The sequence below is a fragment of the Lactuca serriola genome, chromosome 8 (genome assembly GCF_051521515.1).
Source record: "Lactuca serriola cultivar US96UC23 chromosome 8, Lser_US96UC23_V15, whole genome shotgun sequence".
NCBI lineage: Eukaryota > Viridiplantae > Streptophyta > Magnoliopsida > Asterales > Asteraceae > Lactuca > Lactuca serriola.
Genome location: NC_136415.1, coordinates 258010570 through 258082658, shown reverse-complemented (window position 1 = coordinate 258082658; position 72089 = coordinate 258010570). Strand labels below are relative to the sequence as shown.

At 39.8% G+C, this 72089-nt stretch overlaps 2 long non-coding RNA genes across 2 annotated transcripts; both read left to right on the top strand.

Annotated features, from left to right (window-relative positions):
• The first annotated feature begins 42548 nt into the window (after positions 1–42548).
• Positions 42549–43624, top strand: LOC145070797 (uncharacterized). Its single transcript, XR_013690079.1, has 5 exons — positions 42549–42622; positions 42872–42958; positions 43061–43144; positions 43232–43366; positions 43463–43624. It is a non-coding gene; the product is annotated as an uncharacterized LOC145070797 (long non-coding RNA).
• Positions 43625–43695: 71 nt separating this feature from the next.
• Positions 43696–44291, top strand: LOC145069777 (uncharacterized). The gene is made up of 3 exons (XR_013689677.1): positions 43696–43835; positions 43921–44173; positions 44261–44291. It is a non-coding gene; the product is annotated as an uncharacterized LOC145069777 (long non-coding RNA).
• The last annotated feature ends 27798 nt before the right edge of the window (positions 44292–72089 follow it).

The following is a 72089-nucleotide window of genomic DNA, read 5'->3' as shown; positions in this document are numbered from 1 at the left end:
GTACGAACAATATCTATTCAATAGAAGTCAGTCCAATTTCAGTGATTTTCAGACTTTTCCGAACAAGTTTGTGTACATTAGGGTTTACACTTTAGGAGATATCAGGAGAATGGATACTCCTAGGTTTGTGAAATTTGAACATTTCAAGTTTCATAATGTTTCAGTCCAAGTTCGAGAATAAAAATATTTTTTGTCAAAATATTTCAGGACTATAAATAGTTTTCTGAATTAAATTAATTCATTATTCACAATTCCAGCTAGAGAAAAGCCATTTTCTCTCTGACAGATCTTCGGGTTTTTATCCCAGATTGTGAGTAACTCTTTCTAGTAGTGTTAGAATACATATTAGATGCTTAAAACATGATTTAGATGGCTAAATCATTGGATCTAGGAGTTTACTCCCCAAGGTGTTCTTGGGCGGTAAACTCCCGAAACAAAGCCAAAACTGACATTGGTGCTAGGATAAGGCCTTAGAACATTAGGTATACATGTTAGGGACATGAAAACACACACAAAACCACCCAAGATTGGGAGTTTACGGCCCAGAACTCTCTTAGGCCGTAAACTCCATTTCCTAGCCTTAAATGGTGATTTGAGGACTTAAGGACTTTAAGGCTTGCATCTAGGTTATTTTCCCAAGTAGCTTAAGGTCTTAAACACATCAAATGACACAAATGAAAGTGAGTTTACGGCCCAGAACTCTCCTAGGCCGTAAACTCCATGTAAATGATCACAAAGGGTGTTTTCATGACACCTAAGGCCCTAGACCTTTACAAGAAATTGTACCCACTAAATGGAAGGACCAAACCACACCAAAATCACTTAACCAAGTGAGTTTACGGCCAATACATGGTTCTTGGGCCGTAAACTCCTAAAAAGGGCACTAAGTGGTGCCTAATGCCTTCATATGCTAGGATTAAAAGTCTAGAACACATCCCACTAGTACAAGAGGCTTGAAAGCAACCAAGGAATCACCCCAAGGGAGTTTACGACCGTAAACTCCAAGGGGAAATGTCCTTGAGGCCGTAAACTCCTATTTGGAGTACTTCTAGACCTTAAACCCTTCCAAGGACATAGCCACTAAGTTAGAATAATTCTAGAAAGCAAATGGGACTTCAAAACACACCAAACACACATGTTTGGGAGTTTACGATCGTAAACTCAAGAGTTTACAACCGTAAACTCCATGTGTGATGGTTTATGGAGAGTAAACTCTCATATGGGGTCCTTTGGAAACCCTAAACACAAGTACCCTGTCCCACAATATCTTAGATGAAGTCCTTACGGCTTAAAACACTTATATAAAGTGTTAACTATGTCTAGGATGTCTTAAACATTATCAATTAGTCTTTTGTGTCTAATTGAGTGCATATACGTGTGATTATATGTTCATTAGGATCGTAGTGTGTGCACAAGTCCTCGCTTGACACCTAGCAATCCGATACCGTTCAGTTCATTCCAATCACCAACTACAGGTGAGTTCATACCCCTTAATCAATGTTTTAAAGGATTCTAAATGCTTTAATGGGGGGGGGGGAATACAAGTAGAAAACAATAAGTTATTAAATCAATTTTATGTATTTTATAACTGTGTTTTCACTCAGTAGATTTCACATATTTCAAAAGGAGTCACATGAAATGGTTTTCGATCTTAAAATACTTGGACAACAGAAGTATTAGTTTTGAAATGTATAATGACTTCAAGTCACTTTAAATTATTGTTCAAAACTCCTAGATATCTTGCAAAACCAGTATATTTTACCTTTTTGAATCAAACTATACTTATACGTATATGTTCATTTATATGTTAGAGATTATAGTTTTCATCCTTCGTTCAGTTTCCCGCACCCTGGCGTTGCGAGGGTGCATAAACATACTTGAATAACAACATACTTTCCAGTTAGCTATCATAGGGATAGTCAGAAGATATCAAACAAGAGTCAGTTCATTCATGAGTCTATACTAATGCCTTACATGATACATGAGTACACGTAATTAGGATTATATGACACATGAATATGTTTACATATACTTACCTGTTACATGAACACACTTACATGAATACCATACGGGGACACTCCTTCATAGGTGCATTATCCTGTATTTACTTACCTTGGATACTTGAACTTAGATCTAAGAGGATGATTTATTAGTATTTACTGTGTAAATTGTCTTTCCTATCCCCGTTCAATGGGATGTTTCGGCGGGACTTACCATTCCGAATCTCACTTTATTAGCATCAGTGGTCGATGACGTCTACGGATGTCTAAGGTAGTCACTTGATTAGTAGTCAGTGACGGGACTAACTATCCCTCTGTCCACTGTTGCAACAGTGGATGAGATGTGAATCTTCGGAGGATCATTAGGTTGACGATCTGCATCAAGAGATCGATACAGGGACTAACCCTCCTTCCATCCTGATGCTGCTACAGAGGATGAGGGGACACTCTTCGGATGTTCCATAGGGTCTATCTTTCGCTTCAGCGATGTCGTGTTTGTCCTGGTAACCCAAGACAATAACACTTACATGATTATATTTTCCCTGTTTACTTTATTTTGTGATTACTTTCACATAAACGAGGAGTTAGACTAAGTGCTCTAGTACTAGTCAATAGAAAGGAAAAACTACACTTCATTCATACAAAACATTCGAGTCTTGGTAGAAGACTACACTTCATACATACAAAATATTCGTGTCTTGGTAGAAGACTACACTTCATACATACAAAACATTCGAGTCTTGGTAGAAGACTACCTTTCATACTTATAGAAAATAAGGGTTTTTCTAGGGATTTCATACTTACCTCAACATTTTTACATAAAGGTTTACATGGCATTCATAGTAGATTTTCACAAACAAAGAAATGACACTTATATACTTATGAACTCACCAGCTTTAAAGCTGATACTCGCTTTCAAAATAACTTGTATTTTCAGGTCGCCAGTAGACAGGTACGGAGGCCAGGTTTTGAGAAGACGGAGCAGTCGAGTCTCGTCTCTTATTTTGATTGTATATTTTTGGTGTCTTATTACAATGAAAGAACACACATGTATAAAACTTTACTTATAATGCAATGGATGATGTTGTTGCTTGTTTATTATATTACACTGTTGTGATACTGTACATGACGTCCTCCACCTCTGAACGTTTCCGCCGTTCGTGGTTTTGGGGTGTGACAGATTGGTATCAGAGCATTGTTTATAGTGAATTAAGTATATCAACCCATAAAAGATATACTAACTATAAATACATGGGATTAAAACACTCTGTCTCAGAGTTATACTTTTAAATAATAAAATGTTTAAGTAAGTATACGTGCCTGCATTCATACTAAAATCAGTGTCACAACGACAAGAACAAAAGTATTACGATTGTTGAATATCACAAGTAAGCCTGGGGATATATAGTCAGTCTTGGGAATGGCATAGCCTGATCAACTATGCTGGTCCGAGGAGTGATTAGAACATGCCCAAGAATGGTTGTGATATGGCAACAAGTCTAAAAACTTACCAACACAACCATAAAGGAATATCATATGGGTATTTGATCTTACTGTAATTATCTTAGTTAGTTCCTCTATTTTAGCTATTTCTTATATCCTTTTTCTCGCGTAGATTAAGATGGCTGGATTTCACCATGGCGATCCGTACTTCCCGAAGCAAGGCAATGCTGGTTGGCTAGAGGCAGATCCAGAAGATGATCACCCAATCCCTTTGGATGATCACCATGCTGAGGGATTTTCCGATAGTTCTGACTCAGAGCCAGAAGTCAACAACCTACCCCCGGCTGCTCAAAACCCAAACCTGAACCCTCGCCCTGTGTTTCAAGGACCCACACCCTTGTGGGCCATTAACTTGACTGAATGGAGTCAGGAACAAGGTCAGCCCATTCCTTACAATGGCGACCGAAGTTTCTACAACCTCACTGAAGGAGGTTCTGCTGATAGAGTCCTACCAATCATGGTGCGTAGGATTTCTCGGAACACGACAATGTCTCAAGCGACTATCAATCAAGTTTTGGAAGTTGACGCCAACTCTGGTGTTAACAGTGTCCACATTCGCTGACTAGAGTCTGCTCATGAAAGGACTCTGGTCCGCAATGCAAATCTGCAAAGGGAACTTGCTGAAGCCCGAGCTGAAGTTAGAGAACTTCGAGCTCAACAAGCAAGGTCGGACAGGCGTATAAGGGACATCGAACGCCTACTGACGGGATCGAGGACTCATGCTAGTAGTTCTCGTCGCCGATAGAATATCGTCATCTCATCTTTTGGATATAACCTAGTTTATGTAAAACTTTGGTCTAATTTCCTGTCTGTATAAATCTTAGACCTGTTAGGTCTTTGTCTAATCTTAAGTCTATCAAAATTTTCCATCTTGGTTGATGTAAGGCCTACTTCCAGGCCATTTTTCCCGAACTTGTTACATCTGTAATTCCAGTATTATTGACAGATGTCTAATCTTATGGAAATTATTATCCAAATGCTATCTTCTTCATCTAAGTCATGCTATTCTTTCTGTTGTTGGACTATGGCGATTTAGCCCATGGGACACATTCATTTATCATTTATTCTTATCCATGTCGTCATCTTTTAAACGTATAGTTAAAGATGCCGCCATGCAGGATACCAAGGAGGAACCCAAACAACGCAGCACCAATACCACCACCTCCACCACCTCCGGTACCTCTTCAACCACCAAATCCTTTTGATGCCACTATGTTCCAGGCAGCTTTCACAGCAGCAGTTGCAGCTGCTGTGTCAGCAATCAACGCTCCTGCCCCTAGTGGGTCAGGAACAGGTGCACCACCTTCAAACCACGGCGAAAGCCGTGGACACCCTCGGGAATGCACCTACAAGGACTTTACTAACGCCAAACCCCGCAGCTTCAATGGGACTGGGGGTGTTATGGTGTTGAGACAATGGATTGAAAAGATGGAATCCGTCTTTGAAATCTGTGCTTGTCAGGAGGGCAGCAAGGTCAAGTTCGCAGCTTGTACCTTCTCTGACCGAGCACTAACATGGTGGAACAGCCATGTTAACTATCTAACTCTGGTGGTGGCGTATTCCATTGGCTGGGAAAAGTTGAAAGAAATGCTGATGAAGGAATACTGTCCTCGAGGTGAAATACAAAAGCTCAAGCAAGAATTCTGGGGTCTACAAATGGTTGGATCCGACATCACTACCTACACAAATAGGTTTTGTGATTTGGCAAACTTATGCCCCGACATGGTTGCTCTCCAGAGCAAAAAGATCGAGAGATATATCTGGGGACTGTCGCCTCAGATCCAGTCAAGTGTGATCGCTTCCAGGCCTGTTACCTTTGATAGCGCCAAGGAACTAGCATAATCCCTCATCGATCACCGAAAACCTCAGAACATAACAATCCCTACACATGTACCACATAAGTCCAACCCCGACTACCACAAGAAGGGGTGGAATAAGAGGAAAAGAGGGACTCCGCAAGGATCCTCCAATAAACAACAACTTGTGGCAATCAATGCTGCCACAGTGACTCCTGTAGTCCCTGCGAACCCCTTACCAACAAAAACTTATGTTGGAACTCTTCCAAAGTGCACCAAGTGCAACTACCACCACCACGGACCTTGCAAGGAGATGCAGTGCTCTAACTGCAACAGGAAGGGGCATACAGCCCGTGTCTGTAGGACGCCAACAGCTCAAGCCGCCCAGGCCCCTAATGCAGGTATGGGCCAAGCTTGCTACGGTTGTGGTGAAGTGGGCCACTACAAGAAGAACTGCCCTAAAGCAGGAAGGGATGGAGGAGTGGGAAGAGTTATGGCCCTAGGACACGAGGAAGCAGTAGCTGATCCTACGATAGTTACTGGTACGTTCCTCCTCGATAACTCTTATGCTTGCATACTTTTCGATAGTGGAGCCGAGAAAAGTTTTGTAAGTCACAAATTTGCACACCTCCTTAAACAAAAACCATGTGCATTAGATAGTTTATTCACAGTAGAAATGGCTAACGGGAAAACAGAGAGTACAAACTGCATATACGTAGGTTGTACCTTAACTTTAGATAGCCATACTTTCAAGATAGATCTCATGCTAGTTACCATTAAATGTTTCAATGTCATCATCGGTATGGATTGGTTGAGTCTTCTGCGTGCCGACATTATGTGCTTCGAAAAAGCAGTTCGTCTTAACCTTCCTAACAACGAAACTTTAATTATCTACGACGACAAACCTAGTACGAGCCTTCGCATCATTTCGTGCATTCAAGCACAGAAGTGCTTGCGGAAGGAGTACCATGCATTCCTCGCACACGTCGTCGATACCAGCCAAGAACAGAAAGACATCCAAAAAATTCCAGAAGTACGCGACTTTCCCGACATATTCCCAGAAGAACTTCCCGGTTTACCACTACAACACCAAGTCGAGTTCAGAATCGACTTAGTGCCAGGGGCTACCCCCGTAGCAAAATCTCCTTATCGTCTTGCACCGACTGAAATGCAGGAACTTTCCAGTCAACTTAACGAACTTCTCAAGAAGGGATTCATTCGACCAAGCTTCTCACCATGGGGAGCACCGATCTTGTTCGTCAAGAAGAAAGATAGATCCTTTCGCATGTGCATCGACTATAGAGAACTCAACAAACTTACCATTAAAAATCGTTATCCCTTTCCCCGCATTGACGATTTATTTGATCAACTTCAAGGAGCCAACTACTTCTGGAAGATAGATCTGCGATCCGGATACCACCAACTACGAGTGCTAGAGGAAGATGTTCCCAAGACAGCCTTCCGAACTCGTTATGGGCACTACGAGTTTGTAGTGATGCCATTCGGATTAACTAACGCGCCCGCAGTATTCATGGATCTGATAAATAGGGTGTGTCGTCCTTACTTGGATCAGTTCGTCATCGTCTTCATTGATGACATACTCATCTACTCTCGAAGTAAGGAGGAGCATGGTCATCATCTTCGTAAAATCTTAGAAACATTGCGAACGGAGAAGCTCTACGCAAAGTTCTCGAAGTGCGAATTTTGGATTCGGCGAGTCGAATTTTTGGGCCATGTGGTTAGCGAAGAAGGTATACACGTGGACCCTTCCAAAATTAAGGCCATCGAGAACTGGTCAGCACCAAAGACACCTACTGAAATTCGTCAATTTCTAGGTCTAGCTGGCTACTATCGCAGGTTCATTCAGAACTTCTCCAGCATAGCGAAACCTCTTACAACTCTGACCCAGAAAGGCGTGGCCTTCGACTGGGAGGAGAAACAGGAAAGAGCGTTCCAAACGCTCAAGCGAGCCTTGTGCACCGCCCCGATACTATCCCTTCCCGAAGGAATACAAGACTTCATTGTCTATTGCGATGCATCCAATCAAGGACTCGGATGTGTTCTGATGCAGCGAGGTAAAGTCATAGCCTATGCCTCGAGACAGCTGAAGACACATGAGGTTAACTACACAACCCACGATCTCGAGCTAGGAGCAGTTGTGTTTGCTCTGAAGATCTGGCGCCATTACCTATACGGTACAAAAAGCACGATATTTACAGACCATAAGAGTCTACAGCACATTTTCGACCAGAAAGAGCTCAACATGAGACAACGACGGTGGGTCAAGCTACTTAGTGATTACGAATGCGAGATTCGTTATCATCCGGGTAAAGCCAATGTAGTAGCCGACGCCCTGAATGGGAAAGAATATACTGGTCGTAGAGTCAAGTCTTTGACTCTAACCATCCATTCGCACTTGTCCACACAAATAAAGGAGGCTCAACTCGACGCTTTGAAACCTGAAAACGTGGCGGGTGAATCCCTTAGAGGGATGGATAAGAACTTGGAAGTCAAGGGTGGCGGAGCCTGATACCTCATGGATCGGATCTGGACACCAAAACACGATGGCTTCAGAGACTTGGTCATGACGGAAGCTCACAACACTCGTTATTCCGTCCACCCGGGTTCAGATAAGATGTATCTGGATCTTAAAAAGTTATACTGGTGGCCTAACATGAAAGCAGATATTGCTACCTTCGTGAGTAAATGCCTTACTTGCGCAAAGGTCAAGGTCGAATACCAGAAACCCTCCGGTCTTCTACAACAACCGGAGATACCAGAATGGAAGTGGGAGCGGATCACTATGGACTTCATAACCAAGTTGCCCAAGACGACGGGTGGACTTGATTCCATATGGGTCATCGTCGATAGGCTGACCAAGTCTGCACACTTCCTACCGATCAAGGAAACAGACAAGATGGAGAAACTTACCAGAACTTACATTAGGGAGATTGTAAGACTGCACAGTGTTCCTTTATCTATCATCTCAGACCGAGATAGTAGATTCACTTCGAGGTTCTGGCAGTCATTACAAAGTTCCCTAGGAACCAGGCTGGACATGAGTACAGCCTACCATCCACAGACCGACGGGCAAAGTGAGAGAACTATCCAAACCCTAGAAGATATGTCGCACGCCTGTGTGATAGACTTTGGAAAAGCTTGGGATACTCATCTACCCCTTGTTGAATTTTCCTACAACAACAGTTATCACACGAGCATAAAGGCAGCTCCATTCGAGGCCCTCTATGGCCGAAAGTGCAGATCCCCTCTGTGTTGGGCTGAAGTGGGTGATACCCAGTTAGCTAAGGGACGAGTTCCCGAAAGCACTCTCACGGGTCCGGAGATCATTCAGGAAACGACAGAGAAGATCGTTCAAATTCGTGAACGATTAAAAGCCTCTAGAGACCGATAGAAAAGCTACGCCGACAAGCGTAGGAAACCATTGGAGTTCCAGGTGGGCGACCGAGTCTTACTGAAAGTCTCACCCTGGAAGGGCTTGATACGCTTTGGAAAGCGTGGGAAGCTCAATCCAAGATACATAGGGCCTTTCGAGATTCTCGCAAGAATCGGCCCTGTGGCTTACAAGCTCAATCTACCGAAAGAACTCAGTAACGTACATCCTACCTTCCACGTGTCAAACATGAAAAAGTGCCTCTCTGACGAGACTCTTGTCATTCCACTCGACGAGATCGAGATCAACGAGAGCCTCAACTTCGTGGATGAACCAGTAGAGATCATGGACCGAGAGGTCGAGCAAACAAAGCATAGCTGTATCCCGATAGTGAAGGTGCGCTGGAACGCAAAGCGTGGACCGAAATTCACTTGGGAATGAGAGGATCAGATGAAACTGAAATACCCTCATGTTTTCGCTTAATTATGTGTAATTTCTTACTTGCATAAATTCTAATTTCGGGACGAAATTCCTTCTAACGGGGGGATGATGTGACAACCCGAAATTTCCATTTGTACGAACAATATCTATTCAATAGAAGTCAGTCCAATTTCAGTGATTTTCAGACTTTTCCGAACAAGTTTGTGTACATTTGGGTTTACACTTTAGGAGATATCAGGAGAGTGGATACTCCTGGGTTTGTGAAATTTGAACATTTGAAGTTTCATAATGTTTTAGTCCAAGTTCGAGAATAAAAATATTTTTTGTCAAAATATTTCAGGACTATAAATAGTTTTCTGAATTAAATTAATTCATTATTCACAATTCCAGCTAGAGAAAAGCCATTTTCTCTCTGACAGATCTTCGGGTTTTTATCCCAGATTATGAGTAACTCTTTCTAGTAGTGTTAGAATACATATTAGATGCTTAAAACATGATTTAGATGGCTAAATCATTGGATCTAGGAGTTTACTCCCCAAGGTGTTCTTGGGCGGTAAACTCCCGAAACAAAGCCAAAACTGACATTGGTGCTAGGATAAGGCCTTAGAACATTAGGTATACATGTTAGGGACATGAAAACACACACAAAACCACCCAAGATTGGGAGTTTACGGCCCAGAACTCTCTTAGGCCGTAAACTCCATTTCCTAGCCTTAAATGGTGATTTGAGGACTTAAGGACTTTAAGGCTTGCATCTAGGTTATTTTCCCAAGTAGCTTAAGGTCTTAAACACATCAAATGACACAAATGAAAGTGAGTTTACGGCCCAGAACTCTCCTAGGCCGTAAACTCCATGTAAATGATCACAAAGGGTGTTTTCATGACACCTAAGGCCCTAGACCTTTACAAGAAATTGTACCCACTAAATGGAAGGACCAAACCACACCAAAATCACTTAACCAAGTGGGTTTACGGCCAAGACATGGTTCTTGGGCCGTAAACTCCTGAAAAGGGCACTAAGTGGTGCCTAATGCCTTCATATGCTAGGATTAAAAGTCTAGAACACATCCCACTAGTACAAGAGGCTTGAAAGCAACCAAGGAATCACCCCAAGGGAGTTTACGGCCGTAAACTCCAAGGAGAAATGTCCTTGAGGCCGTAAACTCATATTTGGAGTACTTCTAGACATTAAACCCTTCCAAGGACATAGCCACTAAGTTAGAATAATTCTAGAAAGCAAATGGGACTTCAAAACACACCAAACACACATGTTTGGGAGTTTATGGCCGTAAACTCAAGAGTTTACAACCGTAAACTCCATGTGTGATGGTTTATGGAGAGTAAACTCTCATATGGGGTCCTTTGGAAACCCTAAACACAAGTACCCTGTCCCACAATAGCTTAGATGAAGTCCTCACGGCTGAAAACACTTATATAAAGTGTTAACTATGTCTAGGATGTCTTAAACATTATCAATTAGTCTTTTGTGTCTAATTGAGTGCATATACGTGTGATTATATGTTCATTAGGATCGTAGTGTGTGCACAAGTCCTCGCTTGACACCTAGCAATCCGATACCGTTCAGTTCATTCCAATCACCAACTACAGGTGAGTTCATACCCCTTAATCAATGTTTTAAAGGATTTTAAATGCTTTAATGGGGGGGGGGGGGGAATACAAGTAGAAAACAATAAGTTATTAAATCAATTTTATGTATTTTATAACTGTGTTTTCACTCAGTAGATTTCACATACTTCAAAAGGAGTCACATGAAATGGTTTTCTATCTTAAAATACTTGGACAACAGAAGTATTAGTTTTGAAATGTATAATGACTTCAAGTCACTTTAAATTATTGTTCAAAACTCCTAGATATCTTGCAAAACCAGTATATTTTACCTTTTTGAATCAAACTATACTTATACGTATATGTTCATTTATATGTTAGAGATTATAGTTTTCATCCTTCGTTCAGTTTCCCGCACCCTGGCGTTGCGAGGGTGCATAAACGTACTTGAACAACCACATACTTTCCACTTAGCTATCATAGGGATAGTCAGAAGATATCAAACAAGAGTCAGTTCATTCATGAGTCTATACTAATGCCTTACATGATACATGAGTACACTTAATTAGGATTATATGATACATGAATATGTTTACATATACTTACCTGTTACATGAACACACTTACATGAATACCATACGGGGACACTCCTTCATAGGTGCATTATCCTGTATTTACTTACCTTGGATACTTGAACTTAGATCTAAGAGGATGATTTATTAGTATTTACTGTGTAAATTGTCTTTCCTATCCCCGTTCAATAGGATGTTTCGGCGGGACTTACCATTCCGAATCTCACTGATTAGCATCAGTGGTCGATGACGTCTACGGATGTCTAAGGTAGTCACTTGATTAGTAGTCAGTGACGGGACTAACTATCCCTCTGTCCACTGTTGCAACAGTGGATGAGATGTGAATCTTCGGAGGATCATTAGGTTGACGATCTGCATCAAGAGATCGATACAGGGACTAACCCTCCTTCCATCCTGCTGCTGCTACAGAGGATGAGGGGACACTCTTCGGATGTTCCATAGGGTCTATCTTTCGCTTCAGCGATGTCGTGTTTGTCCTGGTAACCCAAGACAATAACACTTACATGATTATATTTTCCCTATTTACTTTATTTTGTGATTACTTTCACATAAACGAGGAGTTAGACTAAGTGCTCTAGTACTAGTCAATAGAAAGGAAAAACTACACTTCATTCATACAAAACATTCGAGTCTTGGTAGAAGACTACACTTCATACATACAAAATATTCGTGTCTTGGTAGAAGACTACACTTCATACATACAAAACATTCGAGTCTTGGTAGAAGACTACCTTTCATACTTATAGAAAATAAGGGTTTTTCTAGGGATTTCATACTTACCTCAACATTTTTACTTAAAGGTTTACATGGCATTCATAGTAGATTTTCACAAACAAAGAAATGACACTTATATACTTATGAACTCACCAGCTTTAAAGCTCATACTCGCTTTCAAAATAACTTGTATTCTCAGGTCGCCAGTAGACAGGTACGGAGGCCAGGTTTTGAGAAGACGGAGCAGTCGAGTCTCGTCTCTTATTTTGATTGTATATTTTTGGTATCTTATTACAATGAAAGAACACACATGTATAAAACTTTACTTATAATGCAATGGATGATATTGTTGCTTGTTTATTATATTACACTGTTGTGATACTGTACATGACGTCCTCCACCCCTGAACGTTTCCGCCGTTCGTGGTTTTGGGGTGTGACAGATTGGTATCAGAGCATTGTTTATAGTGAATTAAGTATATCAACCCATAAAAGATATACTAACTATAAATACATAGGATTAAAACACTCTGTCTCAGAGTTATACTTTTAAATAATAAAATATTTAAGTAAGTATACGTGCCTGCATTCATACTAAAATCAGTGTCACAACGACAAGAACAAAAGTATTACGATTGTTGAATATCACAAGTAAGCCTGGGGATATATAGTTAGTCTCGGGAATGGCATAGCCTGATCAACTATGCTGGTCCGAGGAGTGATTAGAACATGCCCAAGAATGGTTGTGATATGGCAACAAGTCTAAAAACTTACCAACACAACCATAAAGGAATACCATATGGGTATTTGATCTTACTGTAATTATCTTAGTTAGTTCGTCTATTTTAGCTATTTCTTATATCCTTTTTCTCACGTAGATTAAGATGGCTGGATTTCACCATGGCGATCCGTACTTCCCGAAGCAAGGCAATGCTGGTTGGCTAGAGGCAGAGCCAGAAGATGATCACCCAATCCCTTTGGATGATCACCATGCTGAGGGCTTTTCCGATAGTTCTGACTCGGAGCCAAAAGTCAACAACCTGCCCCCGGCTGCTCAAAACCCAAACCTGAACCCTCGCCCTGTGTTTCAAGGACCTACACCCTTGTGGGCCATTAACTTGACTGAATGGAGTCAGGAACAAGGTCAGCCCATTCCTTACAATGGCGACCGAAGTTTCTACAACCTCACTGAAGGAGGTTCTGCTGATAGAGTCCTACCAATCATGGTGCGTAGGATTTCTCGGAACATGATAATGGCTCAAGCGACTATCAATCAAGTTTTGGAAGTTGACGCCAACTCTGGTGTTAACACTGTCCACATTCGCCGACTAGAGTCTGCTCATGAAAGGACTCTGGTCCGCAATGCAAATCTGCAAAGGGAACTTGCTGAAGCCCGAGCTGAAGTTAGAGAACTTCGAGCTCAACAAGCAAGGTCGGACAGGCGTATAAGGGACATCGAACGCCTACTGACGGGATCGAGGACTCATGCTAGTAGTTCTCGTCGCCGATAGAATATCGTCATCTCATCTTTTGGATATAACCTAGTTTATGTAAAACTTTGGTCTAATTTCCTGTCTGTATAAATCTTAGACCTGTTAGGTCTTTGTCTAATCTTAAGTCTATCAAAATTTTCCATCTTGGTTGATGTAAGGCCTACTTCCAGGCCATTTTTCCCGAACTTGTTACATCTGTAATTCCAGTATTATTGACAGATGTCTAATCTTATGGAAATTATTATCCAAATGCTATCTTCTTCATCTAAGTCATGCTATTCTTTCTGTTGTTGGACTATGGCGATTTAGCCCATGGGACACATTCATTTATCATTTATTCTTATCCATGTCGTCATCTTTTAATCGTATAGTTAAAGATGCCGCCATGCAGGATACCAAGGAGGAACCCAAACAACGCAGCACCAATACCACCACCTCCACCACCTCCGGTACCTCTTCAACCACCAAATCCTTTTGATGCCACTATGTTCCAGGCAGCTTTCACAGCAGCAGTTGCAGCTGCTGTGTCAGCAATCAACGCTCCTGCCCCTAGTGGGTCAGGAACAGGTGCACCACCTTCAAACCACGGCGAAAGCCGTGGACACCCTCGGGAATGCACCTACAAGGACTTTACTAACGCCAAACCCCGCAGCTTCAATGGGACTGGGGGTGTTATGGTGTTGAGACAATGGATTGAAAAGATGGAATCCGTCTTTGAAATCTGTGCTTGTCAGGAGGGCAGCAAGGTCAAGTTCGCAGCTTGTACCTTCTCTGACCGAGCACTAACATGGTGGAACAGCCATGTTAACTATCTAACTCTGGTGGTGGCGTATTCCATTGGCTGGGAAAAGTTGAAAGAAATGCTGATGAAGGAATACTGTCCTCGAGGTGAAATACAAAAGCTCAAGCAAGAATTCTGGGGTCTACAAATGGTTGGATCCGACATCACTACCTACACAAATAGGTTTTGTGATTTGGCAAACTTATGCCCCGACATGGTTGCTCTCCAGAGCAAAAAGATCGAGAGATATATCTGGGGACTGTCGCCTCAGATCCAGTCAAGTGTGATCGCTTCCAGGCCTGTTACCTTTGATAGCGCCAAGGAACTAGCACAATCCCTCATCGATCACCGAAAACCTCAGAACATAACAATCCCTACACCTGTACCACATAAGTCCAACCCCGACTACCACAAGAAGGGGTGGAATAAGAGGAAAAGAGGGACTCCGCAAGGATCCTCCAATAAACAACAACTTGTGGCGATCAATGCTGCCACAGTGACTCGTGTAGTCCCTGTGAACCCCTTACCAGCAAAAACTTATGTGGAACTCTTCCAAAGTGCACCAAGTGCAACTACCACCACCACGGACCTTGCAAGGAGATGCAGTGCTCTAACTGCAACAGGAAGGGGCATACAGCCCGTGTCTGCAGGACGCCAACAGCTCAAGCCGCCCAGGCCCCTAATGCAGGTATGGGCCAAGCTTGCTACGGTTGTGGTGAAGTGGGCCACTACAAGAAGAACTGCCCTAAAGCAGGAAGGGATGGAGGAGTGGGAAGAGTTATGGCCCTAGGCCACGAGGAAGCAGTAGCTGATCCTACGATAGTTACTGGTACGTTCCTCCTCGATAACTCTTATGCTTGCATACTTTTCGATAGTGGAGCCGAGAAAAGTTTTGTAAGTCACAAATTTGCACACCTGTTTAAACAAAAACCATGTGCATTAGATAGTTTATTCACAGTAGAAATGGCTAACGGGAAAACAGAGAGTACAAACTGCATATACGTAGGTTGTACCTTAACTTTAGATAGCCATACTTTCAAGATAGATCTCATGCTAGTTACCATTAAATGTTTCAATGTCATCATCGGTATGGATTGGTTGAGTCTTCTGCGTGCCGACATTATGTGCTTCGAAAAAGCAGTTCGTCTTAATCTTCCTAACAACGAAACTTTAATTATCTACGACGACAAACCTAGTACGAGCCTTCGCATCATTTCGTGCATTCAAGCACAGAAGTGCTTGCGGAAGGAGTACCATGCATTCCTCGCACACGTCGTCGATACCAGCCAAGAACAGAAAGACATCCAAAAAATTCCAGAAGTACGCGACTTTCCCGACATATTCCCAGAAGAACTTCCCGGTTTACCACTACAACACCAAGTCGAGTTCAGAATCGACTTAGTGCCAGGGGCTACCCCCGTAGCAAAATCTGCTTATCGTCTTGCACCGACTGAAATGCAGGAACTTTCCAGTCAACTTAACGAACTTCTCAAGAAGGGATTCATTCGACCAAGCTTCTCACCATGGGGAGCACCGGTCTTGTTCGTCAAGAAGAAAGATAGATCCTTTCGCATGTGCATCGACTATAGAGAACTCAACAAACTTACCATTAAAAATCGTTATCCCTTTCCCCGCATTGACGATTTATTTGATCAACTTCAAGGAGCCAACTACTTCTGGAAGATAGATCTGCGATCCGGATACCACCAACTACGAGTGCTAGAGGAAGATGTTCCCAAGACAGCCTTCCGAACTCGTTATGGGCACTACGAGTTTGTAGTGATGCCATTCGGATTAACTAACGCGCCCGCAGTATTCATGGATCTGATAAATAGGGTGTGTCGTCCTTACTTGGATCAGTTCGTCATCGTCTTCATTGATGACATACTCATCTACTCTCGAAGTAAGGAGGAGCATGGTCATCATCTTCGTAAAATCTTAGAAACATTGCGAACGGAGAAGCTCTACGCAAAGTTCTCGAAGTGCGAATTTTGGATTCGGCGAGTCGAATTTTTGGGCCATGTGGTTAGCGAAGAAGGTATACACGTGGACCCTTCCAAAATTAAGGCCATCGAGAACTGGTCAGCACCAAAGACACCTACTGAAATTCGTCAATTTCTAGGTCTAGCTGGCTACTATCGCAGGTTCATTCAGAACTTCTCCAGCATAGCGAAACCTCTTACAACTCTGACCCAGAAAGGCGTGGCCTTCGACTGGGAGGAGAAACAGGAAAGAGCGTTCCAAACGCTCAAGCGAGCCTTGTGCACCGCCCCGATACTATCCCTTCCCGAAGGAATACAAGACTTCATTGTCTATTGCGATGCATCCAATCAAGGACTCGGATGTGTTCTGATGCAGCGAGGTAAAGTCATAGCCTATGCCTCGAGACAGCTGAAGACACATGAGGTTAACTACACAACCCACGATCTCGAGCTAGGAGCAGTTGTGTTTGCTCTGAAGATCTGGCGCCATTACCTATACGGTACAAAAAGCACGATATTTACAGACCATAAGAGTCTACAGCACATTTTCGACCAGAAAGAGCTCAACATGAGACAACGACGGTGGGTCAAGCTACTTAGTGATTACGAATGCGAGATTCGTTATCATCCGGGTAAAGCCAATGTAGTAGCCGACGCCCTGAATGGGAAAGAATATACTGGTCGTAGAGTCAAGTCTTTGACTCTAACCATCCATTCGCAATTGTCCACACAAATAAAGGAGGCTCAACTCGACGCTTTGAAACCTGAAAACGTGGCGGGTGAATCCCTTAGAGGGATGGATAAGAACTTGGAAGTCAAGGGTGGCGGAGCCTGATACCTCATGGATCGGATCTGGACACCAAAACACGGTGGCTTCAGAGACTTGGTCATGACGGAAGCTCACAACACTCGTTATTCCGTCCACCCGGGTTCAGATAAGATGTATCTGGATCTTAAAAAGTTATACTGGTGGCCTAACATGAAAGCAGATATTGCTACCTTCGTGAGTAAATGCCTTACTTGCGCAAAGGTCAAGGTCGAATACCAGAAACCCTCCGGTCTTCTACAACAACCGGAGATACCAGAATGGAAGTGGGAGCGGATCACTATGGACTTCATAACCAAGTTGCCCAAGACGACGGGTGGACTTGATTCCATATGGGTCATCGTCGATAGGCTGACCAAGTCTGCACACTTCCTACCGATCAAGGAAACAGACAAGATGGAGAAACTTACCAGAACTTACATTAGGGAGATTGTAAGACTGCACAGTGTTCCTTTATCTATCATCTCAGACCGAGATAGTAGATTCACTTCGAGGTTCTGGCAGTCATTACAAAGTTCCCTAGGAACCAGGCTAGACATGAGTACAGCCTACCATCCACAGACCGACGGGAAAAGTGAGAGAACTATCCAAACCCTAGAAGATATGTCGCACGCCTGTGTGATAGACTTTGGAAAAGCTTGGGATACTCATCTACCCCTTGTTGAATTTTCCTACAACAACAGTTATCACACGAGCATAAAGGCAGCTCCATTCGAGGCCCTCTATGGCCGAAAGTGCAGATCCCCTCTGTGTTGGGCTGAAGTGGGTGATACCCAGTTAGCTAAGGGACGAGTTCCCGAAAGCACTCTCACGGGTCCGGAGATCATTCAGGAAATGACAGAGAAGATCGTTCAAATTCGTGAACGATTAAAAGCCTCTAGAGACCGACAGAAAAGCTACGCCGACAAGCGTAGGAAACCATTGGAGTTCGAGGTGGGCGACCGAGTCCTACTGAAAGTCTCCCCCTGGAAGGGCTTGATACGCTTTGGAAAGCGTGGGAAGCTCAATCCAAGATACATAGGGCCTTTCGAGATTCTCGCAAGAATCGGCCCTGTGGCTTACAAGCTCAATCTACCGAAAGAACTCAGTAACGTACATCCTACCTTCCACGTGTCAAACATGAAAAAGTGCCTCTCTGACGAGACTCTTGTCATTCCACTCGACGAGATCGAGATCAACGAGAGCCTCAACTTCGTGGATGAACCAGTAGAGATCATGGACCGAGAGGTCGAGCAAACAAAGCAGAGCTGTATCCCGATAGTGAAGGTGCACTGGAACGCAAAGCGTGGACCGAAATTCACTTGGGAATGAGAGGATCAGATGAAACTGAAATACCCTCATCTTTTCGCTTAATTATGTGTAATTTCTTACTTGCATAAATTCTAATTTCGGGACGAAATTCCTTCTAACGGGGGGATGATGTGACAACCCGAAATTTCCATTTGTACGAACAATATCTATTCAATAGAAGTCAGTCCAATTTCAGTGATTTTCAGACTTTTCCGAACAAGTTTGTGTACATTAGGGTTTACACTTTAGGAGATATCAGGAGAGTGGATACTCCTGGGTTTGTGAAATTTGAACATTTCAAGTTTCATAATGTTTCAGTCCAAGTTCGAGAATAAAAATATTTTCTGTCAAAATATTTCAGGACTATAAATAGTTTTCTGAATTAAATTAATTCATTATTCACAATTCCAGCTAGAGAAAAGCCATTTTCTCTTTGACAGATCTTCGGGTTTTTATCCCAGATTATGAGTAACTCTTTCTAGTAGTGTTAGAATACATATTAGATGCTTAAAACATGATTTAGATGGCTAAATCATTGGATCTAGGAGTTTACTCCCCAAGGTGTTCTTGGGCGGTAAACTCCCGAAACAAAGCCAAAACTGACATTGGTGCTAGGATAAGGCCTTAGAACATTAGGTATACATGTTAGGGACATGAAAACACACACAAAACCACCCAAGATTGGGAGTTTACGGCCCAGAACTCTCTTAGGCCGTAAACTCCATTTCCTAGCCTTAAATGGTGATTTGAGGACTTAAGGACTTTAAGGCTTGCATCTAGGTTATTTTCCCAAGTAGCTTAAGGTCTTAAACACATCAAATGACACAAATGAAAGTGAGTTTACGGCCCAGAACTCTCCTAGGCCGTAAACTCCATGTAAATGATCACAAAGGGTGTTTTCATGACACCTAAGGCCCTAGACCTTTACAAGAAATTGTACCCACTAAATGGAAGGACCAAACCACACCAAAATCACTTAACCAAGTGAGTTTACGGCCAAGACATGGTTCTTGGGCCGTAAACTCCTAAAAAGGGCACTAAGTGGTGCCTAATTCCTTCATATGCTAGGATTAAAAGTCTAGAACACATCCCACTAGTACAAGAGGCTTGAAAGCAACCAAGGAATCACCCCAAGGGAGTTTACGGCCGTAAACTCCAAGGAGAAATGTCCTTGAGGCCGTAAACTCATATTTGGAGTACTTCTAGACATTAAACCCTTCCAAGGACATAGCCACTAAGTTAGAATAATTCTAGAAAGCAAATGGGACTTCAAAACACACCAAACACACATGTTTGGGAGTTTATGGCCGTAAACTCAAGAGTTTACAACCGTAAACTCCATGTGTGATGGTTTATGGAGAGTAAACTCTCATATGGGGTCCTTTGGAAACCCTAAACACAAGTACCCTGTCCCACAATAGCTTAGATGAAGTCCTCACGGCTGAAAACACTTATATAAAGTGTTAACTATGTCTAGGATGTCTTAAACATTATCAATTAGTCTTTTGTGTCTAATTGAGTGCATATACGTGTGATTATATGTTCATTAGGATCGTAGTGTGTGCACAAGTCCTCGCTTGACACCTAGCAATCCGATACCGTTCAGTTCATTCCAATCACCAACTACAGGTGAGTTCATACCCCTTAATCAATGTTTTAAAGGATTTTAAATGCTTTAATGGGGGGGGGGAATACAAGTAGAAAACAATAAGTTATTAAATCAATTTTATGTATTTTATAACTGTGTTTTCACTCAGTAGATTTCACATACTTCAAAAGGAGTCACATGAAATGGTTTTCTATCTTAAAATACTTGGACAACAGAAGTATTAGTTTTGAAATGTATAATGACTTCAAGTCACTTTAAATTATTGTTCAAAACTCCTAGATATCTTGCAAAACCAGTATATTTTACCTTTTTGAATCAAACTATACTTATACGTATATGTTCATTTATATGTTAGAGATTATAGTTTTCATCCTTCGTTCAGTTTCCCGCACCCTGGCGTTGCGAGGGTGCATAAACGTACTTGAACAACCACATACTTTCCACTTAGCTATCATAGGGATAGTCAGAAGATATCAAACAAGAGTCAGTTCATTCATGAGTCTATACTAATGCCTTACATGATACATGAGTACACTTAATTAGGATTATATGATACATGAATATGTTTACATATACTTACCTGTTACATGAACACACTTACATGAATACCATACGGGGACACTCCTTCATAGGTGCATTATCCTGTATTTACTTACCTTGGATACTTGAACTTAGATCTAAGAGGATGATTTATTAGTATTTACTGTGTAAATTGTCTTTCCTATCCCCGTTCAATGGGATGTTTCGGCGGGACTTACCATTCCGAATCTCACTGATTAGCATCAGTGGTCGATGACGTCTACGGATGTCTAAGGTAGTCACTTGATTAGTAGTCAGTGACGGGACTAACTATCCCTCTGTCCACTGTTGCAACAGTGGATGAGATGTGAATCTTCGGAGGATCATTAGGTTGACGATCTGCATCAAGAGATCGATACAGGGACTAACCCTCCTTCCATCCTGCTGCTGCTACAGAGGATGAGGGGACACTCTTCGGATGTTCCATAGGGTCTATCTTTCGCTTCAGCGATGTCGTGTTTGTCCTGGTAACCCAAGACAATAACACTTACATGATTATATTTTCCCTGTTTACTTTATTTTGTGATTACTTTCACATAAACGAGGAGTTAGACTAAGTGCTCTAGTACTAGTCAATAGAAAGGAAAAACTACACTTCATTCATACAAAACATTCGAGTCTTGGTAGAAGACTACACTTCATACATACAAAATATTCGTGTCTTGGTAGAAGACTACACTTCATACATACAAAACATTCGAGTCTTGGTAGAAGACTACCTTTCATACTTATAGAAAATAAGGGTTTTTCTAGGGATTTCATACTTACCTCAACATTTTTACTTAAAGGTTTACATGGCATTCATAGTAGATTTTCACAAACAAAGAAATGACACTTATATACTTATGAACTCACCAGCTTTAAAGCTCATACTCGCTTTCAAAATAACTTGTATTCTCAGGTCGCCAGTAGACAGGTACGGAGGCCAGGTTTTGAGAAGACGGAGCAGTCGAGTCTCGTCTCTTAGTTTGATTGTATATTTTTGGTGTCTTATTACAATGAAAGAACACACATGTATAAAACTTTACTTATAATGCAATGGATGATGTTGTTGCTTGTTTATTATATTACACTGTTGTGATACTGTACATGACGTCCTCCACCCCTGAACGTTTCCACCGTTCGTGGTTTTGGGGTGTGACATTACGGCCGTAAACTCATGGTGGGGGTGTTCTTGGTTGCTAAATGGTCTTATAACATTTGTGGGTTGATGCTAGACTTGGTTTCAAGGCTTTTGAATGAGAATTGAACGATCTAAGGACCATTTGAGGCGTTTATGGCAGTAAACTATGAGTTTACGGCCGTAAACTCTTGTGTGACATGTTTAAATTTTTTTGGTGGTCTTGGGTTAATTACAATGCACAAAGGAAGGTTCTAGGGTTGATTCTATGTCTTAGGAAATGTTTGGGACTTGAATTGACCTTGGAAAAGTAGTTTATGGTCTATGAAGATGTTCTTGGGAGTTTACTACCTTAAACACATGAGTTTACAACCGTAAACTCATGTTTGTCTAAGATTCATGGGTTTTAGTGATTGAAGGTTAAGCATACAAGGTTCTAGGTTCAATTCCAAGCCATACAAGGTGTTAAGGGCACTTTAACACCCATTTGAAGAGTTTATGGTCTAAGGAGATGACTTTATGGTCTAAGAAGATGAGTTTATGGTCTATGAATGTAACTCTAGTTTTTCCCATTTATGTATGTTTTGGTGCATTTCTTGAAGGGTTATAAGGTTCTATGCATTCATGGAGATTCATTGGAGGTGTTTAGGGGTAAACTAACACCCTAAAAGGTGTTTAAGGTCTATGAATGAGGGTTTACGGTCCAAGCATCTTCTTGGACCGTAAACTCATGTCCATGCCTCATTTGGTGTGATTTTGGGGTCCTAAGTTCATGCATGCAAGTTTCTAAGCCTTATCTAAGCACTAGAAGAGGTTTGGAGGGGTTTTGGGGCTTCAAAACCCTCTTTAGAGGAGTTCACAGTTTTGGGAGGGTCCCCAAACCATGAAAACATGTTCATGGGTATTTTTGGGTGATTCAAACATAGATTTTCATGCCAATCAAGTTAGATAACAAGTTAGGGTAGATTGCTTACCAAATTGAGGCTTGAAAGGGGGTTTTTGGACCAATTTCGAGTTCTAGAGAGAGAGTAGTGAGAGAAAGTTGTGAGATGGGAAAAAGTCTTCAAAAGTTGTCTACTCAACCTTTATATAGGGGTTGAGGTTGAGACTCGATGAAATTCTACCCGATACTGACGTTATACGATGCTTTTGGTCGCACCCGATAAAGTTGCCGCAATTCGTTATGGTCGAAACTAAAAATTTACTAATTTTTAATTTAGAATATTTTCATGAGTAATTGACATGTTTGAACACCCATTAAGTCATAATAAACGATTCAAATTTAATGACTTAATTTAATAACATAAACGGAAACGAATTTGAAAACGACGAATTTTTTAACGGAAAGGGTTACAAATGACGGAAAAAACTTTGGGTTGTCACATTATCCCCCCGTTAGAGGGAATTTTGTCCCGAAATTCAGAATCAAGATACAAATCATGGATCTGGAAATAGATGTGGATACTTCTATTTCATCGAGTTATCATATTCCCAAGTGAATTCCGGTCCCCGCTTGGCATTCCAACGAACCTTCACTATCGGGATGCAGCTTTGCTTTGTACGTTTGATCTCTCGATCCATGATTTCAACTGGTTCCTCCACGAAGTTCAAGTTTTCATTGATTTCGATTTTGTCCAAAGGAATCACGAGGGTTTCATCAGATAGGCACTTTTTAAGGTTCGAGACATGAAAAACGGGGTGGATGTTACTAAGCTCTTGAGGTAGTTGGAGTTTATAGGCTACAGGACCGATCTTGGCAAGGATCTCGAAGGGTCCAATGTACCTCAGATTAAGTTTCCCACACTTTTTGAAGCATACCATGCCTTTCCAGGGCGAGACCTTCAACAGGACACAGTCTCCAACCTGGAACTCCAGAGGTTTCCGTCGTGTATCGGCATAACTCTTCTGTCTATCTCGTGAAGCTTTTAATCGTTCCCGGATTTGGATAATCTTCTCTGTGGTTTCACGGATGATTTCAGGACCAGTGAGAGCACTGTCGGGGAATTGACCCTTCACTAGCTGTGAGTCCCCTACCTCGGCCCAGCACATGGGGGATCTGCATTTACGACCATAGAGGGCCTCGAACGGAGCAGCTTTGATACTGGTATGGTAACTGTTGTTATATGAGAACTCTATCAAGGGCAGATGTGTGTCCGAAGACTTTCCAAAATCTATGACACATGCGCTTAGCATGTCTTCCAGGGTTTGGATAGTTCTCTCACTCTGTCCATCGGTCTGAGGATGATAGGCCGTACTCATGTTTAGTTTGGTTCCAAGAGCCTTCTTGAGAGACTGCCAAAATCTAGAGGTAAACCTGCTATCTCGATCAGAGATAATGGACGCAAGTACACCGTGCAATTGAACTACCTCCTGGATGTAGATTCGCGTGAGTCTTTCCATTTTGAATGATTCTTTGATCGGGATAAAGTGAGCGGATTTTGTCAAACGATCGACAATTACCCAAATGGTGTCGTACCCACTCGGACACTTGGGTAACTTGGTGATGAAGTCCATGGTAATCATCTCCCATTTCCACTTGGGCATCTCGGGTTGCTGGAGCAGACCCGAGGGTTTCTGGTACTCGACTTTCACTTTGGCGCAAGTTAGACACTTGCCCATGAATGTAGCGATCTCATCTTTCATGTTTGGCCACCAATATTGTTTCTTGAGATCCAAGTACATCTTGTCCGAGCCTGGGTGAACAGGGTATCTGGTCTTGTGCGTTTCTTCCATGACAATCTCCCTAAATCCTCCGAACTTTGGAATACAGATTCGGTCCATGAAACAGTAGACTCCGTCACCTCTGATCTCAAGTTTCTTATCCATTCCCCTCAAGGCTTCGTTTGACACGTTCTCTGGTTTAAGGGCTTCTAACTGAGCATCTCGGATTTGCATGGATAAATGGGAATGGATAGTCATTGTCAGTGTCCTCACTTTACGGCTTGAACTTTCCTTTCGGCTAAGGGCATCTGCTACCACATTGCCTTGCCGGGATGGTAGAAAATCTCGCACTCATAATAGCTAAGCAACTCTACCCATCGCCGTTGCCTCATATTTAAGTCCTTCTGATTGAAGATGTGCTGCAGGCTCTTATGGTTAGTGAAAATCGTACACTTGGTTCCATAAAGATAATGTCTCCAGATCTTCAGTGCAAAGACTACGGCTCCAAATTCCAAGTCATGAGTGGTATAATTGATCTCGTGTGCCTTCAGCTGTCTCGAGTCATATGCAATTACTTTTCCCCTTTGCATAAGCACACAGCCTAAGCCCTGATTAGATGCATCACAATAAACAACAAAGTCCTCTGTTCCGTCGGGCAAGGACAGGACCGATGCGCTGTACAAGGCTCGCTTTAACGTTTGGAACGCGGTTTCTTGCTTTTCACTCAAACAAAAGGATACACCTTTCTATGTCAGAGTGGTTAGAGGTTTGGCGATTCTGGAAATTTTTTGGATGAATCTCCGATAATAGCCGGCGAGACCCAAGAATTGACGAATTTCTGTGGGTGTCTTCGGTGCTGACCAATTCTCTATCGCTTTTATCTTGGATGGATCCACGTGAATACCCACTTCGCTTACCACATGACCGAGGAAAGTTACCTTCCGAATCCATAATTCACTCTAGGAAAATTTCGCGTACAACTTTTCGGATCTAAGGGTTTCCAATACTAGCCTCAAGTGCTGTTTGTGATCTTCTTCACTTCTAGAGTAGACAAGTATGTCATCTATGAACACAATGACAAACGTTTCTAAGAAGTGACGACACACCCGGTTCATCAGGTCCATGAACATTGCCGATGCATTGGTTAGACTGAAGGGCATCATTACGAACTCGTATTGTCCATACCGAGTCCTCATAGCTGTTTTGGAAACATCACTCTCATGAACTCGTAACTGATGGTACCCTAACCTAAAGTCTATCTTCGAGAAGTAGCTAGCTCCCTAAAGTTGATCGAAGAGGTCATCTATTCGCGGAAGGGGATATCGGTTCTTGACGGTCAACTTATTAAGTTCGCGGTAGTCGATACACATTCAGAAGGATCCATCTTTCTTCTGTACAAACAATACCGGAGCTCCCCAGGGTGAGGAACTCGGTCTAATGAACCCTTTGCTGAGTAGCTCGTTGAGCTGGCTAGATAACTCCTGCATTTCTGCTGGAGCTAAGCGATATGGAGACTTGGCTACAGGGGTAGCTCCAGGGATTAGGTCGATGCGAAACTCAACTTGACGTTCAGGAGGAATTCCCGGGAGCTCTTCGGGAAACACATCAGGAAAGTTACAGACTTCGGGGATGCTCGCGAGGTCTTTAATTTCCTGTTTCTCGTTGATGACATGAGCTAGGAATGCTTGGCACTCCTTCCGCAGAAGTTTTTGAACTTTGATGCAGGAAATGATGCGGAGATTGGAGCTAAGCTTATCTCCATAGATCATGAGAGTCTGACCAGAGGGGAGGCTAAGACGAATGGCTTTTTCGTAACAAATGATATCAGCGTGATTGGGACTCAACCAATCCATGCCAATGATAACATCAAAGCTCTTTACAGAAACTGGCATAAGATCTATGGGAAATGAATGGTCGTTCAGGGTAAGGGTACAACCTATGAAGATATCGCTAGTGCTTTCCTTCTCACCATTAGCCATTTCGATGGTAAACTTTTCGCTTAATGGTGGGGAATAATGTTTAAGGTTATGTTTGAACGAATGACTAATAAAGCTTCATTCAGCACCCGAATCGAAAAGAATACTAGCATAAGAGTTGTCAAGAAGGAACGTACCCGAAACAACGGTGGGATCGGCAACTGCCTCCTCTCATCCCATGGCTAGGAGTCTCCCATTGTTATCAGTTGTCATCTTCTTGGGGCAGTTCCTCTTGAAATGCCCGACTTCTCCACAATTGTAGCAGGCTTGACCAACACCTACTCTAGAAGATTGATTCGCGGATTCGGTTGGTGCTTTGCAGAATCGGACCGTATGCCCCTTTTTACCACAGTTGGTGCATGATAGCTCATGGCAGGGGCCGGGGTTGTGATGGTATTTGCACTTTTCACACTGGGGGAGGTTACCAGCAGACCTGCTAGTAGGTGTTTGAGCTGTGGATCCCACAGCCGAAGCAGCAACAACAGGAGTAGTAGCAGCATGGACTGCTACTGTCTGCTGTTTCTTTGAAGATCCTTGAGAATTTTTACCTTTCTTCTTTTTCCAAAACTTCCTCTTCTCACCACTCCTCTTGGTCGGTTCAGGGGTGGCGGTTGTTTCTATTGGATTAGTGTCTAAGTCCATAACTATTTTGGTATGTACTTGACCCGATAGTGCATGGTCCTTTTGGGTTGCCTTCACCAAAGCAACTTGATAGGATGAATTATGGAGAGAAAGGATTAAATATGATTTATTAATATATTATGGGAATGATATATTAAAGGAGAAATCATATTGTTTAATTAATATTAGTCAAGAATTAATAAGAATGAAGTTTGTGACTAATTAAACTTAAGGGACTGGAATTGTAATTATAAGATAATTGCAATTTGGGCTATGGATTACCTTATATTAAGGAGTGGACGAATTCTATGGGGAAACCCATTAAGAAATCGTCCAAGGCCTTTAATTAAAGGAGTCCATGGGTTGCTTAGGGCTTAAACATCCAAATTAGGGTTTCCTTGTTAGATAACCCTAATAGCCTCACTATATATAGAGTCCTTATGCCTAAAAAACGTGGAGATGACTCCTAGGGTTTGTAGACGTTTTGGGCAGCCTCCTTTACCTCTCCTCTTTATCCTCTTGCTCTTGGTGTTTGTGAACCATTAGTGGAGTGACATTTGTGACTCTAAGATTTCTAAAGTCAATACAAGAAGGAATTGTGATTGTTATTGCTACATAACAATCAAGGTAATATCTTAAACCCATTCTTATGTTAATATGATTACTTGTATGCTAGAATTAGGGTTTATAGTCTTGGATAACTTGCATGTACAATAGAGAAACATAGATCCAAGCATTAGGGTTTGTATGAGCACATAGGATGTTCTTATGGTTAAAACCCATCAGTTTCCTCAACATCATCACTGTGATCAATCAGGGTCTAGGCTAAACTTTTGGCGCTGCCATATGTATCCGGTCTCGCAGCTAAGACATTTCCTTTGTTCGGTTGGGTCAGCCCCCAGATAAATCTCTCTATCTTTTTACTCTCCAGGGTAACCAATCCTGGACAAAGTAGCGCCAGGTCATCAAATCTCGAAGTGTATGCGACAATATCGGAACCCTTCATCATCAGGTTCCAGAGTTCGTGCTCTAACTTCTGTATTTCGCCCTGAGGGCAGTACTCAACTAGAAGAAGTTCTTCCATGGCTTGCCGTCCCATAGCATTGGCTACAGGTAGGGTCAAGGATTTGACTCGGCCGTTCCACCAAGTCAACGCTTTATCGATAAAGGTGCAGGCGGCAAACTTTACTTTACTTTGTCAGAATCCAAACAAGCACAGATTTCAAAGATAGATTCGATTTTCTCGAACCATCGAGTGAGGGAAATGACACCTCCAGTGCCATCAAAGGACGAGGGTTTCGCGTTCATGAAATCTTTATAAGAACATTCCTTTCGGTGTCCTTGGCTACCTTCTTGGTTTTGAGGCTGGGGACCACCTCCTGAACCACCAGGGTTCATTTGTGACATGGCGGCTGCTACTGCGGCAGTAACAGCTGCCTAGAACACCGCATGATCAATTTGATGAGGAGGTGGTGGCGGAGGATCGTTGTTCTTTGAGCTGGGTATTTTTCTTGGAGGCATCTTGATCTATAAAGATTAGGAAAGAGAGGATGGTAAGTCCTCTGAATTAAATCAAGAGATATGACAGATATTGAATTCTATTAAGCGATAAAGCATGAATGAATTATCAAAGCAGATAAATTACCGCTAAGAGAATGATCGAGGAGCAACGTTGGAATGAGGATTTCTATAATGAAGCGGGCTCTAGAAATACTCCTATAGTATTTCATGATTCGCTACGACGATGGCTGATTGTTTGGTATTGGGAAAGTTTTAGGCATGTCGCATACCACAATCACTCCCAAGCACATGTTGGCCGTGTCTCGAATGAATATAGTTGGCCAGACTATATTGATCCTAGACACGACTACATAACTGCCCAGGTTTAACCGCAGCATACAACACCCATTTACTTATGTTTTGTTCTACTTGTAGTTACGGATCTCGATGGTTAGGTATACTTATATACTTTTCGAAAATACTTATATTTTAAAGTATACTTTTAATTCAGAGCACTTAGGCCCCTTAGTGTTTATAGTTTTATACCATGTAAGGTTTGGTATACTTAGTTCACTATAATCAAGGGCTCTAATACCAATCTGTCACACCCCAAAACCCAAGGCGGAAACGTTTAAGGGGCAGACTCCACGTTGAGTATCAAATCCAATGTACATAGTAAGCGAAGTAAACAAACATTACATTACATATTTAGAATTTACATTCGTTTGAAAACCAAGTGTTACAGTTGTTATACATATGTATATATGAACAAAAGAAAAGGCACATCTTCTACGCACTCCGTCTTCGCCAAAAAGGATCGTTGGGTACATGTCTAAAGTGGACTTGAGAATACAAGCATTTTGAAAATCAACATAAAGCTGGTGAGTTCATAAGTGCTTTTGTTTTCTGAAAATGTACAAGTTTCCTTTCAGTTTCTGAAAAAGTTACAAATCCAAGAAAATCCCATATTTTCTTATAAGTAAAGTTTGGTTATCTGTTATGTTACACAAATCTGGTTATGTACAACTGTTATCCTAGGAAAATCTCATATTTTCCTAAAAGTTGGTTACCAAGCTGAAATGTAATGTGAAAGATGTATACTGAAAACCATGTTATCCTTGTGAAGTGTATTAGTTTTAACATACACATAAAACTAATAAATATAAAGTAAACAAATTACTAACCCATTATTACTAACAAGTAAATCTCGGTTATCCAAATTGCAATTTCCATAACCATACTATAGACTAAATATGGCAATATGTAGTCCATATAACTTTATGACTTTCGTTACCCTTGAACCTTTCGGTTCGGCAGTAGCTAGCAGCCAGGTGTGGGCTAGTCAGCCCCGTATAGATGTATACACTCAAGTCATGCTCCCTATCTAAGATATTCTGCTTACGGAGGCGGTCCTCCACTCACGTATCTCTGTGGAGTGTTTCCGAGGACGTGTCTCTAATTTATAGGTATAACAAATTTACTAGTAATAATAAGGAAAAACAATGAATCCTCCACTCGCATATCTCTGTGGAGTGTTACCGAGGACAAATCAAATGTATCAATATGTTGCTTTTAACAATAATGATATGAAACTACTCATTTGTGAAATATAAAACATAACAGTTTATAAGAGTTTCACAAATAATTTAATGCTTGGTTAATACTGTTTTCCATTGTTAAAAGCATGTGGATATCAACAGTTTAAATGTAATAAATACTTTAAGTACAAGATATTCTTGTACTTTTTCTTGTATTCTCCCCCTGAAAACATTGAAAAACACTGAAATAGGGTAGGGGTATGAACTCACCAGTCGAGAAACGAGTCGATTTGGATGCTAAGTGTCAGTTCGGGGTTGATAACGCGCGAGGTTTCTATGTAATATGGAATGGCACACAAATGTATCTAATTAGACTTTAAACCACTAATTAGATAAGAGTAAACACTTCTAGACGTGAAAACACTTCAATCCATGTGTTTAGAGTGACCCAGGTAGCATCTATGGACGAGTATGGTTTGGATATGGAGTTTACTCCCCAAGAGTAAACTCCTTTAAACTGACCAACTCGCCGAGTCAGTTCATGCACTCGATGAGTTGGTTCTCCAGAATGTAGATTTTCGAGTTTTAAAGTTGGAATTGGACTAGAATCATTACCCTAAACTGTTTTTGAACACGTAAACCAGTTTTTGATGTGCTAATGATTATGCTTATCCAATTTGAAAGATAATTGTCAAAGTTTCATGTTTTGTATTAGTTTATATGATTAGGCTAATTTCATGAAATTTGTTTGATATGAATTATCTTGATCATATGAGTTTAATTGAATCATGTATGAATTATTTGATTATTGTGTTAATTAAAATAATGATCTAAATGATTATAGTGGACTCCATAATTTTTCCTCAAGTTATGGAATTCCAAAAGTCTTTTCTTTAAAAGAGTCATTAAACTCATAGGTTATAGAAAATGAAGAGTCTCATTTTAAAAGGCCATTAAACTCATATGTTGTGGAGATGAAAAGTTTTGAAGAGTTTCAAAACTTGCCCTCAAGTTTTGGAATTTTTAAAGTCACACACATTAATACTTTAATTTCAAACCCTAGAATTTTAAAAGTTTAAAATTCAACCCTTATACTATTATAATATTATAAGTTTAATAATATATATGTATAAGAACAAGTCAGTCTTACCGTTAGTAGGCCTCATTCACGAAGTCGGTCTATAAGGGGGGGGGGGTATAAGGTTATTGCCTATAAAATGGTAGTTTAATGGGTGTCCATTCTCACCCACCGCTTCCTTGATTGGTGGAGGGTCGTTAGCCGAACGGGTAGGATAGGACACTAATTCTCATTAAGTATAATGATAATTATAAACTAACTAAATGTTTTATAAATTCCCAATCTTAGTTACTTTAGGAAAAATGTGAAATTCATGCTAACCCATGAAACTACACTTTGCACCTTACCTCTTCTAACAATGCTTCTGTCTCAAACCCTACTGGATCCTTCTCTCTCTTGAACCTTTATGGGAGAGTCATCTTTTATGGTACTAATTTCAATGACTGGATTAGGAACATTAGGATGGTCACTCGTTATGAGGACAAGGAATATGTCCTAGACAAGGAGCTTATGGTCATTGATGAGTCTTCTGCTACTCCTGAGGAGATTCTTGAGTACACTACCCATGAGAAGGATGCCACTAAGGTGTCTTGTATCATGCTGGTAACTATAACAGTAGAACTCCAAAAGTCCTATGAGGATTTATACCCATATGAGATGCACCAAGACCTGATGGAAAGATATCATCAGAGTGCTTGTCAAGAGAGGTGTGAAATCATCACCTCCATGATAACAACTAAAATGAAGGATCGAGATTCCATCACGACCCACTTGAAGAAAATGCAAAGATTTGTAGACCATCTGTTGAAGTTGAATGCGAACTTCGATGAGGAATTAGCCGTAGATATTATTCTACATTCTCTGCCTCCATGTCATGATCAGTTTCGTATGACTTATCATATGAACAAGGAGGAGGTCACCCTCAGAAAGCTTCAGGAACTTTTTAGGAATTCTGAAAGTAGTCTCAAAGGTAAGAATGTTGTTACCAATCCTACTACTACCCCAATTCTGGCAATCGGGCAAGGAAAAGGTAAAAAGAGGAAGACCCCTTCCAAGGGTCACAAGGGAAAGTCTCTTGATGAGTCCTCTTCTAGTAGAACTAAATTTAGTCTTGCTACTCCCTCCACCAACCCAAAAGAAGTAGAGTGCTTCTATTGTCATGAAAAGGGGCATTGGAAGCGAAGCTACCCAAAGTACTTGCAGAATGTTAAGGATGAGAAAGTAAAACCCACCCATGTAGGTATTTACACTATATTGTCTAATAACTCACCACATACTAATTCTTGGGTCCTTGATACAGGTTGTGGAATTCAATTTTATTCTGATTTTCAGGGACTAAAAAGAAGTAACGATGTGGAGCACGGGAAGTTAAACTTGATCATAGGGAATAGGAAAGATTCACCTATCACCAAGATTGGAGTTTATTCTTTATTGCTTTGTAGTGGGTTAAAATTAAATTTGAATAATTGTTGTTACTCGTCTGAAATGGCGAGGAATATTATTTGCTTCCATGGTTTGTACAAACAAGGTTTTAGTTTTTTGTTTGATAATGAAAGTGGCGCTATTAATGCTTTTTATAATGATGTATTTTATTTTAAAACATTGCCTTGTAATGGTGTATATGAAATTGTGTTGGTTGTAGACAACTTAGGAAATAATGTATTGCATATTGATTCTTCCACTAGTTTGGATAAAGCATCCTTGTGGCATTGTCGTCTTGGACATGTCAACAAGAAGCACGTAGGCCAACTCCAAAAGGATGGAGTCTTCGAATCTTTTAACTTAAAGTTAGATGATAGTTGTGAATCTTGTTTGCTTGGAAAGATGAATAGTCACCCTTCACTAGTACTTGTGAGACGGGTGAAGGTTTGTTGGACCTCATACACACAGATGTGTGTGGACCCTTCAAAACCACCACAAGGGATGCTAACCGCTTGTATATGACTTTTACTAATGATTAAAGTAGATATGGATATGTCTAATTAATCAAGCACAAGTTATAAACCTTTGAAAGATTCAAAGAGTTTAAGCAAGAAGTGGAGAATCAGATGGGCAGGAAGATAAGGATTCTCCGATCCGATCGAGGTGGAGAGTATCTTAGTATCGAGTTAATTGACAATCTTAGGGAATATGCAATTGTTTCACTATTGACACCTCCCAGGACACCACAACTTAATGGTGTGGCTGAGAGGTGCAATTGAACCTTGTTGGACATGGTTTGTTCCATGATGATGTTGGATAAGGTGTCTAAGTCCATAACTATTTCTGGTAAGTACTTGACCCGACTCGACATGGTCCATTTGGGTTGCATGGCACCATGCAATTGGATAGACTAAATGAGAGAAATAACACTTGGAGATTATTAATATATTATAAGTTCTAATATATTAATAATATTATTTAATTAGTTTGATCAAGAATTAATTTAGAATTAATTAAGTGATCAAAAGATAACTAATTAAATATATGGGTTGATTATGTAAATCATCCATATCTTGTATAGTGGGCTAAGAGGTTCCATGGATTATCAAGTTGGGTTCCACCCACAGGATGCTCCATGGGAGTTACAAACCCATGGGTCATGGAAATGAAGAGTCATGACACATTAGGGTTTACATGGTGTAACCCTAGATGTGTCAACACTATATAAGAATCCCATTCTCCACCAAAATCAGCTACACATATGAAACAAGAGGGCTAGGCCAATTTTAAGAAGTGTGTGTTCTCTCAAAAGTGTTTCCAAGAGCATTTGGTGTTGTGTGAAGCATTTGAGGCATCACACTTGGGGTGCTAGGCTCACAAGGATTCAAGGAACATAAGCAACAACAAGGTAAGTTATTCTATCTTTCATTCAAGTTAAAAATTGATCCCCATGTATGCTAGATAGGAATATAACCTTGGAATTCAACTTTGCATGATAAGTAAACATACATAGATCCAAGGTTATTAGGGTTGCATGTACACTTAGGAAGTGTTAGAATGCTCAAAACCCATCAGTGGTATCAGAGACAGGTTTGCTTGTTTGATTTTTGTGCAAATTGCTTGAAAAAATCGAGTTTTCTGCTTTCTGCCCATATGAACTCGCCGAGTCTTTGGGGGGACTCGATGAGTCCATGACCAAATGCAAGCTACTCGTCGAGTCAGTTTATGCACTCGACGAGTAGAGGCTGTAGTTTTCAGAATTTCATTTTTTGTTGTTGGAAATGGACTAGGAACATTACCTTAAACTGTTTTGGTGTTTTAAAACTTGTTTTACTTGGTGTAATGTTCATGTTAATCCATTTACAATGACAAATTATCAAAATTACAAGTTTTTAAGTGTAATTTTTGATTCATGAAAGTGTTCATATTCATGTTCTTGATCTTATGATGTTTAGATGATCATAAGAATTGTTTGTAACCTATGTGGTAGATAAATTCATGATCATTATGTGTTTTAATGGAGTCCATAACTTGTCCTCAAGTTATGGAAAACCAAAAGTCACTTTGTTTTTAAAACCATTAAAAGAACACATGGGTTATAAAAATGAAGAGTCTTCATTTTTAATACTCTAATTAACTCATAAGTTACAAGAAATGAAAAGTTTTGATAAAAACTTTAGTTCCAACCCTTAGAATTTTAAAATTTAAAATTCGACCCTTATACTTTATAATATTATAAGTTAATAATATATATATATATATATATATATATATATGTATATGTATATATGTATAAGAGCAAGTCATCTTATCGCTAGTACGCCTCATTCACGAAGCCGGTCTATAAGGGGGGTATAAGGTTGTTGCCTATAAAATGGCAACTTAATGGGTGTCCACTCTCACCTACCGCTTCCTTGACCGGTGGAGGATCGTTAGCCGAACGGGTAAGAGATGGACTTATAAATTCTCATTAAAAGTATGATGAATATTATAAAGTAAATAAATGCTTTTATTAAATTCCCAATCTTAATTACTTTAGGAAAAATGTGAATAAGGTGCTAATCCATGAAATTACACTTTACACTTTGTTTAAGTCGTTGGTGGAGCGTGTGTGGTTAACCGGCACACTAACTTGGACTTAACAAGGTAGGTAAAGGGTGACTTAAGGTTTATCATAGTATCGGTCGAGCGTGTGTGGTTTACCGGCACATCGATTGAGTGATAAACTTTAAGGGTACCAAGTGATTTGCATGGTTACTTCACACCTCGTTTTGTGCTCCTCGGTATCCCAATCACAAAACTTGGAGGGCACACTCGAGATTGAACCATGCCTTTGAAAAGTTCAATGAATCTCAAAAGAATCTAGGAATTTCTGAGAACCAATCAAAAACCTAATATTTAATATTTCGTTTTTAATGGTGGAAATTGGTGAATCGTCATTCACCTACCTTTCAAATATGTTATAGCTTGGATTACAACATACCTCTTCTAAGTTATAACATATTGTGATTGGATCCTAGCCTTAATATTACATTTGGGTGTTTTATTAAGGACTCTCTTAATATTTAAACTAATCTTGTCCTCTTCCTTTAGATGTCTTCAAACAATGCTGCTTCTGGATCGAATCTTAATGGCTCCTTTACCCTTATGAACTAGTGTGGGGAAGACACTTTTGATGGATCCAACATTAATGAATGGATCAGAAACATCAGGATGATTACCCGCTACGAGGACAAAGAATATGTCGTCAACACGGAGCTTAAGGAGATTGATGAGACCACTGCAACTCCCCAGGAGATCGTTGACTTCCAGGCACATGAAAGGGATGCTACCAAAGTGGCATGCATCATGATGGCCACGATGATAGCAGAACTCCAAAAATCCTATGAGGACTTGTACCCTTTTGAAATGCACCAAGATCTGATGGAAAACCATCAAAGTGCACGACAAGAGAGGTATGAAATCATCTGCTCCATGATAACAACCATGATGAAGGACGGGGAATCCGTCACGAGCCACGTGCAGAAAATGCAAAGGTATGTGGATCGGTTGCTGAAGCTTAATGTGAACTTCCCTGAGGAGCTTGCAATAGATATCATTTTGCACTCCTTACCATCGTGCTATGATCAATTCCGCGTGACATATCACATGAATAAGGAAGAGGTCACACTCAGCAAACTTCAGGGTCTTTTCAAGACCGCAAAAACAGGTCTTAAGGGGAAGTCGGTTGTTAACACTCCTACTCCAAACTTCGCCCCGGTTTTGGTAATCGGGAAAAGTCGAGGGAAGAAGAGAAAGAGCTCTTCGAAGGGTACCAAGGCTAGGACCCTTGATGGCTCTTCTTCAAGTGGAACCAAGAAAGGTTTCGTCACAGCTTCTTCTGACCCAAAAGAGGTTGAATGCTTCTATTGCCATGGAAAATCACATTGGAAGCAGAACTGCCCAAAATACCAGCAAGATGTGAAGGATGGGAAAGTTAAACCCAACCATGCAGGTATTTACACACTCTTATCTAATAACTCACCCCATTCTAACTCTTGGGTTCTTGATACTGGTTGTGGTATTCATATCTGTTCTGATTTGCAGGGACTAAGAAGAAGTGAGAATGTGGAGCAAGGAAGAATAAACTTAATCATGGGGAATAGGAAAGCTTTACCTGTCATCGAGATTGGAGTTTATACTTTATCGCTAAGTAGTGGGTTTAGTTAGATTTGAATAAGTGTTTTTATTCGCCAGAAATGGCAAGAATTATAATTTCCTTTCATGCATTGTATAAACAAGGTTTCATCTTTTCATTTGATAATGAAGTTGGTTCGATTAATGCTTTCTTTAATAATGTTCTTTATTTTAAAGAATTACCTTGTGATGGCGTGTATGAAACAGTATCTGTGGTTGATAACTTAGGAAATAATGTATTGTGTATTGATTCTGTTAATAATAACTTGGATAAAGCATCATTATGGCATTGTCGTCTTGGACATATAAGCAAGAAACGCATAGGCCAACTCCAAAAGGATGGAGTCTTGGAGTCATTTGACCTAATGTCAGATGATAGTTGCGAATAATGCTTACTTGGAAAAATGACAAAGTCACCCTTCACAGGTTCTTGTGAGAGGGGTGAAGGTTTGTTGGATCTTGTACACACGGACGTGTGTGGGCCCTTCAAACATGCCACAAGGGATGCTAATATTTGACTTTTACTGACGATTAAAGTAGATATTGATATGTCTACTTAATCAAGCATAAGTCAGAGACTTTCGAAAAGTTTAAGGAATTTAAACAGGAAGTCGAGAATCAATTGGGCAGGAACATTAAGATGCTTCGCTCCGATCGAGGTGGTGAGTATCTTAGTTCAGAGTTCCTTGACTATCTTAGGGAATGTGGGATTGTCTCACAATTGACACATCCCAGGACACCGCAGTTGAATGGTGTGGCTGAGAGGCATAATCGAACCTTGTTGGATATGGTTCGTTCCATGTTGAGTCGAGCTTCGCTACCAATCTCATTTTGGGGGTATGCCTTAGAGACTGCCGCCTATATCCTTAATCTAGTCCCTACAAAGAAAGTTGCCAAAACTCCTCATGAGATGTGGACTGGTAAAGTACCCAAACTAGACCACATCAAGATTTAGGGTTGCGAGGCTTTCATGAGACGCGAGACTCATGATAAGGTCGAACCTCGAAGCGAGATGTGTATTTTCATTGGCTACCCACAACAATCCTTTGGTTACCTCTTCTACAGACCTAGTGCAAATGTGGTCTTTTAAGCTAGGAGGGCGTTCTTTCGAGAGAGATAGTTCATAAGCCAAGGAAACAGTGGGAGGCAAGTTGACCTTGAAGAAATTCAAGAGTCAAGCGGTGAAGGAACTTCAAAACCTAGCACTCAACTTGAGGAGGAAACTCCTGTTGGGCCAATTGACAAGTCTATACCTCTGAGGCATTCCACAAGGGTTAGGAATGCACCTTAGCATTACTATGGATTCCATATCACTGCAGAAGGTGATACACTTATCAGTGACGAGACACTGATAAGTTTGGATGAACCTAACAGTTACGCAGAAGCCATGGCATGCCCTGAGTCAGCCAAGTGGAAAGAGGCAATGGACAGTGAGATACAGTCCATGTATGACAATCAAGTTTGGAACTTGGTTAAGAATGTACCAGGTCGTAAGACAGTAGGGTACAAATGGATCTTCAAGAAGAAGAACGACATGGATGGTAAACTACACACTTATAAGGCATGACTGGTTGCAAAGGGTGTCTCACAAACTCCGGGAGTTGATTATGATGAGACCTTTTCTCCAGTAGCCAATATTAAGTCCATTAGTGTTCTGTTAGCAATAGCCGCATTTCATGACTATGAAATATGGCAGATGGATGTCAACACCGCTTTCCTTAATGGAAAGTTGGCTGAGGATGTCTACATGAGTCAGCCAGAGGGTTTTGTCAATACAGAGTACCCTAATAGAGTGTGTAAGCTTGAGAAATCCATTTATGGGTTAAAGCAAGAACCTCGCAGATGCAATATTTGCTTTGATGAGAAAGTCAAGGAATTTGGCTTTTTGTAGGAGTGAAGATGAATCTTGTGTAGATGTCAAGGCTAGTGGGAGTATAGTTAGCTTTTTGGTATTGTATGCGGATGACATACTACTCATAGGAAATGACATCCCAACTCTGCAGGAAGTTAAGTCTTGGCTTGGGAAGTGTTTCTCTATGAAGGACCTAGGAGAAGCTGCCTATATTCTAGGGATAAGGATCTTGAGAGATCGGAGTAAAAGACTAATTGGACTTAGTCAGAGTACCTACTTGGATAAGGTGCTGAAGAGATTCAGCATGCAGGACTCCAAGAAAGGAGAGTTACCCATCCAGAGTAACGCCAGATTGAGTAAGACACAAAGCCCTATTACTGAGGCTGAGATAGCAGAAATGAGTCGAATACGTTATGCTTTGGCTGTAGGATCGATCACGTATGCTATGACGTGTACTTGACCTGATGTAGCCTTTGCCTTGAGCATGGTTAGCAGGTATCAGGGGAACCCTGGCAAGGCATACTGGACTGCGGTAAAGAATATCCTCAAGTACCTATGGAGGACTATGGGCTGGGTCCTTACCCTCGGTGGGAGTGATGACTTGAGAGTTGTAGGGTATAGTTTTGCTAGCTTTCAGACTGATATGGATAATTTATGCTCTCAATTAGGCTGGGTCTTTACTCTAAACGGAGGATCAATTTCTTGGAAGAGTTCCAAGCAAGAGACAGTGGCTAATTCAACTTGTGAGTCATAGTATATTGCAGCTAGCGAGGCAGCAAAGGAGGCGATATGGATGAAGAACTTTATTGGAGACCTTGGAGTTGTACCAGCTATTAAAGAGCCAATGGAAATTTTCTATGATAGTAAAAGCGATTTTGCCTTAGCCAAGGAACCAAGGGATCACGGGAGATCCAGACACATCGACAGAAAATACCATTTTATCAGACATCGAATAGAAGAAGGACTCCTCGTGGGAAAGAGGGTACCATCGGATGAGAATCCAGCAGATCCCCTCACGAAGGCACTGACTCGGGTTAAGCATCTCTAGCATGCTTGGAGCATAGGGCTGAAGGATGATATTAGATTTAGTAGTTAGATAACCTCGAAATTTGTAAATTGTAATTGACATTAGATGATGAATAAAAGGTGTTTTATTTATGTGTAAAGTTTTGTTATCTCTTGTCGATCGTTTACTATATTTCTTTTACATGTTTTGACTTCCAAAATAATTATGTTTGGTATATCATATTATTCAGACCTCCACAGTCAGTCATATGTCAGAAGTAGGTATGAATCAAGACTGTCATGATTGGTTGTAGAGGTCTAAGGTGTTGGACATGGCTACAACAATCATGAGTGCTCATAAGTTCTGAGCATTGGACTCAACCCACGCTCACTAGAATCACTTCATGGAATTTATCTCGAGTGATCGTGAGACGGTAATATCATATAAGTCTTCAAACCTAGAGATATGATTTGTTACTTACGAGTTGGTTATGCATTGATTGTACGAAAACGCATTGGTAACTCGATGTTATAAAACGTGCTTTTGTGTATAATTCAATGAGTGGTAGAACAAACATATGAGTCGAAGTTTATCTGTTCCTTCTTGGATTAGAAGCTGATATATGGGCCCCTCGATGATTTTGTTTTGACCTATGTACCGGGCCCGGTCAGAACTAAGTTGATGTGTTCAATTAAGTTCTTTTGTCAAACAAATCGGAAATCGGGAAACAAACTGTCGGACAATAAGTAAGACATTGTTCCATGTATTTGTCCGGCAGATATCTAGAACAGAGGATTATATGATCACTTATTTTAAATGGCGTATCATCATCTTCTTAGTTCCGAGAGACCTTGAAAGAGCTACGATTGCCGACCGGTTCCAGAAGTACTGCAGTTATAGTTATTAGACTTATCCAAGTGGGAGCACTACAAGAAAAATAGCCTTTTACGACATGCAAATTACGACACTCATTAATATATGTTACGCATACGAGAGTGACATTAAAAAAGTGTCATCTCTTCAAAAAATTTAAGGATTTAGGTCACGCATTATTGGGTGCCTTTAAATTAGTGTCAAAAGAAAAAAAAATTACAAACACGGAGGGCGCTGTACCTTAAATGCGCGCCCTCTATATGTGTCGCTTTATAATTTTAATGAACGCGCGTTCCTTAGTTACAAGCGGGAAAAGAAAAGCCAAAAAATTAGAAAAGCCCGCTACCCTCCCTGCCCTAAGCATTTTTCACGCATCTTTCATTCTCCTCACACTGTTGTGCAACTTCTCAATCAAAGATCGAAGGTTACGATTTCATCTCCATCTCTCGACTTCATCATCTCAATCAAGAAAAAGGGCTTCTGATTTCCATTCATCTACTTCATCGCTGCTGTAATTTCACCTTCTTCATCTCTCTGCTGTTATTGAGAATACTCGCCAATAGTTTTCTTATTCCCCACTCGATGTTGAAATTTTCAGAAAAAGCCCTACTTAAGTATTATACTCTCAAGTCTCAATATTAGAATCCAAATATTGATTCCCGTTTGTTTCTTATTCCCCACAGATAAATCAAAAAAGGGGAATTAGAATGACGAAGGTAGCGGGAGTTTTGGTCCGGTGGTCGTGGTTCATCTATTGAGAAAGGAAGATGGGAACGCAAGCAACCATGGTGGCTCGATGATGGAAATCAATCGAGAAAGGGGAAGCACCTCTGGTGCGGGATCGATTTGACAAAAAGAGAAGGGAGAAGCAGCGACGCTTCTCTTGTCTGCCACAGCTTGGGGGGGGGGGGGAGGTGCTCCGACGGTCTCCTTGGCTGTTCTTCCTTGTCGCCAGCAGATTACATGTAGGGAGGGGACTCAACTAGTCCGATGGAGTAGGGCAAGTAACGACTGGTAGATCAGGATGATCGATCTATTCATGAGGAGGAGGAGGAAATTATTGGTTCCTGGTGAGCCTTCCTTGGCTTCTTAGACTCCGTCATCGGTAGAAATTGGAGGACCTTTGGGGTTTGGACAGATCGAAGGAAGAAGAATGAAGAAGTGGTGGTCTTTGGTGATTGAAGGTAAACGGATGGGGTTTTCTTGAACCTCACAGGTCGTATTCTTTCTTAGATTTAATGCTTTCCATGAATCTTTTTTGGTGATTCCAACACACACATAAATCAGCATTCTCTCAAATTTCTTTGAAAATCCAATTGTTTACTTGAACTTCCTTCTAATTAAAGCCATTGGTAGAAGCCTTTCATCAGCTCGAATCTTAGTATCTTTCCATCCATAGTCTGTAATACTAATACAAACGCGAACAAAACACTCCTTTCTGTTTTCCAATTTCCACAATGGTTTCTTCTCAATTAACTGCTTTAATTGAAAACAAGCCATTCAAATCCTCCAAGAACTATTTCCAATTCCCAAAAAACCCTCCCAATGAAACATCAGATACTCTTGAATTGGACTTTTCTGATACATTTGGTCCTCTCCCACTGCCAGCTGGCAATTCTGAAATTCCAAGCGATGACCCTGTGGTCATTTACAGCCGTTCACATTCTTTAGTGGGTCCCACGCCATGTGTAAGCCACTTGCTGAATCTAAGGAAGTTAACCATATGTGAAACGGATGAATCATTGGAGGATTTCAGTGATGTGATAGATAAAGAGATTGAAGAAGAAGATTCTGAAAATGGTTGTAAGGTGAAAACCATAGGGCTTGAAGATTTTGAAGTCATGAAAGTTGGAATGTAGTGAGGAACTTGGAGACCTTGTGAAGGTATGAAGTGCACAAGTTTACAAGGTTTTGTGTTTTTACTAATTTTGACATTTGTGTTATCTTCTTTGAATTGTAGACAATGGACAATGATCTTGCATTAAAAATTTACATAAAAGCTAGAGCCACCCCCAAAGTTGTTGCAGCTTTTGCTGAAAGAAGGGAGTTTGATAAAATCCTGATTTACTCCAAGCAGGTATGCTGCATATCTTTAACTGCAGTAATTTACTAATTTCTCTACATTTAGTCTTCATCTTGCTTTAGATCCTTATAAAATTGTCTTTAATTCACGCAGGTTGGGTATTCACCTGATTATCTCTTCCTTCTGCAAACAATTCTTCGATCAGATCCTTAGGTATTAAACATCCATAAGAGTTTTTTTTTTTTTTTTTAATTAATAAACTGAAATTGGTAGGACCCATAAATAAGCTCAGTGATTTACTATAATAGAAATATGTTGAGGTTTTTGGGCTGTTGAGTTGGCGCTGATGTGGCACAAAAAATAGTGAAAAAGTTTTACTATTATAAATCCTCTATTCTCAATTTGGATGACATAAATATAGGTGCATGGAAGTTAGATCATTAACATAATTGTTTTTTGTAGGGTGCTGTAAATTTTGCTTTAATGATGTCCCAAATGGAAGGAGGTTGTCCTGTTGATTACAACACCATTACAGATCTTTTCCTTCAGGCATGTTAACAATCCTTATAACATTTCATAAACAATTTTACATATTTAAATAAATTACTTCTTAGTTAAACTAATTTTAAACTTTTTCTTCCATATCCTCAGAGGAACTTGATACGAGAGGCAACAACTTTCCTCTTGGATGTTCTTAAACCCAATTTACCCGAACATGCTCACCTCCAAACCAAGGTTACATATATGATATATCCTCACACACAATTTATAATCACCTTTTCATTAAACCAACTTTAAATTCATTCTTCTTATTTTCCACAGGTCCTTGAAATCAACCTTGTAACATTCCCTAATGTTGCTAATGCCATATTAGCTAATGGGATGTTCAGTCACTATGATCGCCCTTGAATTGCTCAACTTTGTGAGAAAGCAGGTCTTTATGTCCGGGCCCTTCAGGTTGGTTAATGTCCAGAATTTACTTGTTTTTTTTATATTTTTTTTTACCTTAAAACCTCTATCACTTGTTTGATTTATTTATTTATTTATTTGCAGCATTACAGCGAGTTGCCAGATATCAAACGTGTCATTGTGAATACCCATGCAATAGAGCCACAATCTCTTGTGGAATTTTTTGGGACTTTATCACGGGAATGGGCTTTGGAGTGCATGAAGGATCTTTTATTGGTCAATTTAAGAGGAAACCTTCAGATCATCGTCCAGTAACAATGGATCTGATTTTTCTATGTTAATGGTTATTATTTGAACATCAGAGTTGAACCTATTTGGTACTGATACTATTGTTTGGAATGTAGGTTGCCAAGGAGTATTGTGAGCAGCTGGGTGTTGAATCATGCATTAAAATTTTCGAACAATTTAAATCATATGAAGGCCTTTACTTCTTCTTGGGGTCGTATTTGAGCTCAAGGTAATCTATTTCTCTTCGGATAACTTGGATTTTGTCTTTCGTGCTTGCATACTTCCAATTTTACCAACACCAATCATTATCACAGTGAGGATCCTGACATACACTTCAAGTACATCGAGGCAGCTACAAAGACAGGGCAAATCAAGGAGGTTGAACGAGTAACACGGGAATCAAATTTCTATGATGCTGAAAAGACCAAGAATTTCCTAATGGAAGCCAAGCTTCCTGATGCAAGGCCATTAATCAACGTGTGTGATCGCTTTGGCTTTGTTCCAGATCTCACTCACTACCTTTATACCAACAACATGCTTCGGTATATCGAAGGTTATGTTCAGAAGGTATAAAATATTAAAATATCACCACTCATTCAATTCCATCCAACAAAATCTCAGGTATATCTAAAGACTTATCTGTTATCTTTATAGGTCAACCCAGGGAATGCTCCCCTAGTTGTCGGACAACTCATAGACGATGAATGCCCTGAGGATTTCAACAAAGGTTTAGTCCTATCCGTTCGATCTCTTCTTCCAGTCGAGCCTCTTGTGGATGAGTGTGAAAAAAGGTTTGTTTTTTTCTTCTCTTACTTGTATTTATCCTCATACTGTTATTAACATATCAATTTGTTTTAAATCCTACAGGAACCGACTTCGTTTACTAACTCAATTTCTAGAACACCTAGTAAGTGAAGGAAGCGAAGACGTCCACATCCACAACGATTATATAAGTTTTTAATGAGTCTCTATTTAATTGAAACTGATTTTAATTTTTACATTCTTTGGTTGATTTTTGGATTACCAGTTTATTATAGGGGATGGAACAAACATGTATGATTTCACATATGTTGAGAATGTTGCACATGCTCATGTATGTGCGGAAAGAGCTCTAGCTTCAGATGGATCTGCCTCAAAGAGAGCTGCAGGAGAGGTAATTTAAATAAACGTTTTCAATTTTACTTGAGACAATATAATATATGGAGTTTTTATTATTTTTTAAATTTCCAGGCTTACTTTATAACGAATATGGAACCAATAAAATTTTGGGAGTTCATGTCACTTATGCTTGTTGGGCTTGGGTTTGAATGGTATATTCTTGATTTTTGGTTTGTTTTCAAGGTAAGATTAAAGCTCCACTTTGTCTTTATTTCTGATTTTATGTAGTTTGCAGGCCAAGAATCAAGATTCCTGCATCTATTGCAATAATCTTTATTTATTTTTATTTTTTAATGTGTTTGGAATTGGATTAGTTATGATGCTTTGACCTAACTCTAACTTATATATTGTTTTGTTAAGCTCTAGATTCCAAAAATGAAAGCTGTCAGTGACACTAAAGACCTTAAAGAAGACCTTAATTATCAAGAAACGTAGGATGATATGACAATCAATGTATGTGTTATAATTCATATGGATAGCGATTTTACTTTTCATGTCATTAATTGTTATTTATTTCTTTTTTTTGTTTGCAGTTTCTTGCAAAAACTTTGGATGTTGTTCAAGACATTGATTGGGTCATTTCTCTTGGAAATGCTTTTGCAAAGCAGTATGAGCTTTATACATATGATGATGAGCATTCTGCACTACTTCACAGGTATGAACTCATTATCATTATCATTACATTTTTTTAATTAAATTATCTTATTGAGAGTATTCTTCTCCTACAAATGTCTTGGTATACTTCTTCAAAAAGTTGATAACATGACTTATGTTCATGATAAAATCGTCTGGATGTACAAGCAAGCAAATAATCTAGATTTCAAGTATTCCAGCACCTTGATAATTATTACATTGCTATGTTTCACATTTAACCCTGTTTTCTAATATTGTTTTGGTTGAACATGTTATTCCTCAAATTTTAACAGATTCTTGAATTGTGACTCGCCCCTACAGCTTTCTGAATGCAGGCTTATTTTGGTGCTGGATTAAGTGGAGTTCTGGCTTGGTGTGTGCGAGTGGGAAGGAACCAACCCAATGCCCCCGGAGTTCTGGCACCTTCCATCTTTACTTCCTATGTATCCATGTTAATCTAATCGTATTAATTCATGTCTCAAAGTGTGTATTCCAATATCAGGTATCATGATTTGTGTATTTATAAAATTTTGAAATAGGGTCTTGTTCAATGCTTTAGCTGTGTTTGCTCTAAGGGAGATCAACTTATCAAAAGTAAGTTACTTTTTCACCCTTTTATTTAATATTTTTGTGATTGAATGAAAGTCTTAATGAAAGTAATTGACAACCCTTTCTTTGTAAATGATGTTGTGATTGTGGGAGAGGTGTTGTGTTTTTCTCTGTTGCTAGGTAACCTTCTCAACAACAACATTCTACTTAAGCAGGTGAGTAATCAAGATTAAGGGAGACTTGTAATCATGTTTGACATTCCTTTCCAGTAACAAACAGAGTTGTATGATTATTTGTTAGTTTTATAGAAATGTATAACCCATGTAAGCAATGTATTATTTTTGTTTAACATTTGAATGATTCTTTGTATGACATTATAATTTGTGCAATTTATTTTATTTTTTGAGTATGAAATTTTATTTTATATTATGCAATGGATTGTATTTTCTGTATATGGTATTTTATTTCTATTATGAGAAATTAAATGCAAATTTAATTTAAAAATTAATAAATATATGAATTTATTTTTTTTAAACATTTAAATTTACGATACGCAAAAATGTGTGTCGTCTTCATTTATGACATGGGCTTTCTTGACATGGGCTTTCTTGATACGCACTGCGTGTCATTAACACGCGCGTCGTAAGGTTACGACACGCGAATGCGTGTCGTCTTCCTTTATGACAGGGCCTTCCTTGATACGCATTGCGTGTCGTAAACGCGCGTCGTAATTGCGCGTCGTAAATGAGCGTCGTAAATGCGCGTCGTCTCTCTTTATGACATGGCCTTCCTTGACACGCATTTGCGCGTCGTCTGAGCCTTTTACGACGCGCAATGAGCGTCGTAAAAGGCTGTTTTTCTAGTTGTGGAGACTGTTGGATAAGGTGTCTAAGTCCATAACTTTTTCTGGTAAGTACTTGACCCGACCCGGCGTGGTCCATTTGGGTTGCATGGCACCATGCAGTTGGATAGACTAAATGAGAGAAATAACACTTGGAGATTATTAATATATTATAAGTTCTAATATATTAATAATATTATTTAATTAGTTTGATCAATAATTAATTTAGAATTAATTAAGTGATCAAAAGATAACTAATTAAATATATGGGTTGATTATTTAAATCATCCATATCTTGTATAGTGGGCTAAGAGGCTCCATCGATTATCAATTTGGGTTCCACCCATAGGATGCTCCATGGGAGTTACAAACCCATGGGTCATGGAAATGAAGAGTCATGACACATTAGGGTTTACATGGTGTAAACCTAGATGTGTCAACACTATATAAGAATCGCATTCTCCAGCAAATTCGGCTACACATATGAAACAAGAGGGCTAGGCCGATTTTAAGAAGTGTGTGTTCTCTCAAAAGTCTTTTCAATAGCATTTGGTGTTGTGTGAAGCATTTGAGGCATCACACTTGAGGTGCTAGGCTCACAAGGTTTCAAGGAACATAAGCAACAACAAGGTAAGTTATTCTATCTTTCATTCAAGTTAAAAATTGTTCCCCATGTATGCTAGATAGGAATATAACCTTGGAATTCAACTTTGCATGATAATTAGACAAACATAGATCCAAGGTTATTAGGGTTGCATGTACACTTAGGAAGTGTTAGAATGCTCAAAACCCATCAGATGAGTCGAGCTTTGTTACCTATCTCTTTTTGAGGCATGCTTAGAGACTACCGCCCATATCCTTAATCTAGTCCTAACTAAGAAGGTTGCCATAACATCTCACGAGATGTGGACATGGAAGGTTCCCTTGTTAGCACACATCAAGGTTTGGAGCATTGTATTTTCATCGGCTACCCATAGAAATCCTTTAGATATCTCTTCTACAAACTGAGTGACAATGTTGTCTTCGTTGCAAGGAGAGGAGTATTTCATGAAAGAGAATTCATAGGCCAAGGAAATAATAGGAGGCAAATTGACCTTGAAGAAATTCAAGAGTCAAGAGGTGAAGGAACCTCAAACACTAGCGATCAACCTAAGGAGGAAACTCCTATTGAACCAATTGACGAATCTATACCTCTGAGGCATTCCAGTAGAGTTAGAAATACACCTGAGTTTTATGGTTTCCATATTACTATAGAAGGTGATACAGTTATCAATTATAGCACACTACTAAATTTGGATAAACCTAACAACTACAAGGAAGCCATGGCAGGCCCCTATTCTGCAAAGTGTAAAGATGCTATAGACAGCGAGATTCAGTCCATGTATGACAATCAAGTTTGGAACTTGGTTGAAAATGTACCGAGTCGTAAGACAGTTGGGTGCAAATGGATCTTCAAGAAGAAGATCGACATGGATGGGAAAGTACACACTTATAAGGCGTGACTAGTGGCGAAGGGCTTTACTCAAACTTCGGGAGTTGATTATGATGAGACCTTCTCGCCAATAGCAAAGATTTAGTCTTTTAGGGTTATGCTAGCTATTGTTGCATTTCATGACTATGAAGTATGGAAAATGGATGTCAAAACCACTTTTCTTAATGGAAAGTTGGCTGAGGATGTTTGCATGAGTCAGCCAGAGGGTTTTGTCAATGCAAAGTACCCTAATAGAGTGTGTAAACTTGAAAAAACCATTTATGGATTGAAACAAGCATCTCGCAGATGGAATCTTTATTTCGATGAGAAAGTCAAAGAGTTTGGTTTTTCAAGAAACGAGGATGGGTCCTATGTATATGTCAGAACTAGTGGGAGTGTAGTTATCTATTTGGTATTGTATGTGGATGACATACTGCTCATAGGAAATGACATCCCAACTTTGTAGGAGGTACAATCCTAACTTGGGAAGTGCTTTGCTATGAAGGACCTTGGAGAAGCTGCCTATATCCTAGGGATAAGGATATTGAGATATAAGAGTAAGAGACTAATTGGACTTAGTCAAAGTACCTACTAGGACAAGGTGTTGAAGAGGTTCAACATGCAGAATTCGAAGAAAGGTGACTCACCGATCCAAAGCAATGCCAAACTGAGTATGATTTAGAGTCCGAGTAAAGAGGCTGAGATAGCTGAGATGAGTCGATTTCCATATGCTTCCGCGGTTGGCTCGATCATGTATGCAATGACTTGTGCTCTCCCTGATGTGGCCTTTGCTTTGAGCATGGTCAGCAGATATTAGGGGAACCATGGTAAGGCTCACTAGACTGCGGTAAAGAATATTAAGTACCTGCGAAGGACTAAGGAATGGGTTCGTATCCTCGATGGGAGTGATGACTTGAGAGTGACAGGGTATAGTGATGCTAGCTTTCAGACCGACATAGATAATTTCTACTCTCAGTCGGGCTGGGTATTTACCCCAAATGGAGGACCAGATACTTAGAAAAGTTTCAAGCAGGAGACTGTAGCCGATTCAACGTGAGAATCGGAGTACATAGCAGCAAGCGAAGCGGCAAAGGAGGCAATATGGCTGAAGAACTGTTAGGTTTTGAACATTCTAACACTTCTTAACTGTACATGCAACCCTAATAAACCTTGGATCTATGTTTGTCTAAGGTACATGCAAAATATTATTTTCCAAGGTTTATAACCTATCTAGCATGGCATGGGGTACTTTTAAACATAAAAGAACTAGATGAATTACATACCTTTTGTTGATTGTTGATTCCTTGGAGTTTGAGAGCCATGCACCAATAATGTGAATGCATCAAATGGAAATCACAAATCACCACAAACTTGGAAAATGTATGAGAGAGTATACTAACACTTAGAAATCAACCACCATTATTACACACACACTCTGGGGTGTTTTTCATGCAACATAAGCTTGTTTATATAGTGTGCATGGTTAGGGTGAAACCCTAATAACCCATGACTTTTCCTTTCCAAGGATCCATGGGTTAAAAGCTCCATGGATCATCCATGGACTTCCACATAAGCTTAGCCCATTAACAAATGAGTATTAGCCCACACCATATAAATATTATAGCCCATGATTTAATTAGTCTTCCTTTTAATCACTAAATTAATTCATAATTAATTCAAGATTAAAACTAATTAAATAACATGAATTTATATTAATATATTATAACTTATAATATATTAATAAATCGTAAGTATACAATTCTCATAAAATTATCCATAAATAGTTTGGGTGAAGTGCAACCCAAATGGATCATGCCGGATCGGGTCAAGTATATACCAAATAAGTTATGGACTTAGACACCTTATCCAACAGACTCCCACTTGGATAAGTCTAATAACTGTATTTACCTATATTACTTCAGGAACCAACCGACAATCGTAGCTCTCGAAAACTCTGTTGAACTATGAAGCGCCATTTTAGACAAGTGATCATATAGTCCTCTGTTCTCATGATATCAGTCGGACAAATACATGGAACAATGTTTTACTTATTGACTGGCAGTTGTTTCTCGATTTCCGATTTGTTTGACAAAGAACTTAACTGAACACATCAGTTTAGTTCTGACCGGGCCCGGTACATAGGTTAACACAAACTCATCGAGGGCCCCAGATATCGCTTCTATTTCTAGAAGGAACAGATAAACTTCGACTCATATGCTTGTTCTACTACTTGTTGAATTGTACAAAAAGCCATGTTTTATAACATCAAGTTACTGACGCGTTTACGTGCAATCAACGCACAACAAACTCATAGGTAACCACTCATATCTCAATGTTTGAAGACTTATATGATATTATCGTCTCACGATCACTCGAGATAAATTCCATGAAGTGATACCAGTGAGTGTGGATTTATTCCAATACTCATAACTTATGAGCACTCATGAACGTTGTAGCAACCATTGCTATGTCTAAACACCTTTAGCCATCTACAAACCCAATTCATGACAATCTTGATTCATACCTACTTCCAACGTATGACCGATTGTGGTGGTTTGAATAAACTAATTATTCTGAAAGTCAAAACATTCAAAACTGAAACAATAGTAAATAATTGACAATGATAGTAACACTTTACTCATAAATAAATCACAAATCTTATTCATCATCAAACGTCAATTACATTTTACAAGTTTCAGAAAAGGTTTTCTAATCTGTAAAACTAATATCGTCCCTCAGCCCGATGTGCCTCGCATGCTGCAAATGCTTAACCCTCGTCAGTCCCTTCGTAAGGGGATCTGCAGGGTTCATATTCAACGATATCCTCTTTGCCACGAGGAGTCCTTCTTCTATCTTGTGTCTTATGAAGTGATATTTTCTGTCAATGTGTTGGGATCTGCCATGATCTCTCGATTCCTTGGCTAAGGAAACCGCACTATTGCTATCACAGAAAATCTCCAGAGGCTCCTTAATAGCTGGTACAACTCTAAGGTCTCCTATGAAGTTCTTCAGCCATATCGCCTCCTTCGCTGCTTCACTCGCTGCTATATACTCTGATTCACAAGTCGAATCAGCCACCGTCTCCTGCTTGGAACTCTTCCAAGAGATAGCCCCTCCATTTAGAGTAAAGACCCAGCCCGACGGAGAGCGGAAGTTATCCCCATTAGTCTGAAAACTAGCATCACTATACCCTAATAATCTCAAATCATCACTCCCACCAAGGGTAAGCATCCAATCCTTAGTCCTCCGCAGGTACTTGCGAATGTTCTTTACCGCGGTCGAATGAGCCTTGCCAGGGTTCCCCTGATATCTACTGACCATGCTCAAAGCAAAGGCCACATCAGGGCGGGTACAAGTCATAGCATACATGATCGAGCCCACAGCGGAAGCATACGGTAATCGACTCATCTATGCTATCTCGGCCTCTGTACTCGGACTCTGAGTCTTACTCAGTTTGGCATTGCTTTGGATCAGTAAATATCCTTTCTTGGAATTCTACATGTTGAATCTTTTCAACACCTTATCCAAGTAGGTACTCTGACTAAGTCCAATTAGTCTTTTACTCCTTTCTCTTAATATACTTATCCCTAGGATACAGGCAGCTTCCCCTAGGTCCTTCATAGCAAAGCACTTCCCAAGCCAGGACTTAACCTCCTGCAAGGTTGGGATGTCATTTCCTATAAGTAGTATGCCATCTACATACAGTACCAAGAAGTTAACTATACTCCCACTAGCTCTTACATATACATAAGACTCATCTTCACTTCTCAAGAAACCAAACTCTTTGACCTTCTCATCGAAACAAAGATTCCAGCTACGAGATGCTTGTTTAAATCCATAAATGGATTTCTCAAGCTTGCACACTCTATTAGGGTATTCAGCACTGACAAAACCCTGTGGTTGATTCATGTACACATCCTCAGCCAACTTTCCATTAAGAAAAGTGGTTTTGACATCCATTTGCCATGTTTCATAATCATGAAATGCAGCAATGGCTAGCATGACAATAATAGACTTAATCTTTGCTACCTGTGAGAAGGTTTCATCATAATTAGTGTGCACCTTTCCTTCCATTTCGGTCTTCTTCTTGAAGATCCATTTGTGTAACACCGTGAATTTCAAAGTAATTTTTTTCACAATTTATAAAAACATTTCTCATTTAATTTCATAAAAACATAAGTTTAAAAATCCCAAATCACATCATACAAATCCCAAGATCATATATATATATATATATATATATATATATATATATATATCAAAATCCCATGCGTGTGTACAGATCAAGCCGGCGCCTTCCCACGGTCATCGCTAGTACCTGAAACAACAACACTAACACAGTAAGCACAAAGCTTAGTGAGTTCCCCAAAATACCACACACATAGCACATATTAGCCACTCGAGGCTATAACTCTATGGGTCCGTGCACCCAAACTCTGTGAACCCTCAGGTTCTAACTCTGGGAACCTTGCGGTTCCAACTCTATAAACATGCACAACATAAATCACATAGAAATAATGCAGTACAACACATCACATACATATAGCATACAAATACTCTGATCACGTAACTCTGGTTACCTACTCAAGGTAAAGTATAGTGAGAAGACTCACCTCGCGTATCTCGATAACTCGCGACTCCTGGAATCACTCGTGCTCGATCCTCTGAGCTATAATCCTCCTATAACATCATATGACTCTAATTAACACTTTTACCACTAAGGTTGACTACCCCTATCAAGTCAACACTGGTCAACTCTGGTCAACGGTCAACGGTCAACTTTGACCGGACTCGGCGAGTGCACTAGGGCGACTCGGCGAGTCTAAGCGTTTTCACCAACTCTCTAGGATTCCCTTTTTGACACGTCGAGTATTCCCCTAACTCGACGAGTTCCACCGGGTAGAATCGCGGGGCCACCCTGACTCAACTCGCCGAGTCTCAAGAACAACTCGGCGAGTTCCAGTTCGACTCAGTCCACCTGACAACTTCTAACTCGCCCTGACTCACTGAGTCAACTCATAACTCGGCTGGACCACTCACCGAGTGGTCAAGGACAATCTTCATGCTACTCGCCGAGTCTGTTCTTCAGACTCGGCGAGTCCATGCCATGCACCAACTCAAACTTGCTTCTGAGGTCAGATCCGCTCCAACAACTCATAGATCTGGCCCTCCTAAGCTAATTCATCACGTAAAGTCCATAACTTGGTGCTCATAACACACCCCATGACTCATAAATGGTGTTTTGACCTTAAGCACAAAGACCCCAATCCAAAACCCTCATAGATTCATAAAAAGCTTGGGCAAAGGGATACTCTGGACCTCCAAAGGTCCAGATCTAAAACTTAACTCACTTAAGGGACCAAGGAAGCACTAGATCTAACCACAAAAGTGCTCAATAAGCCCTAAATCAATATAAACCTCAACATAACAGAAATAGCTCGAAGATAATACCTCAAATGTGATGTTCTGGACCTCAAACCTTCAGGAAGTGGCTCCACTTGGTTTCCCTTAGCTAATTCTTCCTTTCCCTTGCAAAATGATACCTCCAAGGTCAATAATGGCTTCCTACTTTGCTCCAAACGCTCACACTTGCTAGGGTTTCACTCAAGGGACTGGTGAGCACAAATGACGACCTAAGGGCCCTTTAAATAGGTCCCAAACCCGAGAAATTAGGGTTTCATTAAACAGCGAAGACTCGCCGAGTCCATACCTTGGACTCGCCGAGTCCAGGCGCGAACCCGCGTCCAGAACCGCGATCCTACTCGGCGAGTCTGAGCTCCAACTCGCCGAGTCCTCTCACAAAACACCGATAACATAAACATAAAAGATACCTGGAAATCCGGGCTGTTACAATTTGCACCCGACTGTTTTACGGCCTGGTACATTGTCAACCAAGTTCCAAACTTGATTGTCATACATGGACTGTATCTCGCTGTCAATAGCCTCCTTCCATTTAGCAGACTTCAGGTCAGCCATGGCTTCCTTAAAACTTCTAGGTTCATCTAAATTTACCAGTGTACTATCGCTGATAAATGTATCACCTTGTGTAGTAATATGAAAACCATAATAAAACTCAGGTGTGTTCCTAACCCATGTGGAACGCCTCGGAGGTACAGACTCGTCAGCTGGCTCAACAGGAGTTTCCTCCTCAGGTTGATTGCTAGTGTCTGAGGTTCCTTCACGAATTGATTCTTGAATTTCTTCAAGGTCAATTCGCCTCCCACTGTCTCTTTGGCTCATAAACTTTCTCTCACGAAAGACCCCTCTTCTTGCTACAAACACCACATTCTCACTGGGTCTTTAGAAGATGTAACCGAAGGATTTCTGTGGGTAGCCAATGAAAATACACCTTCCACTTCAGGGTTCGAGCTTATCATGAGTCTCACGCCTCACGAAAGCCTCGCAACCCCAAATCTTGATGTGGTCCAAGTTGGGAACCTTCCCAGTCCACATCTCATGAGGTGTTTTGGTAACCTTCTTTGTAGGGACTAGATTAAGTATATGGGCGGCAGTCTTTAAGGCATACCCCCAAAAAGTGATTGGTAGCGAAGCTCGACTCATCATAGAGCCAACCATGTCTAACAAAGTTCGATTACGCCTCTCAGCTACACCATTTAGCTGTGGTGTCCTTTGAGGAGTCAATTGTCAGACAATCCCACACTCCTTAAGATAGTCAAGGAACTCGGTACTAAGATATTCACCACCTCGATCGAATCGAAGCATCTTAATGTTCCTGCCCAATTGATTTTCTACTTCCTGTTTGAATTCTTTAAACCTTTCAAAGGTTTCTGACTTATGTTTGATCAATTAGACATAACCATATCTACTAAAATCATCAATAAAAGTCACATAATACCGATTAGCATCCCTTGTGGCGGTTTTGAATGGTCCACATACATCAGTATGTATTATGTCCAACAAATCCTCACCCCTTTCATAAGTACCAGTGAAGGGTGATTTTGTCATCTTTCCAAGTAGACAAGATTCACAACTATCATCCGATTTAAGGTCGAATGATTCCAAGACTCCACTCTTTTGGAGTTGGCCTATGCATTTCTTGTTTACATGTCCAAGACGACAATGCCAGAATGATGCTTTATCTAGGCTAGTAGAAGAATCAATATACAATACATTATTTCCTAAGTTGTTTACAACCGACACAGTTTCATACACACCATCACAAGGTAATGCTTTAAAATAAAACACATTATTAAAGAAAGCATTAATACCACCACATTCATTATCAAACGAAAAGGTAAAACCTTGTTTGTACAAACCATGAAAGGAAATAATATTTCTCACCATTTCAGATGAGTACACACATTTATTCAAATCTAATTTGAACCCATTATTCAGCAACAAAGTATAAACTCCAATCTTGGAAACAGGTGAAGCCTTCTTATTCCCCATGATCAAGTTTATCTTTCCGTGCTCCACATCCTCACTTCTTCATAGGCCCTGCAAATTTGAACATATGTGAATACCATATCCTGTATCAAGCACCCAAGAGTTAGAATATGGTGAGTTATTAGACAATATTGTGTAAATACCTACATGGCTGGGTTTCACTTTCCCATCCTTTAGATCCTGCAAGTACTTAGGGCAGTTTCGCTTCTAGTGCCCCTTGTCCTGGAAATAGTAGCAATCAGCATCCTTGGGAATGGCAGAAGGAGTGACAGAACCACACTTGGTCCTTGATGAGGAGCCTTCAAGAGACTTTCCCTTGGTACCCTTCGAAGGGGACTTCCTCTTTTTCCCTTTGCTTGCCCGATAGCAAAAACCTGGGTAGATGTTGTAGTAGGAGTAGTAGAGGTAACAACCGACTTACCCTTAAGACCGGTTTCAGCGGTCTTCAAGAGTCCTTGAAGTTTTCTAAGAGTAACTTCCTCGTTGTTCATATGATATGTCATACGAAATTGGTCATAACAAGAAGGTAAGGAGTGCAAAATGATGTCAATTGCCAACTCCTCAGGGAAGTTCACATTCAGCTTGAGCAAACGGTCCACATAGCTTTGCATCTTTTGCATGTGGCCCGTGATGGATTCACCATCCTTCATGCGGGTTGTTATCATGGAGGAGATTATTTCATACCGCTCCTGACGAGCACTCTGATGGTACCTTTCCATCAGATCTTGGTGCATCTCAAAAGGGTAGAAGTCCTCATATGACTTTTGGAGCTCGCCTGTCATCATGGCCATCATGATGCATGCTACCTTAGTAGCATCTCTCTCATGTGTCCTAAATTCAGCGATCTCCTCAGGAGTAGCAGTGGAGTCGTCAAGCTCCTTTAACTCCTTATCGAGGACATATTCCTTGTCCTCAAAACGAGTAACCATCGTGATGTTCCTGATCCAGTCCATGAAGTTGGAACCATCAAAGATGACTCTCCCACAAAGATTCATGAGAGAGAAAGAGCCAGTTGGGTTAGAGCCTAAAGCATTAGTGTTGGAAGACATCTGAAAGAAGAAAGGAAGTTTAGATTAGATATATAGAGTCCTTAATAAGACACCCAAATGTAATATTAAGGCTAGGATCCAATCACAATATATTATACTTAGAAGAGGGATGCCGTAATCTAAGTAATAACATATTTGAAAGGTAGGTGAATGATGATTCATCAATTTCCACCATGAAAAATGAAATGAGTTATTAGGTTTTAATTGGATTTGAAATTCCTAGATTCTTTTGAGATTCATTGAACTTTTCAATGGCATGTTTCAATCTCGATTGTGCCCTTCAAGTTTTGTGACTAGGATGCCGAGGATCACAAAACAAGGTGTGAATAACCATACTAATTCACTTGGTACCCTTAATATTATCACGTAATCAATGTGCCGGTTAACAACACACGCTCCATTGATCTACAACAAACATTAAGTCACCTTTCATGATCCTTATTAGTCCAAGTTAGTGTGCCGGTTAACCACACACGCTCCACCAACGACTTGGTAAGGTACAAAGTGTGAATTCCATGGACTAGCACCATGTTCACATTTTTCCTAAAGTAACTAAGATTGGGAATTAAAATATTTAGTTACTTTATAATAATCATTATACTTTTAATGAGGATTTAATGTCATTGTCCAACTCGTTCAGCTAACGACCCTCCACCGATCAAGGAAGCGGTGGGTGAGAGTGGACACCCATTAAGCTGCCATTTTATAGGCAACAACCTTATACCCCCCCTTATAGACCGGCTTCGTGAATGAGGCCTAGTAACGGTAGAATGAATTATTCTTATACATACATACATATATATATATATATATATATATATAATAATAATAATAATAATAATAATAATAATAATAATAATAATAATAATAATAATAATAATAATTAACCATTAATGATATAAATAGTATAAGTGTTTAATTTTAACTATTAAAACTCTAAGGTTTGGAATTAAAGTTTATTAAAGTGTGTGAAACTTTACAAATTCCAAAACTTGAGGGCAAGTTTTGTAACTATCCAAAACTTTTCATTTCATAACTTATTAATTAAAGGTTCATAAAAATGAAGACTCTTCATTTTCATGTAACTTATGTGTTTTAATTATGTGTTTAAAAGAAGTGACCTTTGGATATCCATAACTTGAGGACAAATTATGGACTCCATTAAAACACATAAATGATCAAGAATTAATCCTAAACAATTCAGCAAATAATTCATATCATCCTCTAAATTCATAAGAACATGAACATGATCATCAAAATTTCAAGAATTATATGAACACATACCAAGCATGAAATTTTGATATAAGCTATTGTAAATGGATTAGAACAACCATTACACCAACTAAAACAAGTTTTAAAACACCAAAACAATTTAGGGTAATGTTTCTAGTCCATTTCTAGTAGCAAAAGTCAAAAATCTGCATTTTGAGGCTCCTACTCGCCGAGTGCACGAACCTACTCGGCGAGTAGGATGAGTTTACACATGAACTCGACGAGTCCCCCCATGGACTCGGCGAGTTCATCAGGCAAACAACAAAAATTCGACCTTTTTCACTATTTTGCATCAAGTATCAAACAAAAAAGCCTAGGCTTTGATACCACTGTTGGGTTTTGAGCATTCTAACACTTCCTAAGTGTACACGCAACCCTAATAAACCTTGGATCTATGTTTTTCTAAGGTACATGCAAAATATTATTTTCCAAGGTTTATAACCTATCTAGCATGGCATGGGGTACTTTTAAACATAAAAGAACTAGACGAATTACATACCTTCTGTTGATTGTTGATTCCTTGGAGTTTGAAAGCCAAGCACCAATAACGTGAATGCCTCAAATGGAAATCACAAATCACCACAAACTTGGAAAATGTATGAGAGAGTATACTAACACTTAGAAATCGGCCACCACTATTACATACACACTCTGGGGTGTTTTTCATGCAACATAAGCTTGTTTATATAGTGTGCATGGTTAAGGTGAAACCCTAATAACCCATGTCTTTTCCTTTCCAAGGATCCATGGGTTAAAAGCTCCATGGATCATCCATGGACTTCCATATAAGCTTAGCCCATTAACAAATGAGTATTCGCCCACACCATATAAATATAATAGCCCATGATTTAATTAGTCTTCCTTTTAATCACAACATTAATTCATAATTAATTCAAGATTAAAACTAATTAAATAACATGACTTTATATTAATATATTATAACTTATAATATATTAATAAATCATAAGTATACAATTCTCATAAAATTATCCATAAATAGTTTGGGTGAAGTGCAACCCAAATGGACCATGTCGGGTCGGGTCAAGTATATACCAAATAATTTATGGACTTAGACACCTTATCTAACAAGAACTTCATCAGAGACCTTGGGATTGTACCAGCTATAAAGGAGTCTATGGAGATGTTTTGTGACAGCAATAATGCAGTTGCCTTAGCCAAGGAACTGAGGGATCATGGCAGATCCAGGCACATTGACAGGAAATATCACTTCATGAGACACAAGATAGAAGAAGGACTCCTCGTAGCAAAGAGGGTATCGTCAGAAGAAAACCCAGCAGATCTCCTCTCAAAGGGACTGAATAGGGTTAAGCATTCACAGCATGTGAGGCGCATCGGGCTGAAGGACGATATTAGTTTTAATGATTAGATAGCTATTTCTAAAAATTTTAATAGATAAAATGTAATTAACATTTGATGATTAAATAAAAGTAGTTGTTTATTTATGAGTATAGTTACAATCTTGTGTCAATTATTTACTATTGTTTCGATTTTGCATGTTTTGACTTCCAGAATAATAAGATTATTCAAACTATCCACAGTCCATCATACTTTGGAAGTAGGTGTTGAAGAAAGACTATCTTGAATTGGGCTTGTAGATGTCTAAAGTGTTTAGACATAGCAAAAGTTGCTACAACATTCATGAGTGTTCATAAGTTACGAGTATTGGATCAAACCCAGGCTCACTTATATCACTTCATGGAATTTATCTCGAGTGATCGTGAGATGATAATATCATATAAATATTCAAACCAAAAAAACGCATCAGTAACTTGATGTCATAAAACGTGCTATTGTGTATGATTTGGCGAATAGTTAGTACAAGCATATGAGTCAAAGTTTATCTGTTCCTTTTAGTCCATGGAGGATTAAAAGCGATATCTTGGGCCCATCGATGATTTTGTTTTGACTTATGTGCGAGGCCTGGTTAGAACTAAATTGATGTGTTCGATTAAGTTCTATGTCAAACAAATCGGAAATCGGGAAACAAACTGTTGGACATTAAGTATGAAATTGTTCCATGTATTTGTCCAGTTGATATCTTAAGAATAGAGGATTATATGATCACTTGTCTAAAATGGCACGTCTTAGTTCAACAAGGTTTTAAGAGCTATGATTGCTGGTCGGTTCCTGAATTCGTACTTGCAACTATAGTTATTAGACTTATCTGAGTGGAAGACTATTGGATAGGGTGTCTAAGTCCATAACTATATTTGGTATGTACTTGACTCGATTTAGCATGGTCCATTTGGGTTGCATTTCACCAGAACAATTTGTAAGGATGGACTTTTGAGAAGAGGATATTTATGATTTATTTATATATTATACGCTCTAATATATTAATATGAAATCATATTATTAGCATTGGTCAAGAATTAATTTAGTGATCAAAAGGAGACTAATTAAATATGAATTATTATAGAGTAGGCCAAGGGTTATTTAGGATGGGCTAAACCATTATGGAAGTCCATGGATAGTCCATAGAGGTTTTTACCCATGGATCCTAAGTAATATGAAAGGTTATGGGTATTAGGGTTTACATGGATGTAACCCTAATCATGCCACACTATATAAGATCTCCTTTAGCTACTAAAATCGGCTCTACTATGTGTAAGAGCATAACCGATTTTGTGTGAAAAGATACTCTCTCTCAAGTCTTCCAATTGTAGGTGGTGATTTGTGGTTCCATTTGAGGCATTCACATTATTGGTGCTAGGCTCTTAAAGCTCCAAGTAATAAGCTACAAGAAAGGTATGTTATCTAACTAGTTTTATTATACAAGTATCAAAGATTTATATGCTAGTTAAGGTAATGCTTTGGAAAAATCAAATTGCATGTACAATTAAAGAAATCATAGATAAAAAGCATTTAAGGTTGTATGTGCACCTTAAGGTTGTTAGAGTGCTCAGACCTTATCAAGATGGACTTTTCAAGCTTACTCGCTTTATTAGGGTACTTTGCATTGACAAAACCCTCTGGCTGATTCATGTAAACATCTTCAGCCAACTTTCCATTAAGGAAAGTGGTTTTGACATCCATTTTCCACATTTCATAGTCATAAAATGCAGTTATGGCTAGCATAACCCTTATAGATTTAATCTTCGCTATTGGTGAGAAGCTCTCGTCATAGTCAACTCCATGAGTTTGAGTAAAGCCCTTCGCAACCAGTCGTGCCTTATATGTGTATACTTTCCCATCCATATTGGTCTTCTTCTTGAAGATCCATTTGCACTCTACCGTCATACGACCCGGTACATTGTCAACCAAGTTCCAAACTTAAATGTCATACATGGACTGAATCTCGCTGTCCATAGCCTCTTTCCATTTTATAGATTCGGGGCCTGCCATGGCTTCCTTGTAGTTGTTAGGTTTATCCTGATTTATCAATGTGCTATCACGGATAAATGTATCACCTTTAGTTATTATATGAAAACCATATAACACAAGAGGAACTCAGAGGTACAAACTCGTCAATTGGTTCAATCGGAGTTTCCTCCTCGACTTGAGTGATATTTTTTGAGATTCCTTTATCACCTAACTCTTGAAGCTCTTCATGTTTAATTTGCCTCCCACTATCCTCTTGGCATATGGGTTCTCCTTCTCGAAAGACTCTTCTCCTCGCAACGAAGACAACATTGTCACTCGGTCTATAGAAGAGATACCCAAAGGATTTATGCGGGTAGCCGATGAAAATACATCGCTCACTCATAGGTCCGGGCTTGTCATGAGTTTCTTTTCACATGAAAGCCTCACAACCCCAAACTTTGATTTGATCCAACATGGGAACTTTTCCTATCCAAATCTCGTGAGGTGTTTTGGCAACCTTCTTAGTAGGAACTAGATTAAGGACAAACCATGTCCAACAAGGTTCGGTTGTGCCTCTCAGCCACACCACTCAACTACGATGTCCAAGATGGCGTCAACTGTGAAACAATTCCACATTCCTTAAGATAGTCTAGGAACTTGATACTAAGATACTCTCCTCAACGATCGGATCGTAGCATCTTTATCTTCCTGCCAAATTGATTCTCCACTTCCTCCTTAAACTCTTTGAACTTTTCAAAGGTTTTTGACTTATGGTTGATTAAGTAGATATAGCCATACCTACTGTAATCATCAGTGAAAGTCACATAGAAGCTGTTAGCATCCCTAGTGGTGGTTCTGAATGGTCCACACACATCAGTGTGTATGAGATCCAACAGACCTGCACCCCTTTCACAGGTACCAATGAAGGGTGACTTGGTGATCTTTCCAAGTAAACAAAATTCGCAAGTGTCATCCGACTTCAAGTTGAATGACTCCAAGACTCCATCCTTTTGGAGTTGGGCTATGTGCTTCTTGTTTACATGTCCAAGACGACAACGCCATAAGCATGCCTTGTCCAAAACATTGGACGAATCAATATTCAACACATTATTTCCTAGATTATCTACAACCATCATAGTTTCATATATACCATTGCAAGGTAATGCTTCAAAATAAAATACACCATTATAATTAGCATTAATACCACCAATTTCATTATTAAAAGAAAAGGTAAAATCGTGTTTATACAAACTGTGAAAGTAAATAATATTTCTCGCCATATTGGCTGAGTAAAAACAATTATTCAAATCTAAATTTAAACCATTACCAAGCAATAAAGAATAAACTCCAATCTTGGTCACATGCGAGATTTTCCTATTTCCCATGATTAAGCTTATCTTCCCATGCTCCACATCCCTACTTTCTTTTATTCCCTGCACATAAGAACAAATGTGAAATCCACAACCTGTATCAAGGACCCAAGAATTAGCATGTGATGAGTTATTATATTGAATAGTGTAAATACCTGCAAAGGAGGGCTTGATCTTGCCATCCTTTATGTCCTACAAGTACTTGGGGTAGCTTCGTTTCCAGTGCCCTTTTTCATGACAATGGAAGCACTCTGCATCCTTCGGATTGGTAGAGGATTTAGCAATACCAACTTTGGTACCACTTGAAGAGGATCCATCAAGAGACTTTCTCTTGCGGCTCATAAAAGGATCCTTCTTGTTCTTCCCTTTCCCATGTCCTATTGCCAGAACAGGGGCAGTAGTAGTAGTAGTACGAGTAGATATAACTGCCATTCCTTTCAAGTTGCTTTATACAGTTCTTAGAAGGACTTGAAGCTTGATAACAGTGACCTCCTCCTTGTTCATATGATAGGTCATACAAAACTAATCACAACAAGAAGGTAAAGAGTCTAGAATAATGTCTATGGCCAAGTCTTCATCAAAATTGACATTGAATTTTAGCAAGCGGTCCACATATCTCTGAATCTTCTGCAAGTGGGTCATGATGGACTCTCCATCCTTCATTTTGGTTGTGTTCATGAAGGCAATGATCGCATACCTTTCCTGTTAAGCATTTTAATGGTATCTTTCCATCAAATGTTTATACATTTCAAAAGGATAGTAGTCCTCATAGGACTTTTGTAGCTCAGTGGTCATGGTAGCAATCATTAGACACAACACCTTTGTTGCATCCCTCTCATGAGCAGTGTGTTCATCGATTTGTTCAGGAGTAGTAGTGGTTACATCAATCTCCTTAAGTTCTTTATCTAGGACATATTATTTTTCCTCATAGCGAATAGCCATTCGGATGTATCGAATCCAGTCATTGAAGTTCGAGCCATCAAAAATGACCCTCCCACATAGGTTCATGAGGGAGAAAGAGCCTGAAGGGATTGGGTTGGAAGCATTGTTTGGGATAGACATTTGAAAAAGAAGAAGAAGAAAGTTTAGATTAGATGATAATCCTTAATATTACACCCAAATGAAATATTAAGGCTAGGACCCAACACAATATTCAACAATTGCAAAGAGGGATGTCGTAATCCAATTATAAAATATTTGAAGGTAGGTAAATGACGATTTACCAATTTCCACCATGAAAAACGAAATAGATTATTAAGTTTTAATTCGATTGCCATTCATAGATCTTTTGAGATTCATTGAACTTTTCAATGGCATGTTTAAATCTTGATTGTGCCCTTCAATTTTGTGACTGTGATGCCAAGGATCACAAACAAGGTGTGAATAACCATGCAAATTAGCTTGGGACACCTGATGTTACGAATCACCTAATTAATATGTCGGTTAACCACACATGCTCCATTGATCAATGATTAACATCAAGCTACCCTTTGCCACACATTGTCAGTCCCAGGTTAGTGTATCGATTAACCACGCACGCTCCACTAACGATTTAACAAGGTGCAAAGTGTAATTTCATGAATTAGCACCATTTTCACATTTTCCTAAAGTAACTAAGATTGGGAATTTAATAAAAGTTTAGTTACTTTATATTTATCATTATACTTTTAATGAGAATTAATGTCCTATCCTACCCGTTCGGTTAACGACCGTCCACCAGTCAAAGAAGCGGTGGGTGAGAGTGGACACCCATTAAACCACCATTTTATAGGGAGTAACCTTATACCCCCTTTATAGACCGGCTTTGTGAATGATGCCTACTAATGGTAAGACTGACTTGTCTTATATATATATATATATATATATATATATATATATATATATATATATATATATATATATATATTAAACTTATAATATTATAAAGTATAAGGGTTGAATATTAACTTTTAAAACTCTAGGGTTTAGAATTAAAGTTTCATTGATGAGACTTTCCAAATTCCAAAACTTGAGGGCGAATTTTTAAACTTGTCAAAACTCTTGTTTTCCATAACTTATGAGTTTAATGTATTTTTAAATATGGGACTTTTCATTTTCCATAAATTGAGGACAAGTTATGGAGGTCATTAAAATTCATTTAGATCAATTTTCAACAACTAAAATTATCATATAATTCAATATTGATCTAGCTAAAATCATAAAGAAGATAATATGAAGTCAACAATTTGCAAGCAACTTTGTTTATCATATAAATCAACAATTATGTTTCAAACTTCGAAAATTACCATGTGTTTGGATGATCATAATCACTACCATATCATAAAAACAGATTTGATGATGTAAAATAGTTTGTAGTAGTGATTCCAATCCAATATTGGCCAAGAAAACTCGAAATTATGCAACCAGAGCCATGGACTCGACGAGTGCATGAAATGACTCATCGAGTTGCCCTTGTTACTAAGTGGACTCGTCGAGTCATCCAGTGGACTCGGCAATTTCATCGCTCAGAGGCCAGAAAATTGATTTTTTTCAACTTTGAGAAATAGCAAGCATCAAATATAACAGAAAACAATCCTAAGCTCTGATACCACTATTGGGTTTTGAGCACTATAACACTCCTACGGTGCACACGCAATCCTAGATGCTTTGGATCTATGTTTTCTCTAATTATACATGCATTTTCAATTTTCCAAAGCATACATTCTAACTAGCATACAATAGAGGATACATAACATAAAAACTAGTTCAGATGAATACTTCTTGATGTAGGGTTTAGTCCTTGACCTTTGAAAGCTTGAGCACCTCAAGTGTGATGCCTCTAATGTGTCACAAACACCAAATGCAAGAGGAGGCTTGAGAGAATAAGTTACATGGCACAAAATCAATGTCACTCTCTTAGAATGAATGGGGTAACCAATTTTGGTCATGAAGGGTTCTATTTATAGTGCTAGGGTTACATCTTTGCAAACCCTAATGACCTTTCATATTACTTAGGCTCCATGGGTTAAAAACCTCCATGGACTATCACATTGGTTTAGCCCATCCTAAATAACCATGGATCATTTGACCACACTATTAGAATCATTGATTTACATAATCAATCCCCATATATTTAATTAGTCACTTTAGATCACAAAATTAATTCCAAATTAATTCTTGATCAATACTAATTAAATAATATGATTTCTCAATTAACATATTATACTTATAATATATTAATAAATCACAAATAACCTTATTCTCAAAAGTCTATCCTATCAAATTGCACTGATGAAGGCAACCCAAAAGGACCATGCTACAGTCAGGTCAGGTACATCCGAGTTATAGTTATGGGTTTAGACACCAAATCTAACACAAACGTGGGGTAAGACCACTTTTACTGCATACCAATCAGGTGTTCAGGTCATGCTTGAAACCCCAAAGCCTTTATCAGACAAGAACATGTATAGAGGTTCTTACACAAACTCAAACATGGATTAGACCACATATCTGCTATGCATCGCTGTGAATATGCCACCCTATCGTTGAAAGTTTCTAAACCCCCAACGTGGCGCAACCTCTATCTAGACTGCCACTTGAACTGGATTTCCTCTCAACTATGATGTGGAACTCCTCCTGCTTCTGCACCTGATTTTGTTCCTAGAAATCCAAACAGTTCTCCCCCACTTGGATTTAGATACACTCTGCCAACCTTTACTATAAACAACGAATAATGAACCCCCTTGCTGGAATTGACGAATCACCACCCTACATCCCACTCTCTGAAGGATTTATGCATTCTAAACATCTTCAACAGATAAAATTTAAAAAATTCTTTTGCAAATATAGCGTCTGAAAAAAACCATTCAATAATCCTCATCATCCACTCACTGCCATTCCTTGCCTAGTAACGGTAGCGATCGAACCCAAGAGTCGTTCCATAAGCAACTGCCATCTATACAGAGGAATACGAGCATTTCTGACTCTGACTTTGTTGACCCAAGAGGGGATAACTAACTTCCATGGGATATTTTCCTTAAAGATTCTATTGTGAGGAGTACCCTTACATCATGAGAATATCGACTCGACGGAAACTCACTTGCACTCAAGTCCCAGTCAATCCCTTACGTTCCACATTAATATTGAATTCCAAAAGTCAACAACCCTTTACTACATCTTGCTCTTCCCCGTTGTTGAGCTAATCATACTAATCTGACTACTAATCTTCCAAGCGATACTTCTAATTAGCTCCATCGATGGCCCACAACAAAATATCTAACAATCTAATTCCAACTCAACAAGATGTGCCCCCACTTATAACTCTTGGCATGCTGAATGGCATATAACAACCCTTGATATTACTAACTAGTCACTTACATAGAAATTAAAACGAAAATAATGTCTTACACATACAAACACATGATTCAAAAGCATGTATATATGAAACATACCCATGATAGCATCAAATGAAAATCTAACCTCCCCTGCCTAAAGATACAGTGCTTGGCTCCTTGCTGTTAGGACTTCCGCCCTGCCCTAACGATCATCAGTGATCCTCAAAGTAACTAAAACAGGTGCACTCACTGCTCCACACATCAAACCTCAAACAGTCGACCTTCTTTTGGCCTCCCTGGTTACAGTGAAAACACATCGTAACAAATCCACGGGGGAAATACCTATTGAAATGACCCTTCTGAACACAACTGAAACATCCGCTTCTGGTCTCCAGATAGCCTCCCTTATGGGTCCTACCACATTTGGCATAACAGGCCAAACCCAATGGCCTCCCAGACGTGAATCTTAAGTCTTGGGCCTCTTTGCTTGGCCCAATGTAATCTGAATATGGCCTGACTTCCGCTTTCTGAGGTGCTCCAAATCAATCTCCCACTCCCGGACTCTAGCAATCATATCATTCATGGTATTGCACCCTAACAAGCTCACAAACTCCCTGATGTCATCCCTTAGCCTCTCATGAAGCCTCAATTTATTCTTCTCCTCGTAAGTAGTATACTGTAGAACCAACAAATCCTTTTCCTGAAACTTGGTAGTGATCTATGTCATAGTCTCAGTCGTCTAGCAAAGGTCCTAAAACTCCCTTTCTAAAGGGTCTAATTAGTGGTTTGGTCTAGGCTTTCTATGTAATAGGTTCTTTTGGTCAATTTATAGCTTGTGATAGTCTACATGTAGTTTACGGCCCGACAGTGAGTTTATGGCCGTAAGCCTGTTTACGGCCGTAAGCGTGTTTACGGCTGTAAACCCAAGGCCGACCCAGGTCCAGTATATATAGAGGTGTAGTAGGTCTTTTGTTAGTTGTTGATGCCTCAGAGTTCACGGCTGCTGTAACCACAAGTTGTACCAGACGTTATTCCTAATAGAAAAGCGTGTGAAAGCTTGTTTATTCTCGATTCTACTCATTCTTTATTGCTAACCGATTGTATTTGCTATTTGATCACTGGTAAGATCCATTTCAGGACCTTACAATTGTTATCAGAGCGAAACCAGCGTCAAAAGCACTCTACAATCGATTTTTTACTGCGTTCTTATCTGTTTGCGACTGAAGTTGGTGTCTGCTACGAAAGGGTTTCAAGCTTCATTCAAAAACTGCACTTTCCTCAAGTTTCTGGCAGATTACGGCCGTAGCTTACTGCCGTAATCCTAGCTTACGGCCGCAAACTCCCATCAGTTCTTGAACCGTGAACTTGGTTCTTGGGCCGTGAATAAGGATTGTTCATCAACTGGAAACTTAAATTCTTGGACCGTGAACCTTAACCAGAAACACCTTACGACCGTATACTCCGGACCATGAACAGAGTTTACGACCGCAAACTCCTCCCTGACCGTGAACTTAGTTTACGGTCGAAAACCTGATTTGACTATGAACTTGTGTTTGACCAGAAACTTAATTTACTCTTAAATAATTTAATTTCTGTTTAATATTAATTTCATATTAATGGATTCTCAAATTCACACCAGCACGAGCTAGATTATGTAATGGGCACAACCACCCGAATTCCTAGACTCCTGTCCGTTGAAGGTTTCCCAGAATGGAAGTATAGGATTGAAAAGTACATCAAGATGAAGGACTTCAAAATATGGAGAAGCATAATAAAAGATCCTGTCATAATAACCACTACTGTTGCAGGGCAAGTGGTTGAAAAGAAGATGGAAAACTACACAGATGAAGACTTCAAGAAGGTTGAAGAGCAAGAAAGGGCTTTGGCCACTTTGACCATGGCTCTATCTCTAGACATTGATCAAGGTTTTAGGGAGTACACTTCTGCTAAGGCTTTGTGGGAAGCCCTAATCGAGGTTTATGAAGGGAATGAAGATATAAAGGAGAGTCGCCAATATATGTTGCGATAACGGTTCAATATGTTCAACTACGTTCCTGGAGAAACTCTTGAAACACAACTGCAGCGGTTCACATCTCTTTACACTGCAATGACTGTAGTCGGGATTTTTTACACCAAGTCTGAGATAAACAAGAAGCTACTGAATGCTCTCCCAAAGTCTTGGGACATGAATGTAGTTGTTATAAAGAAGACTAAGGATCTTAGTCGACTCTCTCTTGCTAAAGTGATGGTTGTCATCAAGGCCTGTGATATTGATGACAAGCAGCGAGAGATCAACCATGTGAACTCATACTTAGCTGCGAACCTTGGGATATCTTCTAGCAACGCTCTTTCATATCTCACTTTTTCTTCTGAAGGTCAATCATTTGCTGCTCAGCAAGCTCAGGTTCAGTCCTTCTCCACTCCATCAGCTTCTTCTCTTCCCGCTGCATCAGCCATGCCTCTCTCTCAGAACCAATCGTTTGTGGCTGCTCAAGCTGCTTCCTCCTCCAATGTGGCTTCCTCTTCAAAAGGAAGGGAGGGTGATGAAAATCTCGCTCTTGCTACAGGGCTTGTCAACTGCTACAATGCACTCGCAGCTGGAGATCTTCCACCCCAACTGTCATTTTCCGATCTCGATCAGATTCACCCTGAAGACGTTGAAAAGATGGATATCACATGGAAAATTGCCATGGAAATTTTCAGGGCGAAACAGTTTGCCAAGAAGACTGGAATGAACAACTGGGGGATGGGTGCTGACAAGAAGGTTGTGTTCAGCAAGGGAAAGCTACGGTGTTTCAACTGCCATGAGCCAGGGCATTTTTCTCGTGATTGTCCACGGCCAGACAGAAGATTAAATAATTACAGGACAATGGTTGAAGTTGGAAACATTCACAGCAGTGCTCAGGTCAGCAACGAGAAGGCCATGGTTGCGCAATCCTTTGACTGGGAGGATCAGATGCAGGCCCTGAACCTATTTGGACCTGAAAATGCCCTCTTGGCACAGGTTGGTGATGATACTCCGGCAGAGATTGTTGCAGCTGAAGATCAAATGATGGAGTTGCAGTATGCGTTGATGGTATCTTCCTCTCACGAACCTAATAAAAATGAGGTAAGTCTACCCTCATGCTCTCAAGCTTGTATTGATTATGTTAAAATTATGCATGAGGAAATTTAGACACTAGGTAGAGAAGTAGAGAACCTTACAATTCTTCGTGAACATAATGACCTACTAAAAAGGGAAGTAGAGGATCTTAGGTATGAAGGTTACCAACTCAGAAAAGGACAAAAACCTCTTAAGGCCCAATTAGAATCTAAAATAAAGGGCTTTAGCAGACTTCATGAAGACTATAGTAATAAATGCGAAAATTATGACTATATAAAGAAATAGAATGTTAAAACTAGTGGCTGAAATTGAATCATTAAAGGGAAAATTTGAAACTGTTGATTTTGATTTTAGAAAATATGATGTATCGAGTGAGGTAGTCGCCAATATGATAGGCCACTACATGCAATTTAAACGAAATCATTCAAAGGGTCTAGGATATAAGCACGTTCCTCCTCCGTTCAATCATTCATATCAGTTTCAACCCTTGTCCAAAGAAGAGATTGCCAATGAACCATTCATGATTTATGGCAAGCCATCTGGTTTTTTTTCGGGAGGGTTTATTAATGTTGAAAGTAGTAACATTTCTACTTCTCCAGTAGATCAATCCTTGAATCAGTCAAAGCACGAAGTTCAAGGATCTGTTTCTGAAAATAAAACTGAGTCTAAACCTGAAGTTTTAATTTTAAATAAAGACAATAATTTTTCTGATGTTTCAAGTGACAATGCTTTTTGTGATGTTTGTACTTCTTCTGATACTATTTTGAATGGTTTTAAAGTGTCTGATACTGGTTTGAATAATGTGGTTGGCAATTCTAATGTTTGTGATAATGATATTGAAAAACCACCAGTTTCACATGCTTCTCCATCTAATGTACCCTCAATTGTCTCACAACCTAATTCTTGTTCTTGTTTTTGTCAGAGAAGCAAGGGCGTTACTATGGAAAACAAATCTGATCAATGTAGCACAAGTTATAACAATAACAAACAGATTTGTTGCAATTGTGGTATTGGTGGTCATATAGCTAGGAATTGTCCAAATCGTATATTTGTACATTTTGAGTCTCCAAGAGGAGAGAACGAATTCAGAGGAAGGTCTTTAACTAGTAAGTCCTCTAGAAATCATTCTCGGAATGATGATTGGAAGGATGGTCGGAGTAGAAAACGAGCTGCTTTTCAAAAACATAAAAAGGTCTTTCATAAAAAAGTCCCAAGCTGTTTGCCAAAACCGAGCATGGCCAAGCTAAGGTCGGTTTCGTCAAGAAGCAACAGTGGTTCTTCTACTAATTCTAATAGAAAACCCAAATGCTTCAAGCAAACTGATAAACATCCGATTTCAAAACCACCCGGGACTGTTAGAAAACCAAATTATCAGTGGTTGCCCAAATTGGCTTCCAATCCATCATCGATGTCCTATGAAAAGTTATTAGATGATAATAGATCTGAAAAGTCATCAGGACAACACAGGAAAATAATGACCTGGGCTCCCAAATCTAATTAAACCCACACATCTTGCAGGGACAGTTGCAGGGGAATGTCATCAGACCTTGGTTCGTCGACAACAGCTGCTCCCGGCATATGACAGGAGATATCGCCCAACTGCACTACATTCAATCCTTTAATAGGGGATACATCTCCTTTGCGGGTGGAGAAGGTGGCAAAATCACTCAAAAGGGAACCATCACAAATGGGGTGTTAAGCTTCGAGAATGTCAACTTTGCTCCCGAATTAAAGCATAGTTTGTTCAGTGTGTCTCAGATCTGTGACAAAGGCTATTCTACACATTTCACCGAAAAGGAATGTATGATTCTCAAGCCAGACTTTGTCATCCCAAAAGAGTGGATTCTTGTGAAATCTAAAAGGGATGGGGATGCTTACATCATAGATATGAATAACAATCTTCTAGAACAACTTACGTGCCTCTTTTCAAAGATCTCCGAACAAAATGCAATGTTATGGCACCGAAGACTCGGTCATGCTAACGCTAAGAACT